Source organism: Micromys minutus (assembly GCF_963924665.1).
Source record: "Micromys minutus genome assembly, chromosome: 29".
NCBI classification, from domain to species: Eukaryota; Metazoa; Chordata; class Mammalia; order Rodentia; family Muridae; genus Micromys; species Micromys minutus.
The window spans coordinates 11,460,556-11,532,272 of record NC_137964.1 but is presented as its reverse complement, the minus strand read 5'-3'; the positions used below and the strand labels follow the sequence as shown (position 1 = coordinate 11,532,272).

The window sequence follows — 71,717 nt, the reverse complement described above, 5'->3', positions numbered from 1 at the left end:
CTTGGTTCCCACGCCCCCAGCGAGCCCACCCCATCTCGAAGTGCTGCTGCCGAGCTGGATGCAGTTTAATCCAGTCCAGCCATTGGCAGGGTCTTTGGAGAACAGAGCTGACAAAGGCACAGGCCGCTGGTACAACAGCATGGTGACTGGCTACTTGGCTCCCACGTGGTTGATACCCAGGCAGCAAAGGTGGCAGTAGTTTGTATTCCTGGGACCAATCAAGGGGCTTCCGTGTAGGACCAAGTCAGACTTGAAGCCCATCAAGTTTGATTCATTTTGTGGCACCTTTGAGGGGTTCTTGGTGAAGTCCTGAGGCCTTCTGGAGGTTGACAGCGTCTGAGTAAGAATCCCTGAGCCCATGAGGTGGGCACTGGCTGTGCCAAGTGGGGACCCCAGATGTAAAGCTGGCTAGCCAAGGCACAGCTGTTCTTAGCCAGGAAGCTCCCAGGCAAGATCCTGGCGGGTTAAAGTCATGATTCCGTCAGGCACAATGGAAGGCTGACTCGTCTGATGGTACTGGGAACAGACCCTGACTCAACCAGCTCCGGTAGCAAGTCCACTTCCTGGAGAACATCACCAACTGGTCATCTTCAGAGCCTCACGAACTCTACCAGCAGACGCAGCTGCCTCCCCTTCAACAGTGTTTGACAAAGGCCCCCATCCCCAGTAGAGGTTCTGAACGGGGAAAGACGATCCCACTGGGGTATGTAATACGTACACATGGAAAGAAAATGAAGAATAACAAAACTTGACAAGACAGTATCTGTCTTTCCAGAATGTCTTTCCAGACTGCATTCCCGGTGATCCATCCGACAAGGGCAGCCCAGCCTCACCAGGGACCTACCCCTTCCCTGTTTTCTTGTCTGTTCAAGGCCAGGTTTTGAAGGAAGAGGAAGACCTGCCACCATGCTTGGTCTCGGTTCTGCTGGTGTTGTTGCGTATGAAGATGATGGAACTGGTCTGCAGTGCACTGAAGCTTTCTGGAGATCTGTACCTCTGCTCTATGCTGAAGGAACTGTCCTTCAGGGGGCTGCTCCCCAAGGGGTGAGCCTGCAGGAAAACTGGCAGGGAGAGGGTTGCCGTAAAAGTCTCTGGGGTTCCTCTGTCACCCCACAAGGCAGCATGACACCCTGGCTTGGGGAGACTGGGCTGAGCGTCTGAATGGCCTTGTCTTCCTGGCTTATGGGCCGGAGCCCAGGACCACAGCAGTGGGTGATAGGGAAGAGCTGAAGCCGACTGGGGACAACCCAGCTGATTCTGGGCAAACAGATCAGCAGAGAGCAAGCTCCCAGGCTGTGTTCCTGGCTCCCCATCCTCTGACTGGAACACATCATCTTCTAGCTCCTCCACACACTGAGGTGACTCCATCTCTCCTGGGTGACTCCAGAACAACGTCTCAGCCTCCGAGTCGTGATGCCAGGGCTCTGCGCCAGGGTTCAGGGTGACGAACACTCGGGGGGCTTGGCGCCAACACTCGATTGGGAAGGAGGAGGCAAACTCCAGCAGGCTGCGGTGGGAGGTGGTGGCGCGGGCTCGGGTAGCGACTGCTGCGGGCATGAGCTGGCGCGGAAGGAGGCCAAGGCCGCGCGGGATTGTTTCCTTGTCTTAGTTTTAAAGATTTATTCTATTGTGTGTGAGTATGTGTGAGTGAGTGAGTGTGTGTGTGTGTGTGTGTGTGTGTGTAAACTTGTATGCATATATGTATGTGCACCTCAGGCATGCCACCACGGAGGCCAGAAGAGGTTATTGGATCTGCTGGAACTGTAGTTACAGATGGTTGAGAGCCACCATGGTGGGTGCTGGGAATTGGTTCAGGTCCTCTACAAGAGCATGCATATTCCTAACCACTGAGCCATCATTTCAGCCTCCTTTGGTGATAGTTTTAATTCAAGTTGATACAACCTAGAGTCACTTGGGAGGGAAGTCTCAATGAGGGATTGTCTAGATCAGGCTGGCCTGTGAGCATGTTTCTGCGTGTGGGAGGTAGTTTGTCCTTATTACTTTATTGATTTGGGAAGACTGGGCTTGCAGGCGAATGGCACCATTCTCTGGGTGCGGTTTCTGGATTGTATAAGCATAGAGAAGGCAAGCTGATCGCTAAGATTCGTGCCTTTTGTCTTAGTGAGGATTTCCATTGCTGTGGAGAGACACCATGACCAAGGCAACTCTTATAAGGAGCAACATTTAATTTGGGCTGGCTTACAGGGTCAGAGGTTTAGTCCATTCATGGCAGGAAGCATGACACCGTCCAGGCAGACATAATACTGGAGAAGGGGCTGAGAGTTCTGACATCTTGATCAGAAGACAGCCAGAAGAAGACTGGCTTCTGCACTGTGTGGAGCTTCAAAGCCCAACCCAGCGGGGACATACTTCCTCTAACAAGGCCACAGCTCCAACAGTACCAATCCCTGTGGGCCAAGCGTATTCAAACCACCACACTTTTCTTTCTCTCTGGATGTAATGTGACCAGATTTTTTAAGTTCCTGCCACTTTTACTTCTCTACTATGGTGGGCTGTATCCTGGAATTGTAAGCTGGAATTAATCCTTCTTCCTAAACCTTTTCTTTTCAGCACTAGAAATTAAACTAGGACCCCTACATAAATTCATATCACTCACTTACATTTCTTTAACTGGTACATAAGGAGAGCCAGAGACTTGGTATTAATTATGGTTTGGATGAATGTCCTCAGAGAAGTCCGTAGGTAAAGAATTGGCCTTCAGGGTAGTGGTATTAGAATGTGCTGTGGACCTGAAAGAGCTTTTGTCTGGGGCTAGAGAGATGGCGTTGCGGTTAAGAGTGCTTGCTGCTCTTTTAGAAGACCTGAGTTTGGTTCCTACCATCCATGTTTGGTGATTCATAAGTACTTATAACTCCAGCTCAAAGGGATCTGATGCCTTTGTCTGGTTTCTGTGCACAGGTATATATATATATATATATATATATATATATATATATATATATACACACACATACACACAAATACACACAAACACACACATACACACACACACACACAAACACACACACACACACACACACAAACACACACATACACACACACACACACAAACACACACACACACACACACAAACACACACATACACACAAATACATACACACAAACACACACGCTATACACACATGGCTTTTACACACAGAAAGACACACCTACATATGCATTAAAAATAAACATAAAACATGGAGACTAAGGGGAAGTCCTTAGATCATTGGAGACCTGTTTCTTTCCTCCCCCTCCCCCCTCTCTTCCTCTCTCCCTCTCTTTCTCCATATGTAATATAGACTGGAGCTCAGAGTCATGTGTCATTCATTCTCTGGGAGTCATCCACCTTGTATTTGTATTTGAGACAGGATCTTTGGTTAGTTGGAGGCTCTCCAGTTGGTTAGGATCCTCTTGTCCCAGCCTCCCCAGCAGTGGGGCTGCAAGCGTGCACCACCACACAGCCTTTTTACATGGGTTTGGAGAATTAAGTTTATGAGCCAACCCACCATTTATAAAATGTACTCTTGAAAGGGCTTGTGGGAATCTGTCCATCTTCCCGTCTCCTTGGGTTGAGACATTTTGCTCCAATATTCTCATTGCCATCCAAGACATGATGTGCTTATTCAATGAGTGACCCCCACCAAGTCTGTGCTATGCTATTCGGGGTTCAAACCTACACAACTGTGTGCTAACTAAACCTTTCGTGTCCATAAAGGTAATTAGCTCAGGTATTAATTACATTGTAGGCATATAAAGATGGCTAAATGGCGTTTGATCAATTTTGGAGGGGAGCGAAAAGGCTTGCTTTGCAGATCCGTGGGTTAGCAGCGACCTCGACAGACTGAAGCCTCTTCTGACAATTGTTCTCTGCTCTGTGGCAGGATGTGCGGCAGGTTCCTGAGACATCTATTGGCGCAGGAGAGCCAGCACTCCACCCTCGTGGGGCGCTTCCTTCTTCCCGTGCTCGTGGGATTCCGTCTCCTGATCCTGGTTTCCAGTGGACCTGGGGTTTTCGGCGATGATGAGAACGAATTTATGTGTCATTTAGGACAGCCAGGCTGCAAGACCATTTGCTATGATGTCTTCCGCCCTCTCTCTCCGTTGCGCTTCTGGGCCTTCCAAGTCATCCTGATGGCTGTACCCAGTGCCATTTATGTGGCTTTCACTCTGTATCACGTGATTGGATACTGGGAGGTACCAGGAAAGGAGAACAAGGAGCAAGACACCCTGATTTTTAAAGGGGATTGTAGCAAGGATGTCTCAAAGGCTAAAAGCCTCAAGTTTCTCTGGGCTTACGTGGCACACCTTGGGGTGAGGCTGGTCCTTGAGGGAGCAGCTCTAGGAGTTCAGTACCATCTGTATGGCTTCAAGGTGCCCAGCACTTTTATATGTCGTGAGGATCCTTGCATTGGCAGTACAACCTGTTTCCAGTCTCACCCCTCTGAGAAGACCATCCTCCTCAACACCATGTTTGGGATCAGCGGGGCCTGTCTCTTATTTATTTTCTTGGAGCTTGTGCTTTTGGGTCTAGGGAGGGTTTGGAGGATGTACAAGCATAAACTTCCCTTCTTAAAGAATTTGCCAACCTCAAAGGGCTCAGTAAGACGCAAGGACACAACCGACGACTTGTCAGTGGTGGAGACAAAAGAGCCGTTTTGAGAAGCAGGTGAGGACCCTATTGGCAGCCATCTGTCTCTGCCTGTGATGTGCCTGTGTTGGCCCTTTGGCAGTCACCAAAGAGGGTAGGTCCCTCATCCTTTGGGGTGTACAGTTCCCCACATTACAAAGTGCATATTTCTAGTCTCTTACTTTTTACTTTAAATTGTGTGTGTGTGTGTGTGTGTGTGTGTGTGTGTGTGTGTGTGTGAATTCAGGTGCTTGTGGAGGCCAGAGATGGTGGTAGATCTCTTGGAGCTGGAATTATAGGTAGCTGCCCAATCTGGATACTGGAAAGCAAACTTTGGCTTCTTTGCAAGAGGAATATGCACTCTTAACCACTGGAATATCTCTCCAGACCCCAGAGTTTTTTTTAAGGGATGAAATGTTTACTTTGGTTCACAGTTCCCATGGTGGAGAAGGCATTTATACATGTACATGAAGCAGATAGCCCTGGATGGCCTGGGACTTGCTCTGTAGACGAGGTTGGCTTTGAACTCATGGAGAACCACCTCCTCTGGCTCCCAAGTGCTAAGATTGAAAGCGCGAGCCACCGTGCATGGCTGGGGCAGATGTATTTTGATTATTACCCCAAACCATCCCCAACACCTGTTCCTATCAGTTTCATGACTCTGGGTAGCAGGCCCCGATGAGCACACTGCTCTGTGTATGGCCTGCCCTTCCACGTCCTCAGTGCCCGCTCGATTTCTGCTTTGCAGGGTTATACAGTCGCCTGGCTTGCCTGCTGCCTGCAGAAAACTCTGGGACTTGATCTTCTTCAGTACATCCAGTGATGTGGCTGGAGAGATGGTACAGTGTGTAAAAGTGCTGCCATCGATACTTATGATCTGATCTCCAGAACCTGCAGGGAGAAGGGAGAAAACCATCCCCCACAGGTGTAGAGCACACACACAGACATGCACACACACATGCACACACACATGCACACACACATGCACACACACATGCACACACATGCACACACACATGCACACACACATGTACACACACACTAATAAATAAAATAATAAAATCTCAGAAAACAATACCAAACCTCCTGCACCATTCAGCTGTTATTTCTGATTTATCTCTCCTCTCCACTAAACATAAGCAAATACCAACCTAGTTTCAGTTCTAATGGATTATCTGTCCTTCTCTGGGATTTTATAGAAATGGAATCATGCAATGAGCTTATTAACCACACGAATATCTTTGTAGAAAAGACCAAGTGTAATTTTTGCCAATTAAAATCAGGTTATTTATTTTTTCGGCATTGTAAAAACTCTTTATATTGTATGATTGTCAGGAACTTATCAAGTGACTCATTTCCAAACACTGTCTTTTATCCCGTGGGTCATCTTTATTTTTTCTAAGTAGTATTTCTTTAATTTCCTACATGTATATAGTGCATTTTGATCATGTCTACCCTCATCTCCCTCTCTAACTGCTCTTGGATCCCCTGTCATGTCCCTCTCCCAATTTCACCATCTTCTTTTCTTTACAACCCACCGAGAACAAAATCAGTGCTACTCAAATGTGCCTGGTGTGAAGCCGTCCCTCACTCATTCATGCCGTCTGCTAGAACATGGTCAACCTACTCGATGCCACACCTCAGAAGAAGATGGAGTTTTCTTCCCACTGCTTCTGTGAGTTTATGAGTGCCACTCCCTGCCGTGTTCAGAAGATGTTGTTTCATAGCAGAGCTCCCAGAACTCTGGCTCTTTAAATTTTATTTTCCCATTTCCCCATCTTCTCTGATGCTCCTCTGAGCTTTGAGGGTAAGGGTGTGGTATAGATGTTTCATTTGGGACTGAACATTTGAGGGAGTTAGCAGTATTATTATTTTTTTTGATGTAAAAACCTTTCCATTTTAATGAAATCTAGACACCCGTTTCTGCATCTTGATAAGTCGTGAGTCTGTATATTGGCCATTTACTACTGTAAAAAGAAAATTCAGTGGTCGGTACTGAAAACTGACCTAACCTGTGAGCATCGAGAAGCATTTAGAAGACAGACTGATACTCTGTCCATTTAGCAAACTAATAGTAATAGGCTTTTCTTTGAGGCCTTTGAGCTCTCCAGGATGGGTTCTAGGTCAGAGTTTTAGTACCAGGCATGGGTTTCCTCCTGCGGAGTGGATCCTCAATCTAATCACAAAGCTGTTGGTTACTCCTGTAACATCTACACCACTGTTGCACACATGGGTGTGTTTTGTGAGGCTGGTTGTTTTAACTTACCAGATTCATACGTGAGAAAGAGTTTTGATGAGGAAGAAGGCTAGCCAGGAGGGAGTCGGCAGTATTATTATTATTTTTTTTTTTGATGTAAAAAACTTTTCCATTTTAATGAAATCTAGTTACTTATTTTTTATTTTGGAGTTTGTGATTTTGGTGCTACATTTAAGTGACCACGGTTTGACACAAAATGATGAATTTACACTTTGTGTTTCCGTCTAAGGATTTTATACCGCTAACTTACGTTTATGTCTCTGAGCTCTTATGGAGTGGGGGAGAAAAGACAAAGATGACATTATATTTCCCATTGGAAATAATGTAAATGAGCAAAATATTTGAAGTGTAAGAAGGAGAAAAATCCTGTTAATCTAGAGTCCCACGATTGGCAGAACTAACTTTCAAAAGTAAAGGCAAAAGAAAGGCATTTGTCTTGATGTGCATGGTCGTAGTGTAGCTTCTTATTCAGTGTTCGGCTGATATACCTGGGAGGACTGTTCTTTTCTGAGGGGAGATGGAGGAGGTAAGGGTAGGGGAGCCTCGTGGTGTTGGAGAGAGGATGGGGGAGGAGAGGAAGGCAAAAACTGCAGTCAGAATGTAAAATATGAGAGAAAAATAAAAACAATGTTGAATGAAAAACAAACAAATGCCTTACCCCTGAAATATAAACAAACAACATCATTAGATGGTTACACTAAAAAAAAATTAAGAATGTAAATGTCCACCAAATGGATTGGGGAAAATGCATATACAGAGGAGTATTGTTCAGTCTCCAAAAAAAAAAAAAAAAAAAAAAAAAAAAAAGAAAGAAAGAAAGAATAGGAAATTCTGTAATATCATGGATGGCCCTGGAAGGCATATGTTATATGAAATAATCCAGACACAAGAGCAAATAGGAAATAACATGTAGAGCACTGAAAATTCAGACTCATAGAAAGAAAGAATAGAATGTTTATTACCTGAGGCTAGACCATGGGAGGATTGGGGAAAAGTTAATCAAATGACACAAACTTCTAGTGAAACAAGAAAAAAAAAAGTTCTCTAACTTTATTGTAGACCTCAGAGACTACAGTGTTGAGTTTTGTTAGATGTTCTGGCCACAAAAGGAAAGTAAGTAAATTAAGTCAATGGATTCAGTAGGTTTGTTCCACCACCCTACGTGTATACCGACATCAAAACACCATGTTCTATATACTAAATATTTACTTGCCAGTTAAAAATTCAGACAATTAGAACAATTGTGTCATTTTTTATTACTACAAGGATGTAGATACATTTTTTTAAAATAAAGAAATACATTTGTAAGTAAAATCAAAAGCTAAATGCTACAGATGACCAATATTTCAGTGAGTGTTGGCGACCTACTGTTTCAGTCACCTTTCTATTGCTATGATAACACTGGCCTGAGTGGGGGAAGATGCACCCAGACCTGCAGAGACTAGATGTGCCAGTGTTGGGGGATACCCAGGGTGGGGCACCTTCTCAGAGGAGAAGGGGAAAGGGATGGGGTTGAGGGAGGGACTATGTGAAGGGGGACCAGGAGGGGGCAGCATTTGGGAATAAATAAGTAAACCACCATGACCAAGCTGTTTGCAAAATAAAGCGTTTTATCTAGGACTCAGAGTTCTAGAGGGATGGAGTTCATAACCATCTCCAAATTGTGCCGTGTTTATCTATGCCTAAAACAAACCACCCAGGGTCAGACTCTAAAGTTTAAGCCATTACTGGCTGCTGAGTCATGTTGAACTGAACTGCCTTCTTGCCTTCTACCCACAACCTCTCTGCAGGACCATGAAGGTGTCAGTTTGTTTCAACATTTTCCTGGGGATAATTAATCCGTCCTGTTTTCAAAATAAAGTGCAAAGCAAGCTAAATGAAAATGGGTTATGACTACATCGAAACTCTCTGTAGAGTATATATGATGCCTTTCATAGAAATCGGTTCTATAGATTGACTGAAAAAAACAAGCTTAAGGTAAGGGACTGGGGGAGGATTCAGTGTCATCTCTGGCCACACAGGTCAACAAAGCTATCAAGGATCACCAGATTAGAAAGCATGACTGCTCCCAGTCTTCTAGGAGGATAACAGACAGGTATTATATTACTTCCCTTGAAAGAACGGCCCTTTGTTCTTAACATTCAAGCCCCCCTCCAATCCCTCTACTTATCTGTGAGCACAGAGATCTCTGAGCTCCCTGCATCCTACACATACCAAGTGAAGCAATTCCTTATGACAAATCTCATGTAGGTGTAAGCATGCAAATATATATAGAGACATCTAATTGGTTGTGTTTCTTTGGAGACCCATAGACTACTAAATCCGTTGATTATATAAATGACCAGAAATAAGGTGTGTGGAATTTATAATGTAAAGTCCTTGACAATAGCTTTATTTATCAGTAGGAAATGACTTTATTCCTTGCTTTCAGATCCACTTCGAGGCTTCTGAGTAAGCTGGCAGCGTAGAAGATCCGCTTTACTGGGTTCCAGGGGACCCAGTAAAGGAAAAGAGTTAGAACAAGAAAAAAAAAAAAAAAAAAAAACTTTAATCCAGACTGAAGGAGAGAAAGAGCATCAGAAACTTACAAAGGTAGTATTAGGATACGTGAAAAGTACAGAAAAAATTCTGTAGGGCGATGCATTCATAAGAAGTGACCCAAGGGCTGGGGATACAAGGGTTTTTATGCTTCAGTGGTTAAGAGTATTTGCTATTGCAGAGTGCCAGAGTTGGGAGGCTCACAACTGCCTGTAACTCCAGTTCTGGGGATCTGACACCCTCTTCTGGTCTCTGTGGTCACTAGGCTTGTATGCACAACATTCCTACCCACAGGTCCCTCCCTCAGGGTGATTAATACACAGATCCTCTGTTCAGTCTTCAATGCAGTGACTACTTTGCACAACTGGGACACATTGGGAGGCACTCCCACTTCTAAGACTGAGCTAGAACAACAGTTAACTCAGTGGGTAGGATCAGAGAACCTGCCCAGACTGTGGAAAGCTAAGTGTGGCCAGCAGAGGTCACTAATAGGCAAAGAAGAAAAGCTGCTAATGTGAATGGAGATCTTGTGGGACACAGCATTCTATGGAAGGCAGCACGTGTCCAACACAGACTCAGTAGCATCATAAACCGGAGGAAGGACAAGATTCCATGCATCACCAGTCTCTTTCCTTCATTCCATGCATGTAAGTAAGCCAGGGCTACACAGAGAAAGCCTATACTGAAACCAACCAACCAACCAACCAACCAACCAACCAATCAGCCAACCAACAAACCAACCTACCAACCAACCAACAGCCAGCCAGCCAACCAACCGATCAACTAAAGAAACAAAATCACATTTTTTTTGGGTGTGTTCCTGAAGAAATCAACACACTTAAGAGATTCTTGGTCATCCTTGTGGATGACTGAACTATTAGTAGGAAATGGTACCATCCTATTTGCCCACCAACAAATGAGCTGCTAAATGAGATCCTTATGTAGAATGAAATTTTATTTAGTTGCACAGAAGATGAATTCATGATATTAGTAGAAAAATGTACGCCCTGGCAGTCAGAGTATCAAGAAAAATAACTGAGATTCAGAAGCACAAATTCCACACCTTCTTGGGATGTTTCTTTTTATTTTCAGGGCTGGGGATCAAATCTAGGCTTTTAGAACACTAGGCAGGTGCTTTATTGCTGAACTATGCCCCAGAGTGATTCATGTGATCTCTCAAGTACTTGTCAACGCATTTCCTTATTAGGGAAAGGACTGTATGTTTGGTGAACACTCCACAAATGCTGATCAGTAATACAGAGCTGGGAACAGAACAGATACTCATCAAGTGTTGGTCCAATAAACAGGGGAATGATACAGATGGGATAGCTGACTCAGCTAGAGAGATGCCATATTATATGTATATATATGTGTATATGTATACATACATACATGTACTATATTCTGGTGAAGAAGAGAGCAACAGATCAAAGAATGAAAAGTTATTTAAATAAGCTAGGGGCGGTGTCACACACCTTTAATCCCAGCACTTGGGAGGCAGAGGCAGGTGGATCTCTGAGTCGGAGGCTAGCCTGGTCTACAGAGTGAGTTCCAGGACAGACAGGGCTACACAGAGAGATCATCTTGGAAAACAAACAAACAAAAAAACCAAACAAACTAAGAAATTCTTCAAGTAAAGTGATGATGCATTTAATATATTTGAGGAATAAGTGACAATTTGGGGCCAATCCACACATTTAATATCCAAATAAATTTTTAAAAATTAATTATGTGTGGGAGTGTGTATGTGATTTTTTTTAAAATTAAAAAACAATTAAAAAATTTTCACTTTACGTCTCACTCACTGTCCCCCTCCAAGTCACTCTCTCCCACAATCCTTCCCTCCCCCATTCTCCTCTGAGCAGGTGGGGAACCTCCTGGGTATTCCCCCACCTTGGCAGCTCAAATCTCTTTGGGGCTAGGCCCTTCCTCTCCCAGTAAGGCAGACAATGCTGCCCATAGAAGAGCAGATTCCATGGACAGGCAACAGCTTTTGGGACAGGCCAACTCCAGTTGTTTGGGACCCACATGAAGACCAAGCTGCACATCTGCTACATATGTTCAGTGTACTGGCTGGTTTCATGTCAACTTGACACTAGCTGGAGTTATCACAGAGAAAGGAGCCTCAGTTGAGGAAATGCCTCCATGAGATCCAGCTGTAAGGCATTTTCTCAACTAGTGATCAAGGGGGGAGGGCCCAGCCCATTGTGGGTGGAGCCATCCCTGGGCTGGTAGACCTGGGTTCTATAAGAAAGCAGGCTGAGCAAGCCAGGGGAAGCAAGCCAGTAAGTGACATCCCTCCATGGCCTTTGCATCAGCTCCTGCTTCCTGACCTGCTTGAGTTCCAGTCCTGACTTCCTTTGGTGATGAACAGCGAAATGGAAGTGTAAGCTGAATAAACCCTTTCCTCCCCAGCTTGCTTCTTGGTCATGATATTTTGTGCAGGAATAGAAACCCTGACTAAGACATTCAAGGAGGCTTGCGTACAGCCTGTGTATGTCCTTTGGTTGGTGCTTTAGACTTGGAGAGTCCCAAACGTCCAGGTTAGTTGACACTACTTGTCTTCCTGTAGAGTTCTATATTCCCTCTAAGCCACGATTCTTCCTCCTATTCTCTTTAAAAATTAAAAAAAAGATTTATTTATTTTATATATAAGTACACTGTTGCTGTCTCCAGACACACCAGAAGAGGGCATCAAATTCTATTAATGATGGTTGTGAGTCACCATGTGGTTGCTGGGAATTGAACTCAGGACCACTGAGCCATTTCTCTAGGCCCCTTCCACCTGTTTTTCATAAGAATCCCCAAGCTCCATCAACTGTTTGACTGCATCTGTCTGAGTCTGTGGAGTCTCTCAGAGGATAGCCATGCTAGACTCCTGTCTGCAAGCATAACAGAGCATCATTAATAGTGTCAGTGACTGGTGCTTGCCCATGAGATTGGTCTCAAGTTGGGCCAACTACTGGTTGGTCATTTGCTTGGTCTTTGCTCCATCCCCACAGCTGCGTTGGTTGTACACAGGATAAATTTGGGGATGAAAGTTCTGTGTGTGGGTTTGTGTCCCTATCACTCCACTGAGGTTCCTGCCTGGCTACAGGAGGTGTCCTCTTCAGTGTAGTGAGTTATAGCTAGGGCCACTCCCCACTGATTCTTGAGTGCCTCCCTTATCCCAGGTCTCTGTCTCCCCCTGGAGATGCTCCTGTGGGTGTTTGTTAGTGTGAGCACAACTGCCCTTGAAGAGCAGAGGTATCAGATCCCCTGAATCTGGAGTTACAGGTAACTCTGAGATGCCTGACATGGGCCCTAGGAACTGAGCTCAGGTCCTTTGCAAGAGCAGTAAGCTCTTTAGCCACTGAACAATCTCTCCAGCAGGAAGACCCCTTTTATGGTATTTTATTTATTTATTTATTTAAATTAGCATACAAAATAACAAGTTTTATTATATTTGCACACACGCATATAGTTTTGTTTTGCTCATATTTTCCCCACTTGTGTCTCTTACCACCTCTCCTATGTTGTACTTATTCCCTACGACAAAACACCGTGTGCTTTCATGTTGTAAGTATATAACATACATATGTATTATATAGATATAAAATCTAGATTCCTCATAGAAAAGAAGACTTTTTTTCTTTCTGAGTCTGGTTTATTTCACTTACCACGGTCTAGAGTCCATTCATTTTTCTGCAAATGACATTTATTTGCATTTTTTATGGCTGACTAGAACTCAATGTGTTTATATACCATAGTTCCCTTAGTCTGACCCCCTATGGCTTCTTCCACATATTCTTTTTGTTTGGTTTTGATATTTTATTTTTTATTAGATACTCTGTATTTACATTTGAGATGTTATCCCTTCCAAAGCTCCCATCCTCCCTCCACCTCTATTTGCCTTCACAAAGGTGCACACCCTCCTAATCACCCTCTTCATGCCATTGCCTTGGCATTCCCCTACATTGGGAAAACGTTTCATCCCTGGACCAAAGGCCTCTTCTCACATTGATGGCAGACACTGATATCTTCAGCTACATATGGAACTGATCAATAGGTCTCTCAATGTGTGCTCAAAGGTTGGTGTTTTAGTTCATGGAAGTTTTGAAGGGTTTGGTTGGTTGATAATGTTGTTCTTCCCATGAGGTTGCAGCCCCTTTCAGCTCCTTAGGTCCTTTCTTTAGCACCTTCATTGGGGTTCCTGTGTTCAGTCCGATGGTTAGCTGCAAGCATGCTCAGCTGAATCTATATGACTCTGACAGAGTCCCTGAGGAGGCATCTCTATCTGGTTACTGATGGTAAGTACTTTTTGGCATCAGCAATAGTGCTTGGATATGGTGGCTGCATATGTGGTGGATCCCCAGGTGAGGAGGCTTCTGAGTGATCTTTTCTTCAATCCCTGTCCCTCTATTTGACCTTGCATTTCCTCCCTGAGTATTTTGTTTCCCCTTCTAAAAAAGACTGAGGCTTCCACTTTTTGGCCTTTCTTTTTTTTTTTGAGCTTCATATGGTCTGTGAATTGTTTCTTGGGTATTCAGAGATTTCTGGGGCTAGTATCCAATTATCAGTGACTGCATATTATGTCTGGTTTTTTTTGTGACTGGATTACCTCACTTAGGATGATATTCTCTAGATACATCCATTTGCCTAGGAATTTCATGAAGTAAGTCATTGTTTCTAATAGCTGAGTAGTAGTCCACTGTGTAAATGTACCACACGTTCTGTATCTATTCCTCTGTTGAAGGACCTCTGGGTTTTTTCCAGCTTCTGGCTATTATAAATAAGGCTGCTATGAACATGTTAGAGCATGTGTCCTTGTTATATGTTGGAGCATCTTTGGGGTATATGCCCAGGAGTGGACTAGCTGGGTTTTCAGGTAGTACTATGTCCAGTTTTTCGAGAAACCTCCAGACTGATTTCCAGAGCGGTTGTACCAGCTTAGAACACACCAATAGTAGAGAGTGTTCCTCTTTCTCCGCATCCTTGCCAGCATCAGCTGTCACCTGAGTTTTTGATATTAGCCTTTGTGACTGGTGTGAGGTGGAATCTCAGGATTGTTTTGATTTTCATTTCCCTGATGACTAGGGATGTTGAGCATTTCTTTAGGTTTTTCTCAGCCATTCGATAGTCTTCAGTTGAGATTTCTTTTTTTAGCTCTGTACCCCATTTTTAATAGTATTATTTGATTCTCTAGAGTCTAACTTCTTGATTTCTTTGTATATATTGGATACTAGCCCTCTATCAGATGTAGGATTGGTAAAGATATTTCCCAATCTGTTGGCTGCCATTTTGTCCTATTGACAGTGTCCATTGCCTTACAAAAGCTTTGCAATTTCATGAGGACCCATTTGTTGATTCTTGATCTTAGAGCATAAGCCATTGGTGTTCTGTTCGGGAAATCTTCCCCTGTGCCTATGTGTTCAAGGCTCTTCCCCACTTTTGTTTCTGTTAGTTTCAGTGTATCTGGTTTTATGCGGATGTCCTTGATCTACATGGACTTGAGCTTTGTTCAAGGAGATAAGAAAGGATAGATTTACATTCTTCTGCATGCTGACTGCCAGTTGAACCAACACCACTTGTTGAAGAGGCTGTCCTTTTTCCATTGAATGTTTTTAGCTCCTTTGTCAAAGATCAACTGACCATAGGTATGTGGGTTCATTTCTGGGTCTTCAATTCTGTTCCATTGGTCTACCTGCCTATCTCTGTACCAATACCATGTGGTTTTTATCACAGCTGCTTTGTAATATAGCTTAAGAGCAGGAATAGTGATTCCCCCAGAAGTTCTTTATTGTTGAGAATAGATTTCAATATTCTAGGTTTTTTGTTAATCCGGCTGAATCTTCAAATTGCTTTTCCCAACTCTATAAAGAATTGAGTTGGAATGTTAATGGGGATTGCATTGAATCTGTAGATTGCTTTTGGCAAGATGGACATTTTCTTTACAATGTTGATCCTTCCAACCCACGAACATGGGAGATCTTTCCATATTCTGAGATCTTCAATTTCCTTCTTCAGAATCTTGAAGTTCTTGTCATACAGATCCTTCACCTCCTTGGTTAGGCTCACCCCAAGGTATTTTATATTCTTTGTGACTATTGTGAAGGGTGTCTATTTCCTAATTTCTTTCTCAGCCTGATTCTCCTTTGAGTAGAGAAAGGTGGTTGATTTGTTTTAGTTAATTTATCCAGCCACTTTGCTGAAGTTGTTTATCAGCTGTAAAAGTTCTCTGGTGGAATTTTTGGGGTCACTTAAGTATACTATCATATCATCTGCAAATAGTGATATTTTGACTTCTTTCTTTCCAATTTCTATCTCTTTAACTCTTTTTATTGTCTAATTCTCTGGCCAGGACTTCCAGTATTGTATTGAATAGGTAGGGAAAGAATGGGCAGCCTTGTCTAGTCCCTCATTTTAATGGGATTGCTTCAAGTTTCTCTTCATTTAGTTTGATGTTGGCTACTGGTTTGCAGTATATTGCTTTTACTATGTTTAGGTATGTGCCTTGGATTCCTGCTCTTTCCAAGACTTTTAACATGAAGGGGTGTTGGATTTTGTCAAATGCTTTCTCAGCACCTAGTGAGATGATCATGCGTTTTTTTTTTTTTCTTTGAGTTTGTTTACATGGTGGAGTAAGTTGATGGATTTCTATATATTGAACCATCCCTGCATCCCTGGGATAAAACCTACTTGATCAGGGTGGATAATTGTTTTGATGTGTTCTTGGATTCGGTTTGCAAGAATTTTATTGAGTATTTTTGCATTGATGTTCACGAGGGAAATTGATCTGAAGTTCTCTTTCTTTGTAGGGTCTTTGTGTGGTTTAGATATGAGCGCAATTGTGGCTTTGAAGAAGCAGTTGGGTAGCGGTTTTTTTTTTTTTTTTTTCTATTTTGTGGAATAGTTTGTAAAGTATAGGTATTAGGTCTTCTATGAAAGTCTACTAGAATTCTGCACTGAACCCATCTGGTCCTGGACTTTTCTTTTTTGCTTGGGAGGATTTTGATGGCTGCTTCTATTTCTTTAGGTGTTATGGGACTGTTTAGATGATTTATCTGATTCTGATTTAACTTTGGTAACTGCTATCTGTCTAGTAAATTTTTCCACTTCCTCCAGATTTTCCAGTTTTGTTGAGTACAGGCTTTTGAAGTAAGATCTGATGATTTATTGAATTTCCTCAGTTTCTGTTGTTATGTCTGTCCTTTCATTTCTGATTTTGTTAATTTGGATACTTTCTCTGTGCCCTCTAGTTATTCTGGCTAAGGGTTTATTAATCTTGTTGATTTTCTAAACAAACAAACAAACAAAAAAAACCAAAACAGCTCTTGGTTTTGTTGATTTTTTGTATAGTTCTTTTTGTTTCTATTTTGTTGATTTCAGTTATGATTTTTATTATTTCCTGTTGTCTACTCCTCTTGGGTGTATCTGCTTCTTTTTGTTCTAGAACTTTCAGGTGTGCTGTCAAGCTGCTAGTGTATGTCTCTCCAGTTTCTTTTTAGAGGCATTCAGAGCTATAAGTTTTCCTTTTTGTACTGCTTTCATTGCATCCCATAAGTTTGGGTATGTTGTGCTTTCATTTTTGTTAAATTCTAAAAAATCCTTAATTTCTTTCTTTATTTCTTTCTTGATCTTTTATCATTGAGTAGAGAGCATTGTTCAGCTTCCATGCATATTTGAGCTTTTTGTTGCTTTTGTTGTTATTAAAGACTAGCCTTAGACCATGGTGATATGATAGGATGCATGGGAGTAGTTAGATTTTATATCTGTTGAGGCCTGTTTTGTGACTGACTATATGGTCAGTTTTGGAGAAGGTACCGTGAGGTGCTGAGAAGAAGGTATATATATATATATATATATATATATATATATATATATATATGTTTGTTTTAGGATAAAATGTTCTGTAGATATCAGTTAATTCCAATTGGTTCATTACCTCTGCTAGTTTTGCTGTGTCTCTGTTCATTTTCTGCTTTCATGATCTGTCCATTGATGAGAGTAGGTGTTGAAGTCTTCCACTATTATTATGTGTGGTGCAATATTTGCCTTGAACTTTAGTAGGATTTATTTTATGAATGTGGGTGCCTTTGTATTTGGATCATAGATGTTCATGATTGAGAGTTCATCTTGATAGATTTTTTTCTGTGATGTGTAAAGTGTCCTTCCTTATCTTTCTTGATGATTTTTGGTTGAAAATCTATTTTATTCGATATTAGAATAGCTACTCCAGCTTGTTTCCTGGACCATTTGCTTGGGAATTTTTCCCCGAGTCTTTTACTCTGAGGTATTGTCTGTCTTTGCTTCTGAGATGAGTTTCATGTATGCAGCAAAATGTTGGATCCTGTTTATGTATCCAGTCTGATAGTCTATGTCTTTTTATTGGGGAATTGAGTTCACTGATTTTAGAAGGTATTAAGGAATAGTGATTGTTTTTCCTGTTATTTTTATTGTTAGAGGTAGAATTATGTTTGTGTGCTTTTTTTCTTTTGGTTTTCTTGCATAATAATAATTATTATTTTTGCTTTTTCTTGGGTGTAGTTTTCTTCCTTGTGTTGGATATTTCTATCTATTATTTTTTGTAGGATGATTTGTGAACAGATATTGTATAACTGTGCTTTTGTCCTGGAATATCTTGGTTTCTCCGTCTATGGTAATTAAGAGTTTTTCTTGATATAGTAACCTGAGTTGGCATTTGTGTTCTCTTAATGTCTGTATGATGTCTTTTTAGGATCTTTTAGCTTTCATAATCTTTGTTGAGAAGTCTGGTATAATTCTGATTGGTCGATCTTTATATGTTACCTGTCCTTTTTCCCTTAATGCTTTTAGTATTCTTTCTTTGTTTTGAACATTCAGTGTTTTGACTATTATGTGTCGGGAGGAGTTCATTTCTGGTCAATCTATTTGAAGTTCTGTAGGCTTCTTGTATGTTCATGGTCTTCTTGTTCTTCAGGTTAGGGAAGTTTTCTTCTATGATTTTGTTGAAGATATTTACTGTGCCTTTTAGTTGGGAGTCTTTGCCCTCTTTACCTCTATTATTTGGTCTTCTCATTGTGTCCTGGATATACTGGATGTTTTGGGTTAGAAGCTTTTTGGTTTTTGCACTTTTTTATGACTGTTGTGTCAATGTTTTCTATGTTGTCAAGGGCCTCTGAGATCCTTTCTTTCATCTCTTGTAGTCTGTTGGTGATGCAACATCTATGACTCTTGATTTCTTTCTTAGGTTTTCTATCTCCAGGGTTTTCTCTTTTTGTGATTTTTTTATTGTTTCTAATTCCATTTTCAATTCCTTCACTTGTTTGGTTGTGTTTTCCTGTAATTCTTTGAATGGTTTGTGTGTGTGTGTGTGTTTCCTCTTTAAGGGCTTCTATTTGTTTATGTATGTTTTCCTGTAATTGTTTAAGGGAGTTATTCATGTACTTCTTGAAGATCTCCATCATCATCATCATCATGAAGTATGATTTCAAGTCTAAGTCTTGTTTTCCTGGTGTGTTAGGAAATCCACTATTTGCTGTGGTAGGAGGACCGTGTTCTGATGTTGCCAGGTTGTCTTGGTTTTCATTGCTTAGGTTCTTTTGCTTTCCTCTTGCCATCTTGTTACCTGTGATTATAGGTGATCTTGTCTCTGACTGGACCTTGTGTTTCCTGCGGTTCTCAGCATATTCTTATAATGAGTCTTATAATGACTTCTTTCCTACAATAGTAGCACCAGGGGAACTCTTAAGATGGTTCATGAGGTAAGAGAGACTAGATCTCTTTTAGATTGTTCTTAAAGTGTCAAATGTAAAGTTACAAGAAAGGCCTATAATTAATAAAAATGAAAAGCAAGTCAGAGACTCAGGAATTGTTTGTCTGTGTAGTTAATTGACCCCCAGAGAATATATTCCCATATTATCATCAAAGTCAACAAAGTGTCATTCCCCTGACTCCAACATACCAACTTTGAGTAAAATCTTTAGATGTGTTTATTCTATATGTGGGACATAAATTAATTAATATATTGGGGGGATATCTCCAAGCAGAGATCCAAGGTGTGCCATTTGGGTGAAAACCCCTTTGCCATTTACCCAATGTCTGTCTCAGCTGAAATCATAGGTTTTTTAGGATAGGGAACATTTCATTTCTCACAGATGGTGTTCCCTCTTTCCTTGTACTTGGCTCATATCAGGCCAACTCTGTTTTGATTACTGTTGAAGAAACAGTCGTCAGTCAGAATGGGGATCCCTGGCAGTAAAATAAAAATTAAATTTTTGTTCCATGAGAATGAATACAAAACCATGACCCACGAGACAACAGAAAATATGAATAAAACTGAAGGAAAGACCATCTAGAGACTGCTGCAACTAGGGATCCATGTCATTTTCAGACACCAAACTCAAACACTATTGCTGATGCCAAGAAGTGCTTACTGACAGGACCTTTGTATAGCTGTCCCCTGAGAGGCTCTGCCAGAACCAGACCAATACAGATGCGGATGTACACAGCCAAACATCGGACTGAGTGCAGGGACTTCAATGGATAAGTTAGGGCAAGGACTGAAGGAGCTGAAGGGGTTTGCAACTCAAACCAAAAAAAAAAAAAAAAAAAAAAAAAAAACCAAAACAAACCAAAACAAAAAAACAACACAACAACAAAAAAACCAAAACCAAAACCAAAAAAACATGGCTCCAGATGGATATTTAACAGAGGATGGTCTTATCTGGGATCAATGGGAGTCAATGGGAGGGAAACCCCTTGGTCATGTGAAGACTTGATGACTCAGGTTTGGGGAATGCTAGGCCACGGAGGCAGGAGTGAGTGCGTGGGTGGGGGAGCACCCTCATAGAGGCAGGGGGTAAGGGGTAGGGAATATGGAGTTTGTAGAGGGGAAACTGGGAAGGGGTATAAAATTTGCAATGTAAATAAATAAAATAACCAATAAAAATGAAAAAAATTTCCTTTTGACTTTGGAAATATTGATAATCAATCTGATATTACGTTAAGCATCTGTCATAGTTAGGGCTTTACTGATGTGAAGAGACACCATGACCAAGGCAAGTCTTACAAAGGTCAACATTTAATTGGGGCTGGCTTACAGGTTCAGAGGTTCAGTCAGTTATCATCATGGTGGAAACATAGCAGCATCCAGGCAGATGTGAGGCTGGGGGAGCTCAACAAAGACAGACTAGCTTTTAGGTAGCTAGGAGGAGGGTCTCTAAGGTCCACCCCACAGTGACACAGAACTCCAACAAGGCCACACCTCCAAATAGTGACACTTCCTGGACCAAGCATATTCAAACCACCATAGCATCTTAATAAATATTAACTAGATTTCCTGTTGAATAGGCTCAGAAATTGGGGTAGAAAGGTGTACGAGTTACATGTTTAAAACCAGAGGCAACATCTGGATGCTTCCAAGACTAACTTAGCAGAGGTGAAAGACTACATAGTGAGACCTTGTTTAAAAAAAACGATGACAAAGGTGATGAAATAAACATAAAAGAATTTACAGTACTGATTTATAACAATCATAAAGAATTATGAAACATGCTTACAGTATTGCCGTTTTTATTCTTATAGGTGTTCACATGATCATAAGCATCACATACATGAAATTTTATTTGTGAGTTGTGTGTGTGTCTGAACGTGTATGAGTGGTTCCTCTACCCATTCCATATTCATTTTGTCTACAATTTATCATGGTTTCTGGTCTGATGAAATGGCTCAAGTCTAGATTCTGGAGTGATCTGAGTCATTCACATTCCTGTGTGAGTTGGGGTTAAGTTTCCTATTTTTTCCATTTGTGTGTGTGTGTGTGTGTGTGTGTGTGTGTGTGTGTGTGTGTGTGTGTGTAGATGCATGTGCTTGTGGAGGCCCATAGTTGACATGGGAAATTATCCTCAACTGCTTTTGCATGCTACTTATGTTACTTTTTGAGGTAAGGTATTTCATCCAAACCAAACTGGTTATCTTGTTGGTCAGCTTGCTCTGGAGATTTGCCATCTTCAGTTTGCAGGATTGAAATTACAGAAGGGAACATTTGAAGATGGAACCACATCTCTGTGGAAGAACTCACCCTTTAAGGGATCTTTTTTCTTTTTAATATATATTTGAAAATTCATTTTACATCCGATCACAGCCTCCTCTCTATCTTCTCCTCCCAGTCCTGCCCTTACAAATCCCTCTCCCTATTACCCCATCTCCTTCTCAGAGAAGGGAAAGCCCCCCTTGGGTACTACCCTACCCTAGAACATCTAGTTTCAGCGGGACTAGGTGCATCCTCTTCTGCTGAAACCCATGTATGTAACCCAGGTAGGGGAAGGGGATACAATGGCAGGCAACAGAGCCAGAGACAGTTCCCACTCCAGTTGTTAGGGATCCACATGAAGACCAAGCTGTGCATCTGCTACAAATGTGTGTGGGGCTTAGGTCCAGCCCATGTTTGTTTTTGCTTGGTCAATGAGTCTCTTTGAGCGCCCTAGGCCCACGTTAGTTGACTCTGTAGGTCTTCTTGTGATGTCCTTGATCCTTCCTGCTCACTACTTCTATTCCGCATTCTTTCAAAAGACCCCCTGAGCCCTGTCTTTGTTTGTCTGTGGGTCTCTGCATCTGTTTCCATCAGCTGCTGGGTGAAGCCTCTCAGAAGACAGTTGTGCCAGGCTCCTTCGTGCCTGCATAGCAGGGCATCATTAATAGTGTCAGGGGTTGTCTCTCACACATGGGGTGGGTCTCAATTTTGGGCATTTACTCATTGGTTGGCCATTTACTCAGTCTCTGCTCCATCTTTACCACTGCACATCTTGTAGGAAGAACAAATTAAAGGTTTGTTGAAGGGTTGAAGGTTTTGTGGGTGGGCTGATACCTACTTCCCTCCACTGGAAATCCTGTCTGGCTACAAGAGTTGTTCATTTTAGTTTCTATATTCCGTGCTGGTAGAAATCTCAGCTATAGTAACCCCAATATCCCCATAGCCTCCACCTTCCCAGGCTATCAACTACCTGTCTGGCAAGAAGTCCATCTCGTTTGTGGGCTGTGCCACCCAGCACTTCCTGTATCTGTCTCTGGGTGGTGCAGAGTCTCTCCTCCTGGCCCTCATGTCCTACGACCCCGCTATGTTGCCATCTGCCACCCTTTACGCTACACTGTGCTCATGAGCAGAAGAGTGGGTGTGGTGATGGCTGTCATGTCATGGCTGAGTGCATCTGTGAACTCCTTAATCCACACGGCCATCTTGATGAGCTTCCCTTTCTGTGGGTCGAGAATCATCCACCACTTCTACTGTGAGTGTCCAGCTGTTGTGAAGTCGAAGTGTGGTGATGTCAGTCTGTATGAGACCATAGTGTACATCTTTTTCTCCTCCCCATCATTCTTGTCTCCACATTCTGTGGATTCATTCACCACAGCGTCATTCAGATGCATTCAGCTGGGAGTAAGAGAAAAGCTTCTGCCTTGAGCAGCTCTTATCTTGTTGTGGTTTCTCTCTCGTATGCTGCCTGCATATTCTCCTATATGAGGCCTTTCAGCATATCCAGCAGGGCAGATACAGACAGGGTGTTCATGGGCTTTATTTATGACAGTGCCTCCATGTTAGCAGGCTAGGTTAGTGTCCTTGGGATGGCTCAGTTCCTAAATTAGTGGTTTTCAACCTTCATAATGCTGTGACCCTTTAATACAGCACCTCATGTGATAGTACCCTAACCATAATATTATTTTTATTGTTACTTCATGACTGTAATTTTGTTACTGTTATGAGTTGTGATGTAAACACCTAGTTTTTTGTTTTTTTTGATAGTTTTAGGCAACCCTCTGAAACTGTTGTTTGACCCCCAAAGGGATCATGACTCACAGATTGATAACTGCTGTTGTAAATGCTAGTTGAGTAAGTGTGAGGATATGAGTCCAACCATCCAGAACCAGTGTACAAAAAGGTGTGGTGTGGATACTGGTGCAGTTCTGTATGTGTGTGTCTGTGTGTGTGTGTCTGTGTGTGTGTGTCTGTGTGTGTGTGTGTGTGTGTGTGTCTGTGTAGATAAGAGGATCCTTAGGCTTGCTGGCCAGTCAATCTAGACAAATCAGCAAGCTACAGGTTTATCTAAAACTATGTCGGAGAGTGATTGCAGAAGACACGTGATGTTGACCTCTGACCTCTGGCTTTCATGTGTACTTGCATGCACATGAGTGCACATGAGCAAACAAACTCATGCACGTGTCCCCCAATGATAAATAAAAGTGATTTATATATATGTAGATATATTTACATGAACACTGTAATAGCTTGTATATGCTTGACCCAGGGAGTGGCACTATTAGGAGGTGTGGCCTTGTTAGAGTAAGTGTGTCACTGTGGGCATGGGCTTAAGAACTTCACCCTAGCTGCCTGGAAGTCAGTATTCTGCCTTCAGATGAAGATGTAGAACTCTCAGTTCCTCCTGTACCATGACTACTTGAATGCTGCCATGTTCCTGCCTTGATGATAATGTACTGAGCCTCTGAACCTGTAAGCCAGCTCCAATTAAATGTTGTCCTTTATAAGTCTTGCCTTGGTCATGGTGTCTGTTTATAGCAGTAAAACCCTAAGTACGGCACACGTGCGGGCACACGCACACACACACACCCCAAATTTCATAAAAACAACAAACCAGAAGTATAGAAGCAAAAGACCATCAGGACAAATGCACAGATAGAGCAATATGAGACAAGAAGTCTACCAATCTGCCACTGAGTTCATGTTATGTTGGTCATCTGCTGCTGGGCATGGGGTCTGCTTTCAAGTGTGGTTTATATACCCAATAAGACTCAAGTAGAGATAACTACATTTTATTTTGCAGTTCCAGGTTGCTTTTTGTGTAGGAATGAGAACCCATGTTACTTCCCCCACAGGTCCAGAACCCCATCTGGCTTGAATCTGTGCAGGCCCAACACATGCTGGCATAGACTCTGTGTGCTTAATTTCTGTTGTGTCTGGAAGACACTGTTTCCTTGTTGTTATCAATAAAGGCATTTGGTGTCTTTATTAGTCACTTGAGACAGATCTTTCACAGAGCCTAGAGCCCACCAATTGAGCTTGGCCAGCTCGCTGGCAAATTACAGATGTCTTCTTGCCCTCATTTCTCCTCTGTACTTGGATATCTAGGACATGCTTTTACATTACGGGCTGGGCATCATACTGAGGCCAACTTGCTTTCAGAAATTGTCCTGCAAACAAGTTTGAGGAGCTGTAAGGTTGGGTTGTGGAGGATACGGTGTTCAGGTTACTGTCATCTGTGGGGAGAATGGAGTTCAGTCACCTAGTACATTCTTATGAAAAATAAGAGTTAACAACCTGTGGTTGGCTAATTGCCAAGCACTCCACCTTTCCTCTGAAGTTTATAGCCACTCAGGATGGAGACCTCTGAGCCTGTCTAATAGACTGACTTACAGCCAAAGCTCCTTCCCTCCCACAGGATGGCTTACAGCTGAGCAGTATCCACCAGCATCGTGGCTTGCAGGCATAGAGACTGATTGATTCTCTTGGGTCTTTCAATACAAAGACCAGTGCTTGGTTTGCCTCTTGGCACTCCTGGGACACCCTTCTTCTTAGATGTTTGTTTAGATTTTGTCAATAGGGTTGGACGGGAAGAGGCAAGAAAGATTCGTCTTTCAAAACAAGAAAACTTGACTCTAGTAATGGTTCATCATGGTTAATTGATCCCTAGTGAGAATATTCCTGCATTATCCCCAGGGTAAACTGTTCCCAGATATCTTATTCCTCTGACTCCACAAACAAACTCCAAGTAAATAAGGTATTACGGACTTAATCTCAATGGGCCGGGCACATAATAGCCGGTGTCTGTGCTAAGTGTTCCTAAGAGATGTTCAGGGTGTGTGTTATGTAGGAAAGTCCCTGTGCTGTCAATTCAGTGATGTCAGATTAGCTCAGCTGTCAGATGTCCTCTGGGCTCGGAGTGGTTTCATTTCTCTCCTTCCCTCATGACTGACTCATGCCAGGGCAAGTCCATATGTGTCTTTAGTTAGTTTAGTTAGTTGTACAGTCAGAAAGAGGCTTCTTGACTGGAAACACCAAATTCAACTTTAATAACAGAAGGAGAGGATATCTATAATGAGAGAGCTTTAGTTCTCCAAAGCAGCAGGGAAATCCAAACCATATTTTTTTTTCTTAGCTTTGGGACTGTGATAACTGAAACTGTGTCATATCCCTGCATATTCCTGTTGCCCAAATTCTTGAGCTGTGCTAGAAAGGTGACTGAAATAGAGGTTCAGAGTCAGGGAGAACGTTCTGCAGGGCTGTGTTGCCCAACCACCCTGTTGCTCAGTCCATCCTGCCAAGAGGCCGATAAGGATACAGATGTGAGCAGGACTGTCCTGCTGTTTGCTGGGAGGTTTCAGAATGTAAACGCAGGCCGTGGAAACGCTACAGAATCATGTTTGCCGCTCCTGGTCATGCTGCTACTGGAATAGTTACTGCAACTCCACTCGCTGTTGAAGATCTCTAGTGGAAGGGACGAAAGTGTGGTGTACACTTGAGGAAAGACTTGTTAGTGGGCTATAGTAGCCAATGTATGTGTCAGTGTGGACACTCTTGCTAACTACATTGCACACATATGTTTGTTCTGAGTATATGTATCTGCTGGGAAAATTCTGGGTATGTGATAACGTTAGGCTTGTGGTATCCTAGAAACTTTTATTAGCAATTTGGCCATTGTCAGTTATCCCCTGTGTCACAGGGTGTTGTTACTGAGGTGACACAGCCTCCTGAGAAGGCAGAGAAAAAGGTCTTTGAAAGGTTAGAAGAAGAATGGGAAAACGTTAGGAAACTTCTAAGGGAGAAATAAAGCAAAGACACAGCTGATGATGTGCTTCTGACATGGGTACCCTGAGACCATTGGATGGACAAGAATGAAGAATGAGATTGAGAAACAAATGGCTAAGTATGTATGTGTGTAGATCTCTCAACTGCAGAAATAATTAGAGGCAGCATGGAAGAACTGCATGTCTCTAAAAATTGCTGCATGTATGTATTAATTTATGCATATATGTGTATGTCTGCATGACATGCCTGTGATTTGTGTATGGAAGTCAGAGAACAATGTGTAAGAGTTCATTTTTTTTCTCCCATCATTTGGACCCTGGGATTGAATTTGGGTCCTTCAACCAATAAACCACCTTCTGGACTTAAGGTTTGTATGTTAATCCACATAGGATGAGACTGAAGTGACGTTGATAGTCACTGAGCTGTCTTCATTAGCAAATAGCATAAGACATACGACTCTTCATCCATTAAGTTACACTCTGAAGAGTGCATTTGGTACTTTGCTTGAAAGTATAAACAATCTGGACTGCATGGTGATCTTAGAAGATCTTTTGTAAGTGTCGTGTGAGACTTTTCCCCAGGGAGACATGACATACATAGTGTCTACTCACTCCAGAACCCATGACAGACCAAAGCAATGATTATACGAGGGTCAGTTTGGTGAGCCAGTGAGTTATTGGAGTGTGGAGAGTGGCTACTGGCATTAGCAGATGGACACCATAAAAGTCATCCCAACACTTGTGAAGATTCCTGAAGCTCTCTGCATGACCTGCAGGCTGCCCCAGTGGTAGGAGAGTTTCATCTTAGCAGCTTGGCTGGTCAGAGTCTTCTGGCCCAGCAATTGTTTGCTGTTTCTCCGTCCTTGGGAAGGGACTCTCAAGACTCTTACAAGTTTCAGCTCCTAGTTGTGTGAAATTGTTGACTTCCCGAGTTCGTCTCTCTGTCATGGAGATGGTGTTTCAGTTAGGAGAAAATTGCTATACAATCATAGGGAGAGGGGGGGAAAGCAAATAAAGATAGGGTAATACTCTTAAGACCAATTTATATTTTTCTCTCTTTTTTGAGCCATACTTCACTATGAAAATTAAGTAGCCAATATTATTAGGATTCAGATGAGAGCTGGATAAAGTAGAGATAGGAACCCTTGGCTGATGAAATGCTACAATATCCTAGTTTCTCCGGTCCGTAGCTCACAATCCGATGGGTACAAATATATCCAGGAGATAGCTCTGGCTCATTGTCTGGGAGCATGGCTGTAGCTTCTTTGTTATGTTTTATCTTACCACTCACGTTTTTCTTTAAACCACCAGTTCTCAACCTGTGGGTTGGGATAAAAATACTTATAGTATGATTCCTAACAGTAGCTAAATTACAGTTCTGAGGTAGCAACAAGAATACTTTTACAGTTGGAGGTCACCAATCACTGCCTTAAACTTTACTTGACTTCGGCATAAGAACAATATGAAATACATGACTATCTTGTATAGAACCAAAACTTGCTAATCTTTGATGAAAAGAAGGAGGTAGAAACACCAACTTCCTTTTGTGACAATTCCATGTGTGTGGACAATGCATCTCAATCATACCCACGCTGACTCCTTCCTCTCTTTCCTCCACGTTCTTCTTCTACCTTCATGTCCTCTTCCCCTCTTTCATTTGAAGCCTAGTCTGGTTACACTCTTTGGTGGAATGCTGGTTGAACCCGTTGGCCCAATCTTGTGAAGTTAATCATAACGGCAGTGAGTTCACAAGTGCAACAGCCATACTGTGTCCAAAACACTGCATGTCACAGAACACCCCATCCACACCTGACTGTTTTCACCTAAGTCTCGGGGATCAACCTTGGGTAGTCAGACTTGCATGGTACCTTATGTTATACTTATGGAGAAATTGTCTCAGCTCTCAAGCTGGGCTTTCAATAGCCTGTAGATATTCTGGGGTCCCACAGTGATGATCATTTTCAAGAGTTTTTTTTTTTTTTTTTTTTTTTTTTTTTTTTTTTTTTTAGGTTTCTTCTTTTAAAAGTATCATTTGGATGATTAGAGTGGTTGGGCAATTTGAAGTAGATATACACTTATACAAAAGTGTCCACACATGACCCACTATCATGTCAAATGAATCTATACCAAAATTTTAAAAAATGTAAAATAAAGAGAAAAAATTTCTTCGCATTTTTTTCCCCTGAGGAAAAAACTGCTTATTGTGAAGTGATAGTTCTTGCACCACACCCACGTCCTCTCTGTGTTCCCTCAGGGGCTGAGAAGGGAGAATGTGGTGGTGGAATGACACCTCTCTGGAAGACTTCATCCTTCAAGGGCTCTTTGATGACTCCTTCAGCCACCTCTGTCTTTTCCTCTTGATCATGTTGGTCTTTCTTACTGCAGTGAGTGGCAACGGCCTCACCATCCTTCTCATCTGCGCTGACCCTCGTCTTCACACGCCAATGTACTTCCTGCTCAGCCATCTGTCCCTCATGGATCTGATGCATATCTCTACAACCATCCCCAAGATGGCTATCAACTACCTGTCTGGCAAGAAGTCCATCTCGTTTGTGGGCTGTGCCACCCAGCACTTCCTGTATCTGTCTCTGGGTGGTGCAGAGTCTCTCCTCCTGGCCCTCATGTCCTACGACCGCTATGTTGCCATCTGCCACCCTTTACGCTACACTGTGCTCATGAGCAGAAGAGTGGGTGTGGTGATGGCTGTCATGTCATGGCTGAGTGCATCTGTGAACTCCTTAATCCACACGGCCATCTTGATGAGCTTCCCTTTCTGTGGGTCGAGAATCATCCACCACTTCTACTGTGAGTATCCAGCTGTTTTGCAGCTGGTGTGTGGGGACATCACCGTGTATGAGAACACAGCCTACATCAGCACCATTATACTTCTTCTCCTCCCCATCATTCTTGTCTCTACATCATATGGACTTATTCTCCACAGCGTCATTCAGATGCATTCAGCTGGGAGTAAGAGAAATGCTTTTGCCACGTGCAGCTCTCATCTTATTGTGGTTTCTCTCTGGTATGGTGCCTGCATATTCTCCTATATGAGGCCCAGGTCCCAGCGCACTCCATTGCAAGACAAAGCTGGCTCTGTGTTCTATAGCATCATTACTCCCACACTGAATCCCCTGATTTATACTCTCCGCAATAAGGATGTTGCTAAGGCTCTGAGGAAAATATTGAAGAGTGATCTTCTCACCTAGTGACTACAACTGTAGTTTCCCAGAATGTATATTTTAATAGTACTTACCTTCAGCTGATTCGAGTAGAGTTTTGATACTTTTTTGATTAGTGCACAAATAACATGGATAATGTGGAATTCTACTATTCTGATACATCCATTATCTCAACCTATAAAATAATTGCAGTCATCATAGACCTTTAAACTGAATTTCTGGTTTTAAGAATGGTATCAAGTATTCTATAAAACGTTCCAAGTTATTGAAAATTGGCCAAACCATAGCAACCAATCAATCTCTTCTCAGAATGAGGAAACTTGGCCAGATGGACACACACGCAGCCCCCTATCCACCTTTTAACTTCATAAAACTTCCCTCGCCTCTAGGAGGAGTTCTCTCACTACAAGCATGCTGTGAGCCCTTCTTAGGTTTTCCAAAATAAGCTTCTAACTTCTGTTGAACAGGTTTAAGACTTCAGATTCTTTTGTATTGCCTTCTATTTTCTATCATGAAGCTCTTGAAGAGCTAAGGCAAAAGTACAACCAAACCCTAAAGCCAAACCAAAAAAAAAAAAAAAAAAAAAAAAAAAAAAAGCAAACAAACAAAAAACCCTTTGATAGGAAGTATAGGGAATGAAGGTCAGTTGGTAGAGTGCTTCCTTAGTGTTCATTAATACTACTGGATCTCCAGGATTGCATGGAATTGGACATGGTGGTATACATTTGTGATCTCAGAACTCATGAGGATCAGAAGTTCATGGTCATCCTTAGGTACACAGTGAGTTCTGGTCTCAAAATTAATCCATTCAAACAAAAATAACCAACCAACCAACCAACCAACCAACCCCCCAAGAAAACATATAAAGGCCAACGAGATTCCCCAGATATCAAGCAAAAATACAATGGGCTATAGAAAAGCCTTCAGGTACTGTATTGAATAGGTGTGGCGAGAGTGGACAGACAGACAGACAGCTTACCTTGTTCCTTATTTTAACGGAAATGCTTTGGGGTTTTCTTTTTCTGTTTAAGATGATGTTGGTGTCAGCTTGCTGTCAATGGTCTTTATTATGTAGAGACATGTCCCCATCTTATGAGATGATCATGTGGATATTTTTGTCTTTTAGTTTGCTTATGTGGTGGACAATGTTTATGTGTGCTGAGCTGTCTTTGAATCCCTGGTGTAATGTCAGTCATGTGGGTAAATGTCCAGGGCAGTGTAGCTGCCTGGAAATTGTATAAAGACAAGCAGCAATAATGGACTCAACAGGTTGTATTTATTAATGTACGTATGTTACAAATATAACAAAAGGGAAATGCTATCAGCGTGAGAGTGGGAGAGGTGGCAGGGTATTTTAAGGGAGGGCTGCTGGTGGGAGTTGGAGAAAAAAGGGATGGGGGAGTAATCATTCTATTTAAATAAAAAAAATTTAAAAATCACATCTTTGTTTTAGGTTTTCCAGTTTTGTGGTATACAGATAGCATTTTGATAGTATTCTTTGTATTATTTAAATTTTTTTCTAATGTTAGGCATGAGTTTGTTTCTTCCTATATACTCTTTTTTTGGTATTATTTTTCTTGAACTTTCAAGTGTGTCATTAAGTTATTGATACAAAAGTTCAGTAGTGTTTTGATGTAGGTATATGGTACCATGAACTTGTCTCTTAGAATTGTTTTTATCACATCCCATAAGTTTGGGTATGTTGTATTTTCTCTCTTTTTTCCTTCCTTCTTTCCTTCCTTCCTTCCTTCCTTCCTTCCTTCCTTCCTTCCTTCCTCTCCTCTCTCCCTCCTTCTCTCCCCCCCCTTTTTTGGAGACAGGGTTTCTATGTTTAACAGTCCCTGGGTGTCCTGGACTTGATTCATAGACCAGGCTGGTCTTGAACTCACAAACTTCTCCTGCCTCTGTCTCCTGAGTGCTGGAACTCCAGGTATGCAACACCACTCCCAGCTGTATTTTCACTTTAGCTCAATTGTAAAATATTTTAAATTTCCTTCGTGATGTTTATCCTGACCCAATTTTCATCCAGTAGCACAGAAGCCACGTGCAGGCGAGGGTCCTCACTGAAATGTAGCAGGCAAGTTGTTCAGCTTCTATGAGTTTGTATATTTTCTAATTACCCACTATAAATCAATTCCACAAGCTTGTGAGTCCTAGTGTTAGATAAGGAGACAGTCACTATCTTGTTTCTCAGCTGTTTCTGTTAGATAGTTTTCTGTTGCTGAGAGATGAAAGGAAGAAACATTTTCACTCCCTTTGTGAGGATTTCAGTCCTAGTCATTTGGAATCTGCCTGTTTTTGGTCTGTAATGTCAGGAATTGGTGGTGGATAATAGCTGCTTACCTCATGGCAGCCAGGAAGAGGCACAAGAAGGAGTTAGGAAAGAAAACATGGCCCCTCAAGAGCCTGGCCCCAGTAACCTACTCCCTGAGAGGATGAAAACTTGCCATTTAAATTTTGTGTCTTCGGTTTCATGTTGGATTCCTGCTCAGCTGTGCATGTGCACACAGTCATCACGTAAGAGGCACTCAGATGGATAATAATAACGCTTCTTATTCGAGACCGAAGATGTCAAGGTGGTTACGTCACCACCAGGGTTACATCATCACGTCACCACCAGGGTTACATCATCACGTCACCACCAGGGTTACATCATCACGTCACCACCAGGGTTACATCATCACGTCACCACCAGGGTTACATCATCACGTCACCACCAGGGTTACATCATCACGTCACCACCAGGGTTACATCATCACGTCACCACCAGGGTTACATCATCACGTCACCACCAGGGTTACATCATCACGTCACCACCAGGGTTACATCATCACGTCACCACCAGGGTTACATCATCACGTCACCACCAGGGTTACATCACCCTGCTTCCGGTTACTGGGACACAGCCCAGAATTCTCCACTCATCACGCGAACCCTAAGTGAACCAGCTCCACCTTCCTGTTTCAACTTGTCCTTCTCTGTGAGTCACATTATCCTCCAGTCACTTTGGATTCCACGAATTTAGCACCATCGATGAATAGTAATCTGACCAGAGGTGAAACTGTCTCTAGGCTTTCTTACTGCTGTCAGCCACCTGTGGCCGATTCAGAAAAAAACAAAAAAGCAAAAAATCCCCCAAAAACCCAAAAAACAAACCCTACTAAACAGATCAAGACCGCTCGACTCTGCACACTCCAGGCCTCCCATCTTTTATTCCTTCTGTATGTTAGCTCCCGGGAGACAGTACTGAGGATGGCTGGCATTCCTCCTGCTCCCTTTTTGGTAGTGCTATCCTGAACACACTATTTTCCCATTTCACCTTTTCCATTCTTGTCTCCAAGTTCAGACTTGGAATCTTAGCAACTCCCAAAGCCAGACGGCCCCACTAGGGAATTTCATCACCCCCCGGCTGTCTGTGAAATGCTGGATCCACAGGGCTCTAGGCTCTCCCACCTCTGGTCCCTGCTCCTCCAGGCTCTGTAATGTGGGATTCTGCTCTTGGCACGTGTGTTAAGTTGGTTTAGTCATTGGTTGTCTACTCCCACAAGTTCTGTACTACCTTTACCCCTCACATCTTGTAGGCAAGGTAATAGGACATATATAAAAAAAGATTGTGGCTTGTGAAATTTGGATCTACTATGCTCAGTGGGGAAAGGCACTTGAGGCCAAGTTTGAAGACCTGAGTTCCATCTGTGGGAACCACACAGTGAGAGAACTTACTTTCTTCTACACACACACACACACACACACACACACACACACACACAGATAGACAGACACACACACAGACACACACACAGACACACACAGACACACACAAAGATACACATACAGACACACACAGATACACACACACAACATAGACACACACAGATACACACAGACACACACACAGACACACACAGACACAAACACAAACACACACACAACATACACACACACAGAGAGAGAGACATAGACACACATGGACACACACAGACACACACACAGACACACAGACACACACACAGACACACACACACACACACACATACACACACACAAGTGCAAACAGACACAACTACATTCACAACTACAAGCATATACAAGATGTAAAACTTTTCTGGAACTAACCATGTTTTGCTCTGAAAAACAGAACTTAAGCTAAGAGGGTCTTGTAATTATATGTAATTATATGTAATATGACCTTTCCCTGCCCTGTCCAGCTATAGGCCTATACTCTGACAGGGTGGGATAACCTAGTCATTTCTTGAGACTAAAGCCCAGGCAGCATTAAGGCTAAGCCAATGTGTAAGGCCTTAGCCTGTAAGAGGAAGAATGCTTTTGTGGACCTTGTTCTATGTAAGGTAATAACTTTCAACACAAAGAAGCATGCGCAGTAAGAACTAAGCTGGCAACATGAAGGGAGATACGATGGACCAGAAGCACATGCTGACCTCTGACGACTACTGACACATTCACTGCCTACTTTTCACCGGCAGCTACAAGTACTCAGAGGAGCCAGATGACTCACAGCCAGGCATAAGACATGGATGAGTAACAGCAAATGCAGCCCTGGCTGGAGACAAGAACGATGATAGCTAGAGGACATTGAACTGAAATTAATCACGCAGGTATTAAAAACACACAACCTTATCACTGATGACTTTGTTTGTCTTTTTCTGTGTTCCAAACAGGTCAAAGTTCAGTTTTTAATAGCAATAAAGAGAGTATTTGGCTCAGGCATAAATATAATCATGCTTATTGATTTGTTACCAGTTTTAGTACAAAAGCCTGGGCTCTGGGAATCCCATAAGAGGCTGAGCTGCCCATCCCCCACGTGATAATTGAGATGAATAAAAGTGAAGGACAAAGGAGGGAGATTTAATCCCTGAGGCCATATTAAGAACAGAAAAGGGGGCTGGAGAGATGGCTCAGAGATTTAGAGCACTGACTGCTCTTCCAGAGGTCCTCAATTCAATTCCCAGCAACCACTTGGTGGCTCACAACCATCTGTAATGGGATCTAATGCCCTCTTCTGGTGTGTCTGAAGACAGCTACAGTGTACTCACATATATAAAATAAATACATTTAAAAAAAAAGAAGAAGAACAGAAAAAAGAATTAATTAATTCCAAGTCTGTCTTCTAAGGGTTAACAGCTTTTGGAGTGTGTGTGTGTGTGTGTGTGTGAATGTTTGGGGCCAAGAGTCAATATCAAGTGTCTTCCTCAATTGCTCTCCACCTCACATTTCGAGGCAGGGTTTCTCACTGGATCTGGACCTTGCTCATTTGGCTACAATGACAGGCCAGTAACTCCAAGGGATCCAGCCTCCTGTCTCTGTCTCCCCTGGAGTTATAGGCATAACCTTTTGTGCTTAGATTTTTGGGGTTCTGATTTATATTCTCAAATTTATATGGTGAGCACTTCATTCGTTGAGGTTTTCCCCTAGCCTGGTCTTACATTTTAAAGGATAAAGAAGGCTTTGAACTTGAATGAGCTAATTGAGTTGTTAGCATGGAGGGTCTCTGCATTCCCTTGTATTCTGTGTTCTTTGGTTGGAAGCATAGCAAGGGAGCTTCTGCACGCCATCCCTTACAGTGCTTGACTTGTGACTCTTGATTTGTCCCCACTGGGATGAAACTGGGGATTGCTTCTAGAAGACGCGGGTGGATCTGCTGACAGGGGAGTCATAGGCAAGAACGTGAACTTCAACCAAATTGCTGTTTCAATGTTGAATATTTAGCTGATTCCTACAGTGATCTTTGTGAGTAGGATATGCTCTTAGAGCGCCACAGCAATTCTCGCTCTGTGTGTTGTATGTACATGTATGTGTGCAGGTGTGAGTGCATGTGTGAGCATGTGTGTGTAGAGTCCCTGGACGTCAGTCACCTGTCCCAACCATTTTCCACTTTTAATTTTAAAAGATTATCTTATTACTTACCTGCATGCTTATGTCTCTGTGTACGCACACGTGTGTATGCAGTTGCTCAAAGGTGGCCCAAATCTCTAGATCTCCTGGGGTGGAGTTATAGGTCAGGGAGAGGTGGAAACTGGATTCCAATGCTCTTCAAGAACAGCAAGTGTGCCCTGTGTAGTGGCCCATGTCGCTCATCCCAGCACTTGGGAGGCAGAGGTGAGGGGATCTCTGTGTGTTAGATGTCAGCCTTCTGGTCTTCATGATAGTGTTGAGGACAGTCAGGGCTGCATGGTGAGATTCTGTATGATGATGACCATGATGACAATGATGATGATTCCAGTAAATCATCTCTTCATATCCTTCATCTTTAGTTTTTGGAACAGCATCTCTCACTCGATCCCAGGCTTACTGATTAGGTTAGGCAGGTCCCCAGAGACCTGCCTGTCTTCCTAAGGCTGGGACTACATGTTCACAACTATATGTGGCTTTTTCATATCTTCTGAGCATCTGAACTCATGTCTTGATGCTTGTGTGGCAGCTATTTTATTGACTGAGCCACCATTCAACCCCCATTTTTTAAAAAGTCAGAGTCTCACGTATACCAGGTTAGCCTCAAACTTACTATGCGGCAAAGGGCAACCTTGAACTCCTGATCCTTTACCTCCCCAAGGATTACAGGTTTGTGACATCAGACCAGGTTGTATGTAGTGCTTGAATCAAACCCAGTGCCTTAGGATAGGCAAGCATTCAATCAACTGAATCACATCTCGACCAGTTTCAACTAGAGGAATTCTATGTCTCCTTCCATATGCAGTTAATATTCAATGTTTTTATGGCCATAAAAGTTGGTATTTGGGGTTGGAGAGATGACTCAGAAGTTAAGAATACCTGTTGCTCTTACAAAGGACCCAGGCTTAGTTCCCACCACCCACATCGTGGCTCAGATCTACCAGTTATTCCAATGCCACCCGTGACTCTGGTTCTGCCATGTCTAATGCCCTCTCCCGATTTCCTAGGCCATCAGGCATGTGCTTGCTGGACATGTACACACAGGAGGCCAAACATTCACATACATAAAATAAAAAGAACCTAAAAAATTAACAGTTAAAAGCTGCTGATTGTTACTGAAGCTGTTTTAATACCTATAAAGCGGGCACGGCAGCATGACTCCAGCTGACATTGGATAGTGAGGTCAAGGAAGGGGACAGAAATGTCTGAGAATCAAGTGGGGTTTCCACTCTCTGTCATCTGAGAGACAGAGAGGAAGGGAGGGAAAGAGGGAGACAGGGAGAGAGGGAGGGGGAGGGAGAGAGGGAGGGAGAGGGAGGGGAAAGAGGGAGGCAGGGAGAGAGGGAGAGAGGGAGGGGGAAGAAGGAGAGAGGGTGAGAGAGGGAGGGAGAGGGAGAGAGGGAGGGAGGGAGGGGGAGAGAGGGAGAGAGGGAAAGAGGGAGAAGGAGAGAGGGAGAAAGGGAGGGGTAGGAAGGAGGGAGGGGGAGAGAGGGAGAGAAGGACTTGGAATGGTGTGGGTTTTAGGCACCATAAACTCCACTCTAGTGACAAACCTCCTCTAATAAGGATACATACCTTTCCAAACAGTTCCAACTGTGGAATAAGCATTCAAATATACGAGTCTCCAGGGACCATTCTCATCCAAATCACCACATCCTTTGACCATAGGCAGTAGGCAGCAAAACGGAATGTGAACACACACACACACACACACACACACACACACACACACACACACACCCTTCCACAAAAATCCAGAAAGCACTATGTAGTAAATAATCTGTAAAGGAGGGGGCCTTTCATGTCCAGGGGCCTTTGAGCCGTGGGCCCCGCCTTCCCAGCTCTCTGAGCTACTGCCATTCGTGAGGGTCCTTTCCTTTCTTATTACACTGTGTATATTTCTATCACGATCTCTGTGTCTCTGATCCAATTCCAGGACACGACGAGCCGAGACTCTTGGAGAGTGCCCTTTGCTCTTTGATCCAAGCACATAGCACACCCAACCTGATTTTTGATAAAGGTGACAATAAATTTCGCATTGGAGAAAAGACACCCTTTCTAGCAAATGGCTCTAGGGAAGAGTGAATGGCTTTTCTTTTTCTTTTCTGTTATTGTGGGATTTTTTTGGGGGAGGGGCAGCTTTAGTGCTTTACAATGTTTGTTATGCACACTAGTTGTAGCTGATACAGTTACACAGACATTCTCATAGAAGCATATATTATATTTTGAGTCAATCTCATCTTTTATTTCCCCTTCATTCCTATTACTTCCCTCTGTTTCTCCAGTTTGGCTTTCCACTTTGATGGGTAAGACTTGATCCTTGCCTCTTACCCTGTACAAAAAACCAAAAACCAAAAAACAAAAAAAACAAAAAAACAAACCAAACTGAAATTTCATTTTCTAAATTAAATATCTATTTTTTTCCTAATGAAAACTTTATTGTAAAGAACTTGCAAATGCAAAGTAATCCACACACCCAAAGTTAAACAGACCCAAAGTCCACACATCTAAGTGAAGGTTTCTACAGTTAGAACAGCCATTCTGAAGCCCTGGGGCTTCACATTACACTTTCTACTGCTGCTATAAAAATATATTGTTATCTACATCTTCACCGCCAAACCCTGGAAGATCACTAACAGAGCTGAGGTTAGAAAGACAACTAGCTTTTAATCTTCTTTTATGATTTGAGGGTCCTGTACCTGTGATCAGTCCTTATACACAGTTCAGCTCCTTCCTTCCCACCTAGTATGTACCTTTTCTTGTTAACCTTTCTATATGTTACATGGTACCCACATGCACATTTGTTTACATACATGTGCATTCGGATAGAATCTGTACATTAAAGAGAACATGTGGTCTATTTCTCCCTCTGAGGGAGCGTGACCACACCTACTGTTATACATTTTAAGTTCTTACACTTCCTACAAATTTTGTGATGTCATTTTTTACAGCTGAATAGTATTCCGTTTTATACATGTACTACTTTTTCATCATCCATCTATTTATTTATGGGTAGCTAAGCTTTTCCAGTTCTTTGCTAAAGTATATGAAGCAGCAATAAACAAGGAGGTGCAAATATATGTCCAAAGACAAAAGAGCTGTGCCACTTGGTAATCGTAGTTTTAACGTCTTAAGAAATCTCCGAAGTGATTTCCATAAAGGTTGTGCTAGTTTGTACTGCAGCCACACAGATTCCTCTCTCCCCATATCTCTAATACTTGTCTAATTTATTGATGATAGCCATTCTGACTAGGGTGACTCATTTAGTTTTGATTTGTGTGTCCCCATGGTTAGGGACACCAAATACTTTTAAAAACAGCTATTGTTCATTTTGTGTTTCCTTCAGAAACGTATGTTAAGTTTAGCTGCCTGTTTGTTGATTGACAGTTTTATATATTTAGTATTGACTTTCTGCAGTCCTTTGTATATCCTGTCATAGTTATCAGCCCCTGTCTGTACTATCAACCGTAAAGATTTTCTTCCACTCTGTGTGCTGCCTTTTCTTCTCTGATAACAGTTTCCTTTGATGTATAGAAACTTTAAAAAAAATTGTGTAGCCCCATCTGTTGATACTTGGGGTTAGTTCTTGTCTTGCTAATGTCCTGTTCAGAAAACTGATGTCTATTCCAGTGTCCCAAAGAGTGTGCCCTATGTTTTCTCCTAGAGGTTTTAAGTTTGAATTGTATTTTTGTACAATGTAAAAGATACGGATCTAACTCTATCCTTCTGCAGTTGGACACCTGGTTTTGCCAGCGCCATCTGTCAAATGGGTTATTTCCCCAGCATATATCTTTGCTCCATTTGTCAAACATTAAATAGGCGGAGCTTTGTCAGTTTGTTTCTGGGATCTCTATTCTCTTCCATCAGATTTCTGTCTCTGTTTATGTTAATACCAGACGGTGTTTATTACTATTGGTTTGTAGTATTAATGTATCAGAGTTTGGATACTGTAATACCTCCAAGGGTGTTAGCACTCTCTAGAATTGTTTTGGATATTCATTGTCTTTTGTGGGTCCCTATGAACGCTTATATTGTTTTTTTCCCCAAATCTGTGAAAATGACATTAAAAATAAGATGGCTATGGCATCAACGCTGTATATTATCTTTCACGGTGTAGCCATTTTTACTCTATTTATTCTGCCAATCCAGGAGGCTGTGGGAGGTTTTACCTTTGCTCACTGTATACTTTGATCTCTCCCTTTACAGTGTCTTGACGTCTTCACTGTAGAGGTATTTTTCTTCTTTGGTTAGATATATCCCCAAAATACTTAATTTCTGGGGGGTTATTTTGAAAGGATACTTTTCTAAATTTCTTTCCTCAAGAGCACATTGTTGGTTATCTTAAGGCTATTGTTTTCTCATATTGATTTTGTATATTGTAACTAGAGTATTTATTAGGGTTAAAGCGTTTTCTTGTAGACTCTGCAGAATATTTTAAGTAAAGAATCATGTCACCTCCAAATAGGGACAGTTTGACATCTCCCTTTTCTTTTTTTAATTCCCTTTGTGTTTTTTTCTTGTGTAATTGCTACAGCCAAGAATTCAAGCATTGCATTAAATGAAGGGAAAATAGAAATTCTTGTCTTGTAACTGATGTTAGAAGAAATAGTCCCACTTTGCTCCCATTAATATAATGTTGGCTACAGTTCTGTTGCATTGTCTTTATTATTTTCATGTATGTTCCGTCTATTCCTAAAGTGTCCAGACCAGAACTTTAATCAGGAAGTCATTTTTGGTCTTCTCCTTTTCTCTGATGGCAGGATTTGATGGCAGGTCTCATGGCTTGTAATGTGTCTGGTGGATGATATGCATTTAGAAGTCCTCTATTTCTTCTGGGTTATCCAGATTTTCTGAGCACAGTTTTTCCACTGCAACTCTTAATGAACTTCTGGATTTCTTTGGAGTCCGTTGTAATGCTGCCTTTTCATCTCTAATGTTTAAAATCGATGTCCTCTTTTCTTTTTGTTATATTGCCCAAGGATTTCTCAATTGTATTTACTTTTTTTTTTGTTTTTTAAGACTCAGCTCCTTTTGGTTGATTTTGTGTGCTTATTTGGGTGAATTTCAATGTTTTGGTAATTGAAGCAGCCTGGGACTAAAGGACCAAAGGTTGGTTAGCTTTTTACAAGTTGACACACACCTGGGCATATCCGCGGGGAGGGAACCACAGCTAAGAAGTTGTTTCCTCCAGAAAGGCCTGTAGGCACCTCCGCTGGGGAATATTCTTGATTAATGATTAATGTGGGAGGACCCAGACCACAATGGGTAGTGTCATCTCTAGGCAGATGCTTCTAGGTTTGATAAGAAAGGAAGCTGAAAGACTGGAGAGAAGGCTCAGTGGTTTAAGAGAACATGCTACCCTTCCAGAGAACATGAGTTAGCTCCAGGAAAAGAAAATAAAGAAGGCTGACCAAGCCACAGGGAGGAAGAAGAGAACAATATTCAGCCATGGGCTCTGCAGCAGTTTCTGTCTTCAGATATGTACCTTGACTTTCTGTCTTAATTTCCCTTCACAAAGGACTCTAAGTTGTAATACAAAATGAACACTTTCCCCAAGTTGTTTTTGGTCATAGTGTTTTTTTTCCCTTTTCCCACAGTGACAGGGAACAAACTAGGACAGAAATGCTTTAGGAGAATGAAGGCCAATGATTTCACACCAGTTTCTGATAACAAGCAATAACCTTTGCACTTTTTGATAATGACAACACTGGCCCATTTCCGGTCGATATTTCTTACCAAATGAATTCAAAGATCAAAGTGGGCACGTCCATGACTCTTTGCCAGCTGCTAGGGTAGAAAGTGCACGCGACTCAGAACTGTGGGCGTTTCCATTGGCTGCAAGTTCAGCCCCACCTCCTTCCCCTGTATTTAAGCACTACAGGGTGGCTTCCTTGAGTCACACACAGCTGGGCAGGGAAGGGAGCGCAGCAGGCTCAGCCCTGCAAGGTGCAGCACACAAAATTGAGAGTAGAACTCCAAGAGAGACTTGTTTAGAGAAAGCAGCAATGGACCTGATCCCAAACTTTTCCGTGGAAACCTGGATGCTGCTGGCTACCAGCCTGGTGCTCCTCTACTTGTGAGTAAACTGCCCAAGCTTCTCTTCTCAGTGACTAGGATTTGGGGGATGTGAATCAGATAATTCTTCCCTTTACTGGCTTGGAAAATCCGAAGAGAAAATGAAGGGGACATTAGTTGAGTGTGGGATGTACAAAGACTTCAGGTGACGCCTTTTGATTTTATGTAACCCCCTCCTAGGGGTAAGTATACAATTTTTCCTACTAAAATCCACTTTTTGTGGCTAGGAGGATGGAGTTGACCTCAGTTAGGCCTGGGTTATCCCCCAATTGAGTCTCAGATTTTTCCCAGATTAACCAGCCAGGAGCAGATTACAAGAAGCTGGTCATTGTGTTTGATGGGCGGCTTCTTCTGCATGGTCTCAGGATTGTGGGTGTTGTGAGGATGGGAGGAGCTTTTTTGTGTTGTCCTCGCCTCTGTTTTCTCTGATGCAGGAGATGTGGAGTGTTGCCCCATGCACACATGCTTAGCTTCTGCTTCCTTGTCCCGCCTCTAGGACATTTAAACAATGTTTCTAGTATATTACATTTGCTCATTTTATTTTATTTTTTTTTTGTGTTTTGCCTGCATATATGCATGGATGTGCACTATATGAGTGCTTGGTGCCTATGGATGTCAGCAGGGACATTGTATCCCTTGGAACTGAAGTTACATATACATGGCTGTGAGCTGCCGTCTCAGGACTGCTTTCAATGAAGAGATTCCTGTGTAATGGTACACGTGAGGGGAGGAGAAAGATTATCCTGAGCTCCAGGATTAAAAGCCACACCACCCATTCTACTGCAGTGGATCGCAACTTGTGAAGTCTCAGTCCTTTGGGGTCAACAGACCCTTTCACAAGAGTCACATAAGACATCCTGCATTGTTAGATATTTGCATCATGATTCATAACAGTACCAAAATTACAGTTATGAAATAGTAATGAAATAATTTTATGGTTGTAGGTCAAAACAACAGGACTAAAGGGACCCTGTACTAAAGGGCCACAACATTAGGAAGGTTGAGAACCACTGTTTTAATCCCCCTCACGTGAGCGTGTGTGCCCATGAGTCTGTGGGTAGTAGATGCTCTTTCTTCACACACACATCATCACATTTGACTCCTGTCACTACTTGACTTTAAGAAAAGACACATACTCACAATATGACATGAAAATGAAAACCTCAATTGTGGTTTTATTCCTTAAAGGAATAGTAAGTATTTAACAGATTATGGCAACACCATTTCTACCTGGTGATTTTTTTTTTTTTTTATTTTACAACTAACTGAAGTGTTTTATTTTCTTCTATTCAGCACTAGAATGTCTTTAAGGTAACCCCAGGACCTTCTTTCAAGGGGTTAAAGAGGGTCTGTTGCTTTCAATATTTGTGACAATTTTGCACTAACTTCATCTGTTTACAATCGTGTCAGGAATATGAGCACAACGCATGAACAGATACAAGCTATAGATTGCATGTATGCTTTGAAATAAACTTGGTTATCAGGTTTTAAAAACGTCATCAGTGTTTGATATACCTGTTTGTCAGGTCACTCAGATCCCTTAGGTGGGTAAGGAGAGGATGGGCCAGTGAGGAAATAGAATACCTTCAGGTATGAGTTGGCAGGAAGTGGAGAATGCGTGTCTTCTCTCAGGAGAAACCTGGCACATACACTTGTGGGGTGTGGCTCCCCCTGGACAGCACTAGAAGGACAGATGAACTGCATCCAATCAATTTCCTAAATAAAAGCAGGTGAAAGAAACGACAGATACGAATTTACATGGGCACCCAAACTTAAGTTCACAATTAACCTTAGGTTTTAGAGCACAAATGTTTGACTCGCTTTTTGAGACAGCCTTTGTGGTCGGTGGGAGTCCCACAGAGAACTCAAGAGAAGTGAAGACCAAAAAACAGTAGTTGCTGTTGGAGATTTCATTGTTGGCTACATGTTACCTCCTCTGCTTGAATTGTATAGTGCCTGTATCCACGATTGCTGAGCCACTGCAATATACAGCTCCAATATACTAGCTTTCTCTTTTGCTTCATAGATATGGAACTCATTCACATGGAATTTTTGAAAAGTTGGGAATTCCTGGGCCCAAGCCTGTGCCTTTCTTGGGGACGATTCTCGCTTACCGGAAGGTGAGTGAGTTTTCCTCGGGCTCCTTATTTTTCCTCGCGTGGTTGCCAAGACTGGCTTAGTTCCATCAATGAAAAGCTAAGCTCTTGAGTAGAAACTGAGGTGGAATTTCAGAAGCCACGATTTGGCCTCCACCTGAAACAAAATCAATTTCCTCAAGAAATTGCTCTTGGTCTTTGGAGAATCCTGTTTGGCACAGTTGACCAGCTCAGCAACCTGACATGTCAGCACTCACGTTTGAGGACGTGATGTTCAGATTAGTGGTCCTTTAAAGGCAATGTCCTTTTATTCCACGCTTCCAAGTTTCCCTTCTGTGGACTTCTCTCATAATATACGATGGGTCACATGAGATCTTTTAATATGTGTCTATGTATGCCTCTGTTTATTCATTCCCCCAGCAAGGGGAAGCTATGCTATGGGAATTTTGATTTGCTTATTTAAAATTTACAACTGAAACTTAGCAGAAGTTTTTTTTTTTTTATGTTTCAGATGTAAGGACTCAAAGCAAGTATCTAATTTTCAATGTTCTACGTACAGGAGAAATATTATCCTGTGCTGTGTTGTGTGTACAGACAGGGAGCCACAAAGGCAACTTCTGTTTATTACATTTTTAAAGATATGTTTTTACATGTGTGACCTGCATACATGAGTGCCTGGTGCCCACAAAAGTGTCCCTTTGGAATTGGAATTACAGAGAGCCGCCATGAGGGTACTGGGATTTGAACCCTGGTCCCTTGGAGCAGGAGGCAATGCTCTTCACCACTGAGCCCCCTTTTCAGCCCCTTTCTTGTCACTCTTCTTCACCTGCCTTCTCACTCAACAACTTACCTGAGCCTAGATGCTCTAAATGCAAAGAGGCCAGTGGTTTCTTCAGTGTCCCAATGCTATTAGTCTTCTAGGGAGAGGTCATGAGATAAATGAAAAAGAGGCTGAATAAGGAGATAAATGGATCTCATTGGTTTCCTTGGCTTCTGTCCCCCCAACACCCCATGCCTATGGAAGGAACAATTCAGAGTTTGAGGGTTTTAAGGACAATGTGTAGAGAAGCAAAAGCTGCAGAGAGAGGGTGTTAGTGGCCGAGCATGTGCAATGCAGTTAGCAATTATTTGAAAACAGGGGTGAGGTTTCTGTGCATGTGCAGTATTGGGAGAAAATTCAGGAAACTTTAATAATCCCATTTTAAATGCGTCTAGAACTTAACACTTATGAATAAGAATGTCTCTCTCGGGCTGGAGAGATGGCTCAGAGGTTAAGAGCACTGACTGCTCTTCCAGAGGTCCTGAGTTCAATTCCCAGCAACCACATGGTGGCTCACAACCATCTGTAATGGGATCTGATGCCCTCTTCTGGTGTGTCTGAAGACAGCTACAGTGTACTTATGTATAATAACTAAATAAATCTTAAAAAAAAAAGAATGTCTCTCTCACTGCCATTGAGGGACAGTAAACCTGATTCTATAAGAGTCAAACCATTTGTGTCCCAATTAGAGATAAGAACACTACGTTTAAAATACTCATGTATTTTAATTTTCTTTACCTCTTTAGGGCTTCTGGGAATTTGACAGATATTGCCATAAAAAATATGGGAAGATATGGGGGTAAGTTTTATAGCAAATTCCACCGGGTAGATTTGAAATGTTTACGAAAGCCCACAGGCTCTTGAGCGTAAACAATGTCTTATACAGAATTGTGGAGGCCTTTCCTGCCAAATCCTCATATGACTTCCAGTGTCATGATTCACATATGGAATTTGGTTAAAAAAAAGCTATAAGTTTTGATTTTCTCCAGGACATGATGGTTCAGGAATGGTTCACCTGAGTTTTAGTCCTGTATGTGGGTGTTCCACTCTTCCAAAGTTCTCTTCTGTGTTCCCCTCTAATAACATATTCACCTGAGACCTTAAGGTATATGTCTCTGTCTGTACCTTAGATTTATTTAGACTTTAGAGAAAAAATTATTTAAAACTTGAATCTAATATATGCTTTAAAGAAAGAGTGTGAGCTATCGCAAAACATTGACAACACATCTAAAAATCCATCTTCTTAAAACGTATGTAGATTTTTTTCATTTATTAAAAAGCCTCATGATAGGAAGGCTGCCCAATAGAAATATGTACAATTATCTTTTCTGCTAACGCTTGCTGTCTTATATGTCCTGAAGTCAGAGAAACCCATGGCAGTCTTGCTAGATATTAGCTACTTAAGTATGTCCTGGGGGATGGGGATAATCTTTTTGTATGGTCGAAGCTGGCCTTGAACTGATCTTTCTGCCTCTACTCCTTGAATATTGGAATTATAATAGTCAAGCGCACACCACCATGTTCAGATCATGATACTGATTTTAAAGTTTTAGTTATTTTTATGTGTATGAGTGTTTTACCTGAGTGCATGTCTGTATACCATATAAATTCATGAACGCATTGCCTTAGAGGTCAAGTGTCAGATCCATTGGAACTGGAATGACAGAGAGAGCCAATGTGGGCTCTGGGAATTAAATCCAGGGCCTCTGGAAGCACAAACATGATCTTGACCACTGAGTCAACTCCTCAGCCCCCTCATGATTCTGACTTTTGACAGTAATTGTGGGATATAGTCACAGGACTGTGTTCCCTGTAGACCAATGGAGTTTTTGATCTTGGAACTTGACTAACAGATGCAAAATGATTACTGTATATTATTAATGCTATCATTAATAATATCTAATAATAATAATAATAAAATAGTAATTATTGATGGGAGACATTTAATCTGTGTTACATGATCACCTCCTTCCTTCTTCCTTCTTTGCTTATCCTTCTAGAGAAACTGTTGCTCATACTCCACCAACAAAATTCTAATAAATTTTAAAGAATTATTCCTTTTCAGGACCACTGGAGGTTGGTTGAGAACATTGCAGGAGGTGACAGCATTGTGCTCTGTGTCACACACAAGTGGGGAGGTGTGGCCTCTTCCTGCCTCTGTCACTTCTCTCACACATCTTTAGACAACCAAGGGTTGGCCACAGGGTCTGCTGAGTTAACATGGACCATAACATAGACCATATCATAGACCATATAACATAGACCACGGACCTTGTGATCCTGCTCAGAGCACATAGCACTGGATACTCTCTGGATCATTCATTTGTATTTAAATGTCTCACCTTCGGTTTTCCATTGACTCAATATCCTTTTGGTAATGTAATACTTTGATCATGCAAAATTATGAAAGGCAGTGTGTATAGGTGATATTCATGTAGGCACCACCCAGACTTAACAAATGTTCCCATTTAGTTCTAAGTATCGCCTCTTTGTAGACCTATTTCGTGTTTGCCTCTTCCCTGTACGAGCTGTGTTTCATCTTATGAGATGCCAGTGATCTGGGGTGGGGATCCCCGACTTGAACCAGGTGTTCATGTTGTTGCATAACTAAGATGTGGCTTATGTAACGTCTGGATCGGGTTCTGTGTTCCTGGGCATGTCTCCAGCTATAAAATCCATCTGGCTGGGTTTAATCCTCTCCGCTTTGCCAATGCAGGTTGTATGATGGTCGACAGCCCGTGCTGGCAATCACGGATCCAGACATAATCAAAACAGTGCTGGTGAAGGAATGTTACTCTATCTTCACAAACCGGCGGGTAGGCACCTATGTAAAATTCCTGTTTGTTGATGTATTATGATGTGTGTTTAGATGCATGCAGTATATGCACACGTGCAGATGCACATACCTAGACACAGACACATACAGGCCAGAGGAGAATGTTGAATGTCCTGCTTTGTCATTCTTTATATCACTTTGAGACAAGGTTGTTAGTCAGCAAGGACTGCCACTTTCCCTGTTTCTGCCCCTCACAGAGCTGGGGTTTCAGGTGCTCAGAGCCACATCTAGCTTTTTTTTTTTTTTTTTAATATTCACTCATTGTATGTATATGTGTACACTGTAGCTGTCTTCAGACACACCAGAAGAGGGCATTGGATCCCATTACAGATGGTTGTGAGTCACCATGTGGTTGCTGGGAATTGAACCCAGGACCTCTGGAAGAGCAATTGGTGCTCTTAACCACTGAGCCATCTCTCCAGACCCACATCTTGCTTTTTAAGTATGTGCTTTACACTAGAACCCAGCTCCTCGTGTTTACACAGCAGGTATTCTTTCTTACGGAGCCATCTTCTCAGAGCTGCATTTCTGTTAGTTTCTCTTCTGTCGTTGAATAATTATAATTTCACAGGGCATCGGCCCAGAAGTACAACAAGCACCCATGTGTCCCTCATCTTTTCTGACTCAATGGTGATGTTTTACAGGGCTGTAAGTTTAGTATGTTTCTGTGACAGGAAATTCGCATAAGCCATACATTTTATTCAGTATCAATTTTACATGCATGTACTTAGTAGTGTGTGTGCCCACAGGTGTGTAACTCCATGCATATTTGTTTTTGCAGCTATGTAAACCACAGAATTGTCTCTTTACCACAGAGGCCAGAAGAGGGCGCAGGATCCCTTAGAGCTGGGGTTACAGGTGCTCAGAGCCACATCTAGCTTATTTTCCCCCTCAGATTTACTTATTGTATGTATGTGAGTACACCGGTATTTATGAGCTGAGAACCATACTCCATTCCTCTGCAAGAATAGAAAGTCTTCTTAATTGCTGAGCATTCTCTTTAATTCCTACAACGCTTTGTTATATGTAGATAATAAAAATCTATCATCAACACCGAGAGGTGATACTCAGGTTTCCGAATTCGTCTTCCTTTAACACGATGATTTCCAGTTCTATCTGTTTTCCTGCAAATGATATAATTTTGTTCTTCTTTGTGGCTGAACCAAATTCCGTTCTCCCCCCCCCACCTCTCTCTGTGTGAGAATGTGTATGTTTCACACTTATTTCTTTTTTTGAAGTCTCAGAACTCAAAGGTCACTGGTTCTTTCTAGAGGGTCTCTCTCCACCTCCCATCTTCTGAGGCTGCATATTTCCATTTATGGCCCTCTGGGCTCCTTTCTTGCCTCTCCCCGAACACACATGATCCTGTCCCCCCTTTTCCCCTCTCCCTCTCATCTCCCACCCAAATCCCCCCTTCCTCCACCTCCCGTGATTATTTTCCTTCCCCTTTTAAGTGGGACTGAAGTATCCTCACTTGGCCTTTCTGATGTTAAATTCTTAAATACTGTGAGTTGGACACTAGGTATTCTGTACTTTTTGTCATTAAAATCCACTAATCAGTGAGACACACCATGCATGTCATTTTGGTTCTGGGTTACCTCACCCAGGATGATATTTTCTAGTTCTATCCATTTGCCTGCAAAATTTATGATGTCCTTGTTTTTCATAGCTGAATAGTATTCCATTGTGTAAATGAACCACATTTTTCTGTATCCATTCTTCCCACTGTGGGGAATCTGGGTTGTTTCCAGCTTCTGGTTATCACAAATAAGGTTGCTATGAACATCATGGAGCATGTGTCCCTCTGGTATGGTGGGGGCATCTTTTAGGTATATGCCCATGAGTGGTATAGCTGGGTCTTCAGGTAGAACTATTTCCAGTTTTCTGAGGAACCGCCAGATTGATTTCCAGAGAGGCTGTAACAGTTTGCAACTCCACCAGCAATGGAGGAGAGTTCCTCTTTCTCCACATTCTTGCCAGCATGGGCTGTCACCTGAGTTTTTGATCTTAGCCATTCTGATTGGTGTGAGGCGGAAGCTTGAGGTGGAATCTCAGAGTCATTTTGATTTGCATGTCCCTCCTCGATGACTAAGGACTTTGAACACTTTTAACTGCTGCTCCTACGTTTTTGTGACTTTCTGTGCAGCACATACACTTAAATTTTTTCATTGAATTTATTAATTGTATATACTGGTTAGGCATTATACATTATATTGAGATGCATGCATACCATACACTGATCAGCTCAAGCCAACTTTGACCAAACCTCAGCAACTGAAACCACCCCCTCTACCTCCAGCCTCCTAGGGAGTGGGTCATTTGAAACATACACCTTCTGGACCATTTAATGACATTATAATTCTAAATAGTTTATAAGTAGGTCACAGCTGTCAACATTTTCTTTCTTTCTTTCTTTCTTTCTTTCTTTCTTTCTTTCTTTCTTTCTTTCTTTCTTTCTTTCTTTCTTTCTTTCTTTCTGCACAACTGTGGAATTCTCCAAATCTATATATGGCAACATCTCTTTTGCTTTGGATTCTAGAGCTTTGGTCCAGCAGGGATTTTGAAAAAAGCCATCTCTATCTCTGAGAATGAAGAATGGAAGAGAATCCGAGCCCTGCTGTCTCCAACCTTCACCAGTGGGAAGCTCAAGGAGGTAATGAAGCAATAAGCTTTTCTTTGGAGACACGAACAGATCTGGGGACAGAATGGAGGATCACAGGCCTCTTCCAGTCAGTGTCCTCTGAGTTGAAACCGACTAACAACGGCTTTTTGTGTTAATTTGACTTCTTGATTTATTTTTTTATTTTTTTAAACATATGTAGCTGTTTAGTTAGGTTGTTAGCAGTTTAGAACGCCAGTTTGTGAGGATACATCCCGTTTGTCAGGGAGAACTGAGATCGCAGGTAGCCCTGGAGCTGAGGAATGGCTTTAATCTTTGGCAAGATCTGCGAGTCCACAGTTTTCTGATCAGCCTTTCGCTGCTCTGTAATCTCGAATTTCTCCTCTGTGTCGAAGGTCTCGCCCTCCTGGTGTCTGGAGGTTGCGCAGCTGCTTCTTGAAGTCAGCGTCAGCCAGGTGTTTGGGGATTTTAACCTCGCTGATACCGACTTCTGTAGAGGTGGTGATGACAAGCTTCTGGTGTGTTCTGTGCAGAGGAACGCTGCTGAGGGCACCAGGTCCAGTCACAGATAGCAAGCCACTGCCCAGCTGCTCCAGGAAAACCACTCTCTTGTCCCCGTGGCGCCCGGTGAGGATGATTAGGACAGTCCCAGAGTGATGCTGGAGCGCAGCCTTCTCAGTGCTGACTGAAGGGCTTCTTGCCGTGGCTCAGCAGCTTCCGAGCACATCTTCGGTAGGATAATACCTAGGCGTTTTTTCGAAGCTTCACCACCCGGGTGCCACCGTTCTTGTACCCACTAACTGTTTTTGTGACAGTAGCAAGGACCTTCTCCTTTTTCTTCTTCTTTTCAACCTTGGTCTTGGCAGCTGAGTATTTCCTTTTGTACAAGGCCTTTCTGGAATACACAGCCAATCGGGAGTGCCTGCCAATTCCTCTCACCAGGACAGGGTTTTGGCTGCAATGGGGCTTCGCCTTCTTGGGCCTTTTAACCTTACGGTTATCTTTTTTGGCTGCACCAGCGGCTTGGGCACCACCGGCAGCAGCATCACCGCCAGCCTTCTTGGCTTCTCCACCTTTTCACCTGCCATCTTGCAAGACGGGAAAGAGCAATGTGACTTCTTGATTCATCGCTGGGAAGGCTTTGTCCACTGGGAATTGAGTTCCTCACTCACTATGGGTGAATTTTGTTTTGTGTGCAGATGTTCCCCATCATTAACCAGTATACAGATGTGTTGGTGAGAAACATGGGGCAGGGATTAAAGGAAGGCAAGCCCACCAGCATGAAAGAGTAAGTACCAGCATAGTCGTTGGGTGCTGGGTGGCAGTAGCTTGGGACTAAGCGTTCAAGCACATGATCCTCTGGCGGGATATGCACATTCAAATCATATCAGCACTGCTAGGAGACTGGGGAGTTTCCATTGTTAAGTTGCTAATTGAAGTTGCTCTAGGAAGTCAAAAGTGGGTTGTATGGTGTTACCACTCAACAGCTCAGACTAGGACTGGGGTTGAGACCAGAGGGAATTGGAGACATCCCTGTAGCAGCACCAGGACTCTCATGGGCCACCCTGGAAAGGAGTGTCTCCTATGTCGGGCAAGGTGCCCGACAGAGAATGAGTCTGACCTCTGTATTCACGAATCATTAACTTGTCTCTTCCATTATCATTGTTGAAATTCTAGAAAAAATCCCCGATGGTTTAGAAAAAAGGAGCATTAGCCTAGACAAAGTTGTTAGCATAGATTAGATAGAAAAGAGTGGAGAAAGTTCTCGGCATATATTAGGATGCTATGTGTGTACCAGGAAAGTTAAAACATCAAACAACTTATATTCCATCATAGAGTTTTTGAGACTATCAGTGTAATAGTAAATATTTCTTTTTTTGTTTTATTTTTGTTTTTTTTTTTTTTGTTTGTTTTTGTAAAGATTTCTTTGGGCTGGCAAGATAGCTCTGTGGGTTAGGGCACTTTGCCACCCAAGTTAGATTTCTGGGAGCAGGAAAGAAGCGACATCCACAATAAAGAACAAAATAAAATAAGTACACCCATGCTTAGTATCTATCTTATTTTTCCCGTACTTACACGGAGCAGAACCAAGCCCAGGGAATGCTACCACTCATAGTGGTGGATCGTGTTTCCACATCAATTAACACAACCAAAGCAACGCCTCATAGGCCTGTCCACCTCGGTGGAAACAATTCCTCTTTGAGACTTTTCCCCCAGGCGCTATGAGATTATGTCATTTTGGTAATTAAAGCGAACAGTCGTGGATAGTATCCATGGCATCCCACAGCACAAAGACAAGTACAACACTGTCACAAGTGAGCGTGACGCAAGCAAGAGCAAGGCAGATGGGGTTTCCGCATGTCGTTCTGACTGTCCTGGCTGGACACGTGAATTTACCCCTGCTTCACACTTCATGCAACTTAGCTGGACTAAGAAGATGTTTGGTTGCTATTTTCCATCTCTCCTCAGCATCTTTGGGGCCTACAGCATGGATGTGATCACAGGCACATCATTTGGAGTAAATGTCGATTCCCTCAACAACCCACAGGATCCTTTTGTGGAAAAAATCAAGAAGCTCTTAAAATTTGATGTCTTCGATCCACTGTTTCTCACAGTGAGTACGTAACCCTAATGTTTCATTCTTTGTCTTTTTAAGCGATAGTGTAGTGAAAGATAATCCACACATGCTGTAGGTAGCCCACTTAAACAAGCCAGCATTTGGTTCGCAGTATATTAAAATATTTCCAAGCCATCACTCTTGTCAGCTGTGGCACATCTTTGTCATCCTAGAAATTCTGTACTCTTAATGACCAATTCCTTATCTCCCTCATGCATAAGCAACACGTAAGTCTACTTTCTGTGTAGATTTGCCTATTCCAAACACTTTATATGAATAAATTTGTACAAGCTGTCACCTTTTGTGTCTGGCTTCCAAATTAGTATGCTTTAAAAGTCAGTGCATCTTGAAGTGTGTATTTGTCCTTATTTTTATTTCCTTTGGCAGAATCTCATTCCACTGTAAGGACATGACATGTTCTATTTATTTGTAGTATTTGGAGATTTGGAATGCTTTGACTCTGGCTCTTGGGAACAGTGCTGCTATGAATTCTTGCACACACATTTGTGTCTGGAGATGTTTTAAGTTGTTTTGCACGTATGCTTGAGGAGAAGTGCTGAGTTGTACTGTGATGTCTAAAAGTGCTGAAGGAACAGTTTTGTCACAAAAGGGTGTTGTCTTTCATCTGTTTTGTTCAATTTCATGAACAGATATTTCAGTTGTATAGCAGAGCATCCTTGAGGCGAGCCCTACGTAGTTAGAGTGATACAGCTCTTTTATAGTCACTTGGTTCAGGATACTGTGTTGAAAATCTTCTTCTTACATATTTACAAGTTTTGTTTATTTGTAATTTTCATGTGAGATTTCTGTCTGGTCTTAATATTTGGGCACCACTTGTCTTATGAAGACTTTTGGAGATACTTTCATGTCTCTCTATAATTTGGGAGCATTAGGGAAGAAATGGTATATGCTTTTCTTTAAGCATTTGGTAAAATTCAGCCTTGAAACCTGGTCTTAGGCTTTCCTTGTGGCCAGCATGGGTTTTTTGTTTGTTTGTTTTTTTTTAAACCAGGGATACTTTAAAATCTGTACATAAGGCAAGGTGGGAGGAGGTAAAGATTCAAAATGATCCCAGAACACATTTATAAGATAACCTCCTTTGGTCATAGTTCTTCATTTGCTCTAGACTATGAGAGATGCTATGGGTGTCTGAGTGTTTGCTGTGCAACTTATAACCTCTCATGCCACAGGTTTATTATGCGTGATGTGCATTTCTATTTGAGTCAGCCTCTACGGTTTGTGAACTTCTAGCGATCTGTACATTCTAGCCAAGTTACACAATTGAGGCTGTTGTTCTAGCCCTCCACTAATATAATTCCTCTACATGCTCTTTCGTTTTTCATGACATTATTCCCCTCCCACATCACTATGCTAGTAGTCTGAGTCATCACTCTACTTCTAGAACATTCCCAGCTAACACTTTGCTAACTCTGAAGGTATTTTCACAGAAGCATCTTTGTTTTCATTGATTTCCTTCATGCTTTCTACTTCATTAGTTTTCACTTTGGCAGGTAGTATCCACTCTGTCTGAATTGTGTTTTCTTTTTTCCTTTAGTGGCACAAGCTAGAAAGTATTGTCATGTGAGAGATCAGCTTTTCTTTAACAACCAGATATTCCCATCCGACTTTTGTTTTGCCCCCATCTTACAAAAACTTTGCTTTTGTGGTTTTGGTTAAAGTTATCATCATTCTTGTGTGTATATATATTCATGGGTGGGTGGGTACTTGTGTATATGGCTGCACATAAGTATACAGAGTTAAGCCTCAGAATGAAACCCCAGGCATCGGCCACCTTTTGTTTGAGGCAGGCTCTCTCACAGGCCTGGAACTTTGCTTGGTAGGGTGGCCTAAGTGAGCATCAAGCTTCCAGAATTCATTTTCTCTACCTTTCATGGTGCCATTCTGAGCCACTGCACTCACCTTTAGCATGGGTTGTGGGAACTGAACACAGATTCTCACATTTGCAAGGCAAATGCATTATCCACCGAGCCATCTTTCCCCTGGCCAAATCTCTTTTCTTTCTTTTTTTTTTTTTTTAAGATTTATGTATTTATTATATATAAATATAGCTTAGCTGTCCTCAGACACACCAGAAGAGGGCATCAGATCCCATTACAGATGATTGTGAGCCACCACGTAGTTGCTGGGATTTGAACTCAGGACCTCTGGAAGAGCAGTCAGTGCTCTTAACCTCTGAGCCATCTCTCCAGCCCCCAAAGCTCTTTCTTGATCATTTTGTTTAACTGCAGCACTGGGCTAAAGCCTGATTTATTACAAAAAAAAAAAAAAAAAAAAAAAAAAACCAGGAAAAACCAAAAAACCAAAACAAAGCAAGCCAAGCCAAAAACAAAACTCACAGCTTCTCAGTTTCCTTAGTCCAACATGTAAAAGGTGAGAAGTAAAGGAATTTAATCCTGAAACTCCGCAGCAAGAGTGATTTATATCACTTGTGTGACATACTGTTTCCAGCAAGTGGTCTGGAACTTGAGGAAGACGGAATGAGTCTCTGGGGGTCCCGATGACTCACTGTTCTGATTGGCAGAATATGTGTAACTTCTCCAGGTAGATTTCTGTATTTTCACCATGGTTTCTCTTTTTCCCTCTCTAGCACTCTTTCCATTCCTCACCCCCGTATTTGAAGCACTAAATATCTCCATGTTTCCAAAAGATGTCATAAGCTTTTTTAAAACTTCAGTAGAACGGATGAAAGAGAATCGGATGAAAGAGAAAGAAAAGGTAATAAGTGATCGCACAAGGACTAATGTGTTTCCAATTCTCTTTTAATAAACACACACACTTGCACACACACACTCACATGTGCACGCCCACACACATACACTTCCTCTGTATCTTTAAAAGTTAGAGGGAGGAGTGCAGGTTAAGGGTAGGAGAGTTTGGATATTTTGAAAAGAATGAGGAGCTTAGAGATTGGGAATAGAGAAATAAAATAAGCCAGAGAAAGCATTCACAATTAAATGATATGCCTGACATGAAATCAACATTTTTAAGGCATGTGCCAGAAATTCTTGTATACAATTTATGTGGAGTAAGCTAGGGGAATTATGAAAACTCTATGGATGTATGTAAAAAATTAAAGTTTGTTGTATTCTCAGTGCTGGGGATGAAACTGAGACCCTTGCAGCTGGTTAGTAAATGTGTCGTCCTTGAACAATGGTTCAAATTGTTCCGAGTATCGATTAATCTTACTCTATGGTTCCATATTGAGAACAGTGTTTAAGATTCTGATGTTGGACCAGGAGAGTCTTGTGTAGCAGCCATTATTAATGGTTTATATTTCGAAGGATTCAGTCCTCTGTGATCTTAGTTCACACCAGAGGAAAAAGATGAGCAAAATGTTAAAAATAGACATTCCACGTGATCCACCAGTCTTCCTGCTAGTCATGTAAGGACATAAGCGTGTGTGGGAGACATCTGTACTCCTGTCCTTACTGAATCCATTTAAAACGTTTCAAAAGCTATAGAGGAATGGACTTTGCAAGTTCTTATCATGAATGAGTTAATGGGTGTTCAGAAAAATACGTTTAACCTGATTTAAGCAACATTTATATATGAACATATCAAAATTTCAGTTCATTCAGTTGTCATGCCGATTTTAAAATGTATCAGTTAATGTAAATTTAAAGATAGACAAAAATCCACCACTTCCCTTTCCCAAAAGATCAGGGATTCTGCTTAAACATTTCTTTCCAGATCCTTTAATTCCTTGAAACTCACACTGGCAAAAACTCACTTTATTTCCAAGCTTATCATTTTTTTTTGTTTTTTTGACCTTATTACAATTTATTTAATCAATATGTATTTATCACCAGTCCTCAATATTGGGCATTGAATAATGATTCATTAACTTGCTTTCTTTAAAACATGCTCAGCTATCTAATATAAGTGGGGTGTTAAGCTTATCATTTTACACTTCTTGAAAAAATTCCTTTTTTTCCCTACCTGTCCCAGTTTAGTCTGCTTTATTTTTAATTTTTACTGTTTTGAGACAAAGTCTTGCTGTGGAGCCCAGGTTCGCTTCTCCCCGTGATTCTGCTTTTGGAGTTGTGATAAATCAGGCCAGTCTGAATTAAGTTTGAGTCCCTCCTGACCTGGAGTGGCATACTGCTCCTCTGGGTAGTCAGGCTTTGTGTCATAGAAATGGAGTGGGGAGTAAGGAAGGAGAGCAAGACTGGGTACTCCCACTATTGCTGAGAATCATAGCATTTCAGCTTAGTGGGTAGGACTGTTAAATATATTCTCCCCCCAAAGAGAAGCCCTTGGTTCTGCCCAGTCTCAATGCTCTCGTGTAGGGGAATGTCAGGGTTGGGAGGCAGGAGGGGATGGGTGGGTGGGGCGCACCATCATAGAAGCAGAGTGAGGAGGGATGGGATAGGGGGTTTCTGGAGGGGAAACCAGGTAAGTGGATAACACCTGAAATGTAATAAAGTATATCTAATAAAAAAGGAAGAAAAAAAGATATTCTCCCCCAAAACTTTTGATGGGATCTAGAAATGGGATGAGTTTCATCTATAAGGACAATGGTTTGAGACTGAGATAGAAGGACACAAGATCGAAGCCCACTTCTTCATGTGTAAGCGTACATGTGAAGGGAAAGGGCTAATCAGGACTGTTCAGAACCTAGAGAACTCAGGTTCTGTCAAAGACAGGAAGGACCAAAGTCTTTGGACACAAAGCCAGTGTTCACTCGGGAATGCTTTCTGTTCCTCAAAGTGTATATATGTATATTTTTATTTATCTTTGACTTTGGGAACCCTAGCCAGACTTCTGGATCTTAAATAAACATTCTCAGAATGGTTGTTAGTTCTGAACTTGTGACTCTGACCTCTCAGTTGACCTTACATCTCTCACTATTATTTTTTCAGCAAAGAGTGGATTTTCTTCAGCTGATGATAAACTCCCAGAATTCCAAGATCAAAGACTCTCATAAAGGTAAGCAAGGATGTTTCATGTTCAGAGTCGGGAGTTTGTTCTGGAAATATACAGGAGGCTTTTCAAGTAGATAAACATGTCTTCAAATTGAAAACAAACAATTACGACTTTTGCAAACCCAACCCAACCAAGTCCAACCCAACCCAACCAAGTCCAACCCAACCCAACCAAGTCCAACCCAACCCAACCAAGTCCAACCCAACCCAACCAAGTCCAACCCAACCCAACCAACTCATAAATGTAGACAGTATATTCAGCAGGCAGAACTTTTCAGAAGCACAGGATTTTTACTATGTTTAAAGCATGAAGGGCAGTCATAGCATGTGCTTCAGACCTGGAGGTCAACAGTGGTCTCTGGATCTTGTACCACAGAACAAATTCCATCTTAGCCTCATCTAGACCCACTGAGTCAGAAGCTGTCCCCGGAGATTTGCGTGTAGACATCCAGTGAGTAGGCACAGCTCCATGGCAGTGATGCTCACTGGGAAGACAGGATGAAAATCTACCCAGCACTTGATTTACAGTCAAGCTTTGGTTTCTCTTCTAGTTGATAAAGAAAGTGTGGAAAAAGCCCTGGCACTAAGCACGTATCCAACTCCTCTTCACAGTTTTTCACTTACTCACTTCCCATCACGGTTGGCTTTTGAGGAAACCATTGCTATAATAGTTGAAGAAAAGTGGCTGTCCAATTCCATCATGTCCCATGCAGCTATGAATTATGTTCCACGTAAGAGTGGGACAAGCTGTCTGCTTTCCTGGTTTCATTTAAAAAGTAGTTAACAAGGTTTATAAGCTTATAGACAATTTCAGCTAAATATATACAGGCTTTTATATGTTCCCACCCCCTTCTGTGCACAAGCTTGAATTCTTTTTAGAACACATCTTAGAAATTCACTTGCTTTGTTTGTGTTTGAATATGGACATGCACATGCAATGGTGTGAGTGTGAAACTTGGAGGACAACTTGCATGAGACTGTCCTCTCCTTCTACCCTTTTGGGTTCTTGGAATAGATGTCAGTTCATCAGATTTGACCCTTTATCTGCTGAACTATCTAGTTGGACCATCATGCCCGCCCTTTAGTTAATTTATTCACGTTACATCCCAATATTAGCTCCCCTCTCCTATTAGTTCTCTCCTCTCATAGCTCCTCTCCCAGTTCCCCCTTCTTCTCTTTTGAGAATAGAGAGCACCCTAACCCCCTATCACCTCACCTTGGCACATCAAGTCACTGCAGGAGTAGGTGTATTCTCTCTCACTGAGGCCAGACAAGGCAGCTCAGTTAGGGGAGTGGGATCCACAGGCAGACAACAGATTTAGGAACAGCTCCAGCTCTAGTTCTCGGGGGACTCACAGGAAGAGCAAGCTGCATATCTGCAACATATTTGCAATGGTGTGTATGTGTGTGCATGAGTGTGCACATGTGCATGTGGATGCACATGACTGTGTGGGATAGGTACAGCCATGGTTGCTCTTTGGTTGGTAGTTCAGCTTCTGGGAGCCATGAAGGGTTCATGTTTGTTGACTCTGTTGGTCTTCCTATGGAGTCCCTATCCTCTTTGGGTCCCTCAATCCTTCCCCCACCTCTTTCACAATATTCCCTGAGCTCCTTCTATTGTGAGTCTCTGCATATGTTTTGGTCAGCTATTGAGTAGACCTCTCAGAGGACTGTTATGCTAAGATCCTGCCTGCAAGCATAACAGAGTATCATCATAGTGTCAGGGATTGGTTCTTGCCCATGGGATGGGTTTCAAGTTGGGTCAGCTATTGGTTGAATATTTCATCTCTATTTGCTTTGTCTTTGTCTCTGTACATCTTGAAGGCAGAACACATTTTTGGTTAAAGATTCTGTGGGTGGGTTGTTGTTCTTATCTTTCTGCCTGGCTACAGGAAGTGGCACCTTCAGGATCTCTATCCCCAACTTCTAGGAGTTTCAGCTCCACTCACCTTCATAGACACCCTGGGGCCCCCCTCCACCTCAGCCTCAGGCCTTTGGCATGTCCTAGGGATGCCTCACCCCCACCAATTTCCATTCTCTCTCCCTTGCTCTCCGTACATACAATCCCCCTCTCCATTCTGCTTCCCTCCCCATCCCCTCTCCCAACCAGTTCCTTCTCCACCTACCTCTTACATTTATTTTCCCTTCTGAGAAAGATTCAACCAGCCTCCCTTGGGTATTTCTTGTTATTTGGCTTCTTTAGGTCTCTGGATTGAAGCATGGGAATCCTGTGTCTTGTGGTTAATATCCATTTATAAGTGTCTACATACTATGCATGACCATTTTGGTCTGGTCTAGGATGATATTTTCTGGTTCCATCCTACTGAATTTTTGACAGTCTCTCATTTTTAACATTCATCAATGGAGTATGCTTGTTATGAGCACTGAGTTCACATGTTAATATTATCATTGAAAGATCATGGTTACAGTTAGGGTTCATTCTTGGCCTTGTCCATTTTGTGGATTTGACAAATGTGTATTGATATACCACAAAAGAGCAACACACAAAGTGTTCTGTGTCATTTCCACATCTTTATAAACCATCTTCCTTCTTTCTGTTGCAAGATATTTCAGGTTTATGTTAAATTTCTCCATTTAGGCCTGTTATCAGATTTGCTCAAACTTTAAAATTTTAGTGTGAAATGAAATTTTAACTCCCAATATGGAACATGGAATCTAGATGTAATTATTCCCCTGGGGAATTAGAATTCTTTCCATGGACAAAATTATGAAAATGAAGTATGATTCCATGGAACATATTAAAAAATTTCTTGTTTCAAAATTTCATGTGTGTGTGAATGTTTGCATTTGTATGTCTGTATGTGTGTGATATGAATGTGTGTATACATTTGCTGGTTTATAGACACATAGACATGTTTATGGAGGCCCAGGATTGATGTCAGGGATCATGCTTGATTGCTCTTCTATCCTAACAAAACTCAAGAACTAACAGATTTGGCTAGTCTCACTAGCCAGCTTGCTCTTGTAATTCTCTATCTCTGCCTTCTGAGGCTGGAATTACATGCAAGGCCTCTGAGCCTATCTGATATTTATGTGGGCTATGGGATTGGAAAAAAATTTCTGTATCCATATTCAATAATATAATCTCCCATATTCAGTGTATCTCTGTGTCTGTCTGTGTGTCTGTGTGTCTGTCTGTCTGTCTGTCTCTCTCTTTCTCTCTGTCTCAATGGTAGTGAGGAAAGAACTGGGAGTGAATGTATTCACCATTTGAACCAAACAGGAAAGATAGTTATTGAGTGAATTGTAAAGGGGTAAGAAGAGCTGTGAAGTAACTAGAGCACTGTCTGAAGCACAGGCTAATGTGCTGAGGGAATCTTCATTCTGAAGAACTTGGACAATGGATACCATTATGTGTAGTTTCATTGCATGTGATTCATACCATATGATTGTAGGCAAGTTTATACTTGACTGGGTAGTTTATACTTTATAAGAAGTTAACATGAGTCATTGTGCATTAATTTTTGTTGTAATTCCTGCCGTGTAAAGAAGAGCTGTGCAAATAAGGAGTAAACACAGAGACAGTTCTACTTGGTCCAAGTTCAGCCTTAGTCAAAAGCTTGGGTTTTGTGGAACAGAGCTGCAGTTCACAGTGTCAGGGTACAGAACTCCACAGATGCAGTTTAGTTCTGGTGGAGGTTTTTCCATTTGAGAATTCTTCCAGTGAGGATAATTTATTAAAATATTGTTAATCATTAGCCTTTATATATAAGAATTACTTTCTAATTTATATCAGTGTATGTCTGCATGCTTGTGAGAATGTATGGGTTTAGGTGCCTGAGAGGTCAGAGAAAGGAATCAGATCCCCTGGAGCTGGGGTTACAGGCAGTTTGAACTGCCCACAACTAAACTCAGGTCCTTTGCAAGAACAGCCTGTTCTTTTAATAGGCTGAGCCATTTCTCCAGTCCATCCCTCAACACTCCATGGCTATTTCTTTTCCTTGTAGATCCCCCAATTTCTGAACTGCTAATTTTAAAGACTGGCATTTCTTGTTTGTTCAATAGATTATGCATATAAATATCACAGTTCTTGAAAGTTTAGATACTGCACAGGGAGATGTGTGGTGCTTTTGAGACTACCAAGAACCTTCCAGCTGTTGCTACTGGTCCATACACCATACTTTGAGTCCTATTGCCACAGATTTCTTAAGACAGGTCTAGCTCCTGTTTTGTACACTCGAGCTCTTCTATTGCATACTCATTCAAAACATTTCAAGGTTTTTATGTCGGTGCTGGAGATTCATACTAAAGTCCCCATTGCTCACAAAACAAATCCTCTTACCCACCAAACCATTTCCCTCACCCTGGGAAAGATTCTTCATCTAAGCCAAACAGATGATAGTATTTTCCCTTAGGAAAAATTAAATTATTCTGTCCAAAACTTAGCTCAAGGTCATGGCTATCTGTGCCTGAATAGCCACAGAATTGGAGAATGGAGGCAGAAGGACCCAGAACTCAGTGACCAGCCAAACTAGCTGAAATGATGAGATGTTAGTTCAGTACAGAACCCTGTCCCAGAATAATAGCAGAGAAGGATGAAGGGAGACGCCAGAAGTCCTGTTCTGAGTCCACACCCACATGCACCTGCACATCCACGTTCAGGTCCTACACATGTATACTATGTATATGAGTGTACATATGCATGCACACACATGTAACTATAATAAAACTTAACAATAAAACTAAAAATGGAGCAGACTGCAAGTTAAAAAAGGCTCTACCAGCTTGTTAGTAATTAAGTAGTATGGCTTCAATACTTACAAAGGGATAGCATTAAAATTGATCAAAACAAGGTGTATGGGGCATGTTGAAGAAACTGTGTACATTACACAAAAATGCTTCCTCTGGAGATTTCTCAGCTGGGGAGATATTGAGGATGTCAGAATGCAGAGATGGCCAGGAGGAGAGTAGACCTCAGGAAAGCTGTACAAAAATGACGTTCCCATTTCAATCCCTGTCAGACCAGTGTGAGAACGAAGCTGTCCTGCAGTGTGACTCTGAACTGCTTTTTCATGGTCTTTTTAGGGATTTGGGATATTAGTTGGGTTTTTTTTTATTCAAATAATGATTTTTTTCCAATACTGATCTCCTTTACTTAAATTGTAGCTAAAATTGGGCCAGCAATATTGGTAAGATAAAGGCACTTGCTGACAAGCCAAAGACCCGAGTTCAAACTTCAGGACCTGAATGTTTCAGGGAGAGAACTTACTCCTGCAAGTTGTCTTTTGACCCACACAAAAATGATATGGCATTTTCTCTCCTCTCTCTTATATCTCTCTCTTTTACACACACAAACACACACACACACACACACACACACACACACACACACACACACACATACACACACTCTCAAATAAAATAAAATAAAATGATTTCTCTTTCCCATTAGCATTATCCGACGTGGAGATTGTGGCTCAGTCAGTCATCTTTATTTTTGCTGGCTACGAGACCACCAGCAGTGCTCTTTCCTTTGTTTTGTATTTGCTGGCCACTCACCCTGATATCCAGAAGAAACTGCAGGATGAAATTGATGCAGCTCTGCCCAACAAGGTGAGGGTGTGGGATCTAGGGAGGGAGGAAGGGAAGGGGAGGAGCATTGGCACAAATGACTACTTAACCAGCTCAGTGAGAAAATTTCAACAAAACTATAAGCACTGAATCCTTCACCATCTTTAAGAAGGTTTCTGAAAAGAGAAATGAATGGAAATCAGACATTAGATGATTCTTTTTATGAAAATAACATTGTAGACAAATGTTGGGCGAGGTTGTCTATCATGAAAACTGCCAAGAAACATCAACAAAATCAGTGATATGGAAGTGTGAGCATTGGTTAGTCAAGTGTCTAGATAGTAAACTCTGTTGATGTCACATACTGTCCCATTTGCTGTCTGAGTGTGACTGGCCATGGCTGAGCCAGACTAGGCAGATTGATTTAGTGCTGCCTTACACATCTTTTTCAACTCATAGGTGACCCCTGAGTCATACTCTTAACCTTATATTATGGTTTGTCCAAAAATCTCATATAGTAATAGCTACAAGTTTTCCACATTGGTCTTTATAACTCTGCCTAAACTGTGGGGTGTGAGGTTACCTGGTTTATGGGGTGGTCTATCTGGCTTATAATTTTCTTCAGAGCCTATAAGCAAGCCATGAATGAACAACCAGCAGGCTGGACCAATGACAGAGAATGGGGTTAGTGGTGAATCTTGTTTTCATTGTGACTTTTACCAGGGTTGAAATTGAGCACTTTGGTAGCAATGACTCGTATCTGTCTTTTGTCACATTTAATATAGGAGAAACTAGCTTAAAATTTAAAATTTTATCCTATCAGTGTTTCCAAACTTATATATAAAATCAAAGGACTTGCCAAATAGGATATTTTCAAATAAATACAATAAGATTTTTTCTCTTTCTATGTTGTACATAATAGTTTTAACTACACATTTGTGGTCTCTCTATGGAATTGTAACCATGTGTGTTAAATTTTTGTTGGCTGTAATTATCATGATATATTAGTTATGATTCCTCAAATTAAATACAAATGTAGTGTATAGCAAGGCTGATGATTTCAGGTCCTGGGTTTGGAATTGTCACAAAGTCTTTTAGTATTTCATAATTATTCTACATTTATTAAAGATGCATTGAGCAGGTTGAGGTATGTCAGTTATTAAAATACTTGTAAATGCTAAGGTCCTTCATCAATGTGAGTTTTTCTTGGGTAGTGCAATAACTTTGTTCTCCACAGATGAAAGTTTGTTTTAATTTATGGAAATATGTGTCTCTTTGCAGGCACCTGCCACCTATGATACCCTGCTACAGATGGAGTACCTGGACATGGTGGTGAATGAAACTCTCAGGTTATATCCAATTGCTGGAAGACTTGAGAGGGTCTGTAAGACAGACGTTGAAATCAATGGGGTGTTTATTCCCAAAGGGACTGTGGTGATGATACCAACCTTTGCTCTTCACAAAGACCCAACATACTGGCCAGAGCCTGAGGAATTTCGCCCTGAAAGGTACAAGGATGTGGGAAAGAGAAAGTATGTAGACCCAGACTAGTCCAGTCATGATGTGCTCTATCCTGGTGTTAAAGACACATAAGTAGCAACAACAGTCTGTGTGTCTGGTTATCATCTATCTATCCATCCATCTACCTATTCAAACTTTTAAGACAAGAGTAGCATCTTTCACAGTGTTCTCAGCACTATCTTATATTATTCAAGGCTTTTTATTCCTAGATTTTCCTTCTGATGCTCCTATTAACTTTAGAGAACATTTACATTTTCTTTTTGAGTAGACTGCCTTCTGGTTCTCTAGTGTGGCTGTAATGGTATCATCCAAGGACCTGGTTTAAGCAGCCCTGTTGAGGACAGAGACCATGGATCCTTCTACTCCTGCCTCTGCTGTTGTCCTGGACATATTATCCTATATGTCCTGGACATATTATCCTATATGATTTTGCCAAAGCCATGTCTCTTGCTGTCTAGAAGTCTGAGTCATACTTCTTTGGACACAGTTGCATAGGGCTCTTCTGAGCCAAGGTCAAGCTTCAGTCACAGTTTTACTTGTATTTTTCTTGGCAAACAACATAATGCTGTTTCTATTGGCAAGCCTATAGGCTTAGGATCTAAATAGTCATTGCACCTTCTGACTTATGGTACCTTATGTTGTGGGCCATGATGTGAAATTTAGACACCATTAAGTCTGTATATATACAACTTGCTGAAGGAGTTAACTAGAGCTCATCAGCTCTGTCTGGCTTCTGTGTTCCCTTCAGTCCCCAGCAATCCCACCTCCTATATCTTTGGGACACACATTTGATTGACTGTACATCTGTTACATTCATCTAATAATGAAACAACACAATTTCATGAACAACTACTTCAAACATTGACAAATCATTATGTTGATAAATTTCTACAAACAGAGAATGTTTGACAAGGAGACAAATCAATACGCAGAGCTCTTTTAATGGGATTCTATGTGACCAGCAACTATTCATCCACACATGCTGTTTATTCACATACATCCACAGCCCTTATTAAAAATTTGAAATTACAATACTCTAATATATATCAGAATTTTCCAAATCATTTAAAAACACTTATTACACATTTCTATAAAGCAGAGTTTTTCTCCTAAGTATCATTCACACGTATCTAATTTGAATAAAAATTTTCTGCCCACTCAGATTTTTATACTCAAAGGAACACACAAAGAGATAAATTGGTGATTACATTATATTAGAGTAGCATTGTAGATCTTTGTAAATTACCTGACTTAAATCATCCAGTTAAAAAGAAGTGGAAGAACGGAAAAAAAAGTGAGAGAAGGAAAAAAGAAAGGAAAAGGATGCAGAAGAAAGAAGAGAGGGAGGGAAGAGAAGGGGGAAGGAAGTGAAGTTGGGAAGTTGGAAGGAACAAAATAAGAGATGGGAGAGAAGTGGGGAGAAAGGGTAGGTAAGCACCTTGGGAAGAAAATAAGAGGAAGAAAGTAGAAAACAGAATAACAGAGAAGAGAAAATAGAATAACAGAGAGAAGAGCGAGGAAAACAATTTTAGTGTTGGTCCCGAATCCTCCAACTTTATCCTCCAACTTCAGTGAGCGCCAGTTCAGCCAATCACATGCATTTCCTCAGTTGGTCTCATTTCTTATGTCTCAGAGAGTAGACATATCACACTTTATTCAACGATTGTTGGTCCCAAATCCTCCAACTTTATCCTCCGACTTCAGTGAGCGCCAGTTCAGCCAATCACATACGTTTCATCAGTTGGTCTCATTTCTTACGTCTCAGAGAGTAGACATATCACACTTTATGCAACGATCGGGTTTTAAAGATAAACGTTCTTTTGAACAGTGCTCACCTCATCTCAACATGACTAAAAGGCTCCTCCACGATAAAATGAGAGGAAGACTCGTATAATTTCTATGGCATGTTACCCTCTCTGAGGCCCAGAGAGCATCATGGAAGGAAGGATGGAAAAACTGTGGGAGCTAAAGAAGCAGGGAGGTGTGCTAATAGCATGTTCTAGTTAGAACCATCACCATAATGAACACACAACTTCTGCAACTGCCCGTGAAAGACTCATACAAATAGACATGGAAATAGGAGAGGGGCAAGTTGGGAAGAGGAGAATGTCGGTGAGGGCATACACGTAGTTAATATGGGAGGGGATAATGACCACATTGTATTGTATACAAGCGATAAGCTGTAAAAGTCATACCAGAATTTTCACAACTAGTCCACAAAACGTCCTGTCTACTACTGCTTGTGGGTATCTAAGAGAAATCAAACAAGTGGCTGTTGTGGGTTTTATGCTTCATTAATGCTTCATTAACGCTTCATTAACATGCCTTCATCTACTCCTGTGGGACCAGGTTCAGCAAGAAGAATCAGGACAGCATCAATCCTTACACATACCTGCCCTTTGGGAACGGACCCAGGAACTGCATTGGCATGAGGTTCGCTCTCGTGAACATGAAAGTTGCTCTTGTCAGAGTCCTGCAGAACTTCTCCTTCCAACCTTGTAAGGAAACTCAGGTCAGTGTGAATTTTCAGTAAGTTATGCTTTTTTTATGGGAGTTTTGCTTTTTAAGCTGGGATATTGATTTGCAGAAAAGCATTTTGATCTAAGGGATTTTTTTTTTTTGCACCATCTATTGGAGAGTTTAAATATTTTAGTTTGAGGGTTGTATATTTTGCTTTAAAAAATGTAAGTATAAAAGTTGTCTAAACTTGTACCCAGGAGGTTCCCACACCCTCAGAGGAGAACTGGAGGGGTTTCAAAGGGGAGACGCTGTGAGGTGGGGACTAAAAGGGGTGGGCTGCTATTAGGCTGTAAAATGAATGAATAAATAAGTTGATGGAAAAATCATCTAACTAAGAGGCTTTAGAGGACAGGTCAGTCAGTAAGGTTCTTGCCTTGAAAGCACATGGATTTGAGTTTAATCCCATAACCCATGCAAACCAAACCAAAGCAAACAATCAATCAATCAATCAATCAATCAATCAACCAACCAACCAACCAACCAACCTACCAACCAATAAACCCAGCTACTAACCAAGCAAGCAAGTAAGCAAGCAAGCAGGCAACCAGTCAGCCAACTAAACTCAGGTATGAACCAACCAACCAACCAACTAACCAACCAACCAACCAACCAACCAATCAACCAACCAATCAACCAACCAACCAATCAACCAACCAACCAACCAACCAACCAATTGGCATGCACTTGCAATCCTCTTTCCCAGCACTGAAAAAGCAGAGATCTTTTTTTTAAAAAGCAACAGATTCCTGGGGCTCATTAACCAGCCAACCTAGATTAGTTTCTAAGTTCCAGGCCAGTGAGAAACCCTGTCTGCAAAAAGGTAGATAGCAGCTAAGGAAGGGCTCTGGTAGTAAGAGTAGTTTCTGTGTAGCTCTAAGCTTTCAGCATTTGTGCATCTCCTCTGCATTTCTGGCTGCTGTCACCTCACCCATTGCTTCTTGTACTTGTTTAATTGCTGCAGATCCCGCTAAAATTAAGCAAGCAAGGACTTCTTCAACCAGAAAACCCGATCCTTCTAAAAGTTGTGTCCAGAGATGAAACTGTAAGCGAAGCTTGACCTGTTATGTTGCTGTACCCGCGGACCAGAAAGAAACCAATTCATGTTGTGATTGAATCCAGAGATGAAGATCGCAGGACTCTTGTGCACCCTGGCAGGATTCTGGGTGTTCTTCAAGCTTGCTCAGCCTCTGTGTAGGTTATCTCCTGTACCATATAAGGATGTAAAGCCACAAATACAAAATAAATACATTTAACTCTCTGGTTCTTATGGGACTGCCTGTGTTCACTTCATTCTTATCACCAAATACCCTGATTTCTGATGAGAAAATAAACACTGTTTTATCAACAATTATTGCTGAAAATGAGCAGCTAATGACCACACTCTTTTACCAAACATTTTTATATGTAGCACACTACAATGGAGTATTTTTTAAACAAACAAAAGTAACTATTTGTTGCAAAATAACTTCAAATTTCACATGACTAATATGTAGTAATATGGGTGGTTACTTCAAAATCCTAGAGTGAACTTTCTACAGAAAAAGAACATCAACAAACAGACACTGGGAACTCTCTCAGGGTAACGATCCAGATCTGGTTATAGTGTGACCTTCCAAGTGACCATTTTTTACACAGCCATATTGGAAAGGACCCAGTGTCTCTATTTTTCAGTGTGATTTCAGACCAACTCTGGTAAGTCTCCAATGATTTGATCAGAGTTGGAGTGCTGTGATTTTAGGAACCTGAAGCAACAGCATTTTCTAGACAATCCCTAAAATAAACTTGTTAGCCACATCAGCTCCTTGACTTCAGTTTTGCAACTTATAAAGACAAGAAAAGAGGTCTTGCTTAACTCTCAGCACACAGGTTTTTAAAGGGGTTTAATGAACCCGAGGCTCTGAGAACAAGAAAAGCCTTATTTGAAGACATTCGTTCCTTAAGTCCTTGACTAACAACTAGATTAAACAAACTACCCACATGACTTGTACCTGAAGTATCTTGGAAACCATTTTAAAAACTAACACTTTTATCCCATGGTAGAATGCTTGAGATATAGATTGAAATTGAAATCTTAGTCAATTGAGGTCAAGTGCAACCTAACAGTTATATAACTGAACTTGAGCAGATGACATTATACAGAATTAAGGATTTTCATGAAAAAATAAAGCAAAGGAAAAAAGGGCAGCCAGTTACTTAACTCTGTTGGTATCTATTTAAATTTGCAATAAAAATAACAGCACTTACCATAGTAGTCAAAAGAGGTTAGGAGAACCTAACAATACTTTTTCTCTTAGAAAATACAACAGAAAGTCGAAATTGTAACAGTTTCACTCCTAAACAGTTGTCTGTAGTAAAATAGACCAGTCTTTATAAGAGGTTTATCATGATAATTACTTAAGGTAAATCCTGTGTTCTATGAAGCATTTTAGCTTTTGATTTTATTCATATTGAGGTATACAAGTTGTTAAAACTAGTCAAACAGCTACTCTTGTCAGTATGTTACAGTTTCCAAGGTTTTAGGGATCTTGAGAAAATAGTTTTTAAGTATCCACTACTGTCACTAGTTAAGAAAACAAACAAACATCAAACAATCAAAGACTGAATATTCTGTACTAGATACATCTTAGTCATCCTAAGGGCAAAAACTACAGAAAAATTTTAGGACACAAATGACATTGAGAATCTCAACATGGAGAGCCAACACTACAGCTACAGGCTGTATACAAACATGCTACGGTTTACATAAGCAGACAGATGGTTACAATACTGGGTTAACAAAGACCTTTTAGTTAAATGACTCAGGCAGGCTTAAACTAGCAAGGATTAAGGATGAATTCTTACTAATGAATTGGAAGATCTGAGACATGTTTTTATATTTCATTTTACAAAATCAGAAATATTTTGAAAGAAGATAAGAAGACATGATCTACCTGTCAGAGAACTAACACTCAGAAATACTTTTCATCCACAAAGCAGGTAAAACAAAAACATTTAAACTTCACATTGGTGCCAGAAAAGTTCACTGGCCTGGCTTCCTGGGTTAGAAAAACTAAAACTGAGTGATAAGCAGTTTTTCAGGCATTTGAACATGCCTGAGCCTTTAAATCAGCAAAATATTTTCTAAGAATTCTGATTATAAGAATAACACAGACCTGGACCAGCAGTTCCCAAAGGTTAAGGCCTGGTGAGAAGGAGATCAGAGCAGCCAGGGAGCAAGAGATCTCTGCCAAGTGCGCACGGAAAGTGCTCCCCTGCCTTGCCTGATCCAGGGACCAGGAACCCAGCATTGGGACATCTGTTCCCACCCGGAAGCTTTGGGGTGCAAACAGGGCTCGGACCATCCGCCACCTGGACCAGTGGAGATCCAGCACACAGACCAGGTACAAGGGAAAGGCAAGAACATATCACTGACAACAAGATGGCAAGAGGAAAGTGAAAGAGCATATCCCAAGGAAACCAAGACAACCTAGCAACACCAGTACCCAGCTCTCCCATCACAGCAAACATTGGAATGCCAAACACTCCAGAAAAAGAAGATGCAGACCTAAAATCATACCTCAAGACAATAGAGATCCTTAAACAAGAACGGGAGGAAAAGCAAAAAGAATCAGAAGCTTTTAAAGAGGAAACAAGAAAAACACTCAGAGAACTCAAAGAACTAGAGGAAAACAGAACCAAAGAGATGAAGGAATGGAAGAAGGAATTTAAAATGGAAATTGACACAACAAATAAAACACTAAAAGAGATAACCCTAGAGGTAGAACACCTAAAAAAGAAATCAGGAGTCACAGAAGCAAGCATTTCCAATAGACTACAAGAGATGGAAGAGAGAATCTCAGGGGCCGAAGACAATATTGTAAACATAGACAAAACAGCCAGAGAAGATGCAAAAACCAAAAAGCCCCTAACCCAAAATGTCCAGGAGATCCAGGACACAATGAGAAGACCAAACCTAAGGATAATAGGAATAGAAGAGGGAGAAGAATATCAACTAAGAAACACAATAAATATCTTCAACAAAATTGTAGAAGAAAACTTCTCTACCCTTAAGAATGAGATGACCACGAGCATAAAAGAAGCCTTCAGAACTCCAAATAGGTTGGACCAGAAAAAAAATTCCTCCCGACACATAATAGTCAAAACACCAAGTATGCAAAGCAAAGAAAGAATACTAAAAGCAGTAAGGGAAAAAGGTCAGGTAACATATAAAGGCAGACCAATCAGAATCACACCCGATTTCTCAACAGAGATTATGAAAGCTAGAAGAGCCTGGACAGACATCATGCAGACCCTAAGAGAGCACAAGTGCCAGCCCAAGCTGCTGTACCCAGCAAAACTATCAATCACCATAGATGGAGAGATGAAGATATTTCAAGACAAATCTAAATTTACACAATATCTGACCACAAACTCAGCACTACAAAGAATTATAGGTGGAAAACACAATACAATGAGGGGAACTACATCCTAGTAAAAACAAGAAAACTCCTAAGCAAGAAAACCAAAAGAATAAAGAGACACAGACACAACTCAACCTACAAAAGCAATAATAGCAGGAAACAGAAACCACTATTCCTTGGTATCTATGACAATAAATGGTCTCAACTACACAATAAAAAGACATAGGCTATCAGACTGGATACATAAACAAAATCCAGCATTTTGCTACATACAGGAAACTCATTTCAAAGACAAAGACAGACACTATCTCAGAGTAAAAGGTTGGGAAAAAAACTTCCAAGCAAACATCCCCAAGAAGCAAGCTGGAGTGGCTATTCTAATATCAAATAAAGTAAATTTCCAACCAAAAGTTATCAAAAAAGATAAAGAAGGACACTTTTTACTCACT

The 71,717-nt window shown here is 41.6% G+C and overlaps 3 protein-coding genes and 3 pseudogenes across 6 annotated transcripts in view; 4 read left to right on the top strand and 2 right to left on the bottom strand.

The window, feature by feature from the left end:
- The window catches only part of GJC3 (gap junction protein gamma 3), a 10,887-nt gene extending 5,380 nt beyond the window's left edge, over positions 1-5,507 (top strand). The window contains exons 2-3 of the mRNA XM_080941198.1: positions 3,886-4,670; positions 5,380-5,507. Coding sequence (XP_080797324.1) covers positions 3,887-4,663 — 777 coding nt within the window. The 5' untranslated portion in view covers position 3,886 and the 3' untranslated portion in view covers positions 4,664-4,670; positions 5,380-5,507. The remainder of the gene's footprint in view (positions 1-3,885; positions 4,671-5,379) is intronic.
- LOC308438908 (bcl-2-modifying factor-like) lies at positions 830-1,368 on the bottom strand (annotated as a pseudogene). Its single transcript has one exon. The product of its transcript is annotated as a bcl-2-modifying factor-like (transcript).
- A 13,629-nt stretch (positions 5,508-19,136) lies between the features above and the next one.
- On the top strand, positions 19,137-22,989 carry LOC308439304 (olfactory receptor 2AE1-like; annotated as a pseudogene). The gene is made up of 2 exons: positions 19,137-19,148; positions 22,362-22,989. The product of its transcript is annotated as an olfactory receptor 2AE1-like (transcript).
- Positions 22,990-28,469: 5,480 nt separating this feature from the next.
- On the top strand, positions 28,470-29,405 carry LOC308439303 (olfactory receptor 2AE1-like; the record flags this gene model as incomplete). The annotated part of the gene is made up of 1 exon (XM_080941030.1): positions 28,470-29,405. One exon carries the CDS (start codon positions 28,470-28,472, stop codon positions 29,403-29,405), a length of 936 nt encoding a protein of 311 aa, XP_080797156.1.
- Positions 29,406-41,290: 11,885 nt separating this feature from the next.
- On the top strand, positions 41,291-67,925 carry LOC308439043 (cytochrome P450 3A9; the record flags this gene model as incomplete). Its single annotated transcript, XM_080940621.1, has 13 exons — positions 41,291-41,361; positions 43,387-43,480; positions 45,023-45,075; positions 46,993-47,092; positions 49,652-49,765; positions 50,932-51,020; positions 52,202-52,350; positions 54,958-55,085; positions 57,233-57,299; positions 62,709-62,869; positions 64,109-64,335; positions 66,698-66,860; positions 67,830-67,925. The coding sequence occupies 13 exons, from the start codon at positions 41,291-41,293 to the stop codon at positions 67,923-67,925; spliced, it is 1,512 nt and encodes a 503-aa protein (XP_080796747.1).
- LOC308439235 (large ribosomal subunit protein eL6-like) lies at positions 49,959-50,809 on the bottom strand (annotated as a pseudogene). Its single transcript has one exon. The product of its transcript is annotated as a large ribosomal subunit protein eL6-like (transcript).
- Positions 67,926-71,717: the final 3,792 nt, after the last annotated feature.